Genomic DNA, 71,851 nt, shown 5'->3' with positions numbered 1-71,851 from the left:
ACGTTCCACAAGCTCCTTCTGACGAAGAGCTTGACAAAATTGCTCGCCATGTGCCCAGATTCGAGCCGACTCTCGGGACGCCACATGACACCCGAGCATATTTGGACGACATTGATTTCTTCATGCGAAGGTTTCCAAACGCATCAGTTAACAACAAATTCTACTTGATTAAGGTTACATCTAGCCGCGAAGTCAGTAGATTCATTGAACGTCAACCCGATTACATCCGGAACGACTATACACTCCTCTGCCAAGCACTCGAACGCGAGTTTTCAGATGAGCTGACCCCATCTGGCTTAACCGCTGCCATGATGGTTAAACAGGGACGGAATGAGCTGCCTCAGCAGTATTATTACCGCCTCCTCAAAGCTTATTTTGGTTTCAGCAACAAGGTAGGAATGGAAGAAGACATGAGTTTCAAAACTCTTTTCCTTCAAAACCTCCATCCAACTACCAGCTATCACTTAGGAGTTATAGCTAACCCTCACACTGCTACCATTCAGCAGCTACGTGAATGGGCCAGTCTAGGTTTCCAAAAACATAGACAAGCTAAACAGCCAGAACCCATCACCACACAGACCCAGAACCCTGGTTCTTGGTCCCCAGAGTTAGAAGTGGGACAAAGTGGCAGACCTCCAGCAGAGGTCCCCCTCTGGCCACATTCTCAACGGCCTAAGAAAGGCTCCAAACACAACTATTCCAAATCCTCATGGCCCAGCCATGACCCAACTCACCGCCACAGTGAAAACCACAGTGTTCATTCAAACCCGCAAAAAGACATGTCTTTTCAAAATCGACATGACCAGCAATCTGCTCAAAACCGCAACTGCAATTATAGACTTCGGTCTCGCTATAAACCATCACACACTGCATGGTCACAACCATCACCAGATCAGAAAACAACTGAGATGAGCAGAGTCATCGACAAGGACCACATCAAATCTCAGCAATGGTCTAGTGAAATAAGTGCCATCAGTCAAGATGATATTGATAGCCTGAAAAGTGTGCTACTAAAAGAAAAGAAAAGGTTCAGAACCCAACCGTGCTAACAGAGACTTGGAAATGCTAGCCTGTTCCTGGAGGTAGGACCATACACTCCAACAAACATTCTAGTAACCCCGAATACCAAACCTTTAACCATAGCTAACTCTTAAAGGAAGCAAAGAAGCTTACCCTCAAAATATCACTTACCCAATCACGATAAAACTACTCCGTAGTATCATGATGCCTCAAGATTGAATCCAGGACACCTCAGTGTTCAAAACTTCAATTTTCAAGTCTATCATCATCTGGTGACACATTCAACTTACCTTATTTCACCCATGTGACATCTACAAATGGGGGAAACTGGTCTACAACTGAATTAAAAGCAAATTAGCAGTGAAACACTGACAACAGGTTTCACCATGGATCCTTTTAGTTAGAATATCACTCGTTACTGCTGTACAGTGAAGCCCTGTCCAGGACCGCCGCCGCGACAAATATGTTACACATTACTGTTCGTATAAAGTCCTGCGAATATTGCTCACACTCAGGTAGTAAACGTGCTCATTTCCTAACTATTAAGAAATACCACATCCAAGATCATGACTCTAACAATGAGTAAAATTCTCCCCTAACATTGATCTTTTTCCAAAAGAAATCTGCATGCTTTACTAGGATTTTCCATTTGAAATTATATAGGCTTGGAAACCTTTACTTATGAACATTATCTTTAGCCATTAGACATTTACTACGTAGGTTAAGTAAGCTTAACAAAATTACGTTTATAGCCATTGTACGTTTATAGCCATTGTTGTGTCAGAATTGTATTAGGCTGTCTCGAGACACCCACCATAACCCTCTTGAGAGTCCTAGCAACCACCAGACTCGGACACACTGGACTTCTTCACCTGCGATTCGGATCAGCCACGAGTTCAGATCCGATTCGAATGGGGGAATGTAACAGTCACAGTGCCGTGTGGATTAAGAGTTTTTCAAACTTTGACAAAACCAACATTCCTGTGGGGGATGTTTACGTATGTGGATATAAACCAGATCTTCATTTTCTCTCCACAAAGGAAAAAGAGACAGAAACTGCCTAATTTACAACACCCTTAAGAGCTTTTGGGGAGTCGAACTCACTCTTGGAAAAGTGGGAGACTTACTATCTTATCTAGACCATAACTCGAAAGTTGACACTTTAACACCCCTTTTCACCAGGAATCCGACCAGATGGCTACTCATGAACTAAGAAGACTCACTGTTAGTCAAATCTTAAACTATATTAAATGTGTTTGATAACCGTGTACAATTTCTTTCAGGTTTCCAGTTTGATCACAAGACGCATATAGAGACAATTTGTACGATTCTGGCTTAAATATTGACAAAGAACTGATTTTGGTGGAAAATGCCCAACCTGCCTGATGGAACCACATTGCCCCCTTGTGGTCTGCAGTGTTGATTAGTTGAACATATAAAGGACTCAGTAAAATGGACAATTATGCAGCTAGTAACTTCTAACGATGTCCCTTCGGTATCTATTTGGTATTTGTTTAGTGTCCCCATTGTTAACACAGAAATTAGCATTGTGTAATTCACAATTCATATGTCACAATTTCATAGATATTCACCTGAATTTTGAAAGTCATAATTGTCTTTATCATGTGTGTTATTTTGATGTCTTTGTATTACAAGTCTATGTTATATCTTTAATCTGCATATCTTAACAAGATGTGGTGTTTTCAGAATCACCGAGACAAATGTTCTATGAGATGGGAGTAATGGAGAAACACACAGTTCTTTGTCTAAATCCAGAAATCCCCCTAGCACAGATCACCTTACAGAGACATGCACACAGTTCAAGCATGTCATTGGCTGAAAAGGTAGTGTAAGCCCCGCCTCCGAGAGTCAAAACCCGGAACCGCGGAAAACACAGTCTCTCTTGCTTTTCTTGCCCTCTGGCGCTCGTGTTCTCTGGCTCGCTTCAGGCGCCTGCGCTTGCCCTCTGGTGCCCTGGATCTTGTTCCAGAAGGGTTCCAACCCAGAGTTTCAGAAGGAAATTTGAGCAGAAAACAGCTGCTCATAGACTTTTAGAAATGGTTTAAGCAGAAGAGAAGAGCTCGCCGGAGTTTGGGAGTTTTCCATAATCTCAGGAGAGAGCGGAAGGACGTGTGGATAACGATGCAGCGGACGACCGGAGGAGACCCTCCAGAACCCAGTGAGACCCCGGAGACGAGAAAGAAAGATCCGAACAAAGAAACAGATTGAAATACTCTGAAGATGCACGTGTTACGTGTTTGTGTTCGTCCCTCGCCATCCACGTCCTAACCTCCGCTGTTTCACGCCATCATCACCTTTTCTTACCAAGAAAGCCAACTCCAAGCAACCTTTTATTAATCTTCTGTGAACTTAACTCTGAACCAACTCTGACACAACGATGGATTTGATCATCCCACAGTAAAGCCCTCGACACCATCGTCCCCGTTTCCCTGTGAAGAGAAGCAACTGAGAAGCTAAAAAGGTCAGCCACCACAGCCAGGAAGGCCCAGAGAGCGGAAGAGAAATCCCCTCGGACCCCGCGTGGCCGCTACCATTGGTCCGAACCGACTGAACAGAACTTCAGCACAGTAAGACCGACCCGTTTTCACCTTAAAGTGGGTTTGATGGATGTCTCGAGGCTTTCACAGAATGATAAATTAATCCGAAATGTCAGTACAGTATTTAGATTCAAATAGTCAGCCAACCCAAACTATTTGAATAAATCCAGTATTTTCCCATTCCCCATATTTTATTTTATATTCACTAAGTGTTTTATATAATCACCCATATTCAATGCATCTCCTGTTTGTTTAAAGGTTCATGTCTAAGATCATATCATTGTAATAAACAGCTCATATATCTATATATATGTTATAATCACAGATTGTGTCGTATGCTTTCTTTACGTAATGTCTGTCCAACCAAACGAGAACTTCACGAAAGTAGCGAGATATGAGACTGAATATTAATTGAATATTAATTTAACACCAGGATCGTAAGATTTTGAACAGTTTTCCGACCTGACTGTGACTTAAAACTAAGTCAAAACCTAGGTTGGTGGTGCCCCCTAAATTCGAGGTAAGGTTTATTTGAGACTGTAAGAACATCTCATAATTCCTTATATTTAATAGGTATATAAATACCCGGTAACGCTACATAACCATTATGCTCATTGAAAGGTCCATCATTTGATGAAGAGCAACAATGCAAAGCATTCAGTAGAACCCTGATAACAACATATTCTCATGCTAAGTCATAGCTAGCTTTGATGGACCACAGGCACTGCTGGGATTTGAACCCAGGATCTCCTGTTTACAAGACAGGCACTTTGACCAACTAAGCCACAGCGCCACATGGTTCATAAAACTGATGAAAGAATAAAGAGCAGGAACTGGATCCACCTCAGGAAATGGTTTATATGATTTATTTCCAATATTCATGTAATCTCTGCATCCTCACTGGCATAGAGGTTTGCACAAGGTGCAAGAATTTTACTAACCCGAAGGAGTGTACTTTTGAAGTAAGGTGTATATAGCACAGTCATAATTTTGGTAATCTCATGCAGGCACGTCACCAGACACTTTTTACCGGGGCACGTGCCTCTGTAAACATTCGTTGTGCCCCTGTAATAATTCCCAAATACATCCTTCAGACTACGCTACGACTGATATGTGCCAAGGAAGAATAACATAGGCACGATTTTCCCTATTTCAACCACGTAACCTACTTTAGCCAATGCTGCATAGGCCTACCAAAGAGTGAAGTGAGGAGGTTGTATTCGCAGGCATTGGGTGACAGAGTTCTCGCATGAAATCCGTCCGACCAAGTCCCGAGATCCGGAAACATTTCATATTTATGTTCACCTTTATCTCACAGAGGTTGTACCTACATTTGACGATGCATCATTGAATACTTACTCATGATGTGAGCAGGCCATCCACCGTCTTTGTCATGTTCTTTGGATGTGATAAGCGATGTGTGTGTGTGAGTGTTGTTTCAGGCGTGCATCTACTGTATCAGACCTATCTGTCCTAAGAGACGCTTTATCTGACCCAGTTATTTTATCCCCCTACGTCATCTTAAAGTGTTGGACATACATTTGCGTTGTATGAGCAGAGTGTAACGTACAAACTAGGAAGATAGATTATCTAGAGAACTACAGAATATGAATACATAAAGTCTAAGAATAAAGCCAATTTATAACAGTCGCCTGTTCAGCGAATGGACTGTGTGTGACGCATAGCGCGCAATTTGGAAGTTAAAATAATATAACTTATCAGACCATATAAGGAACTCTTAATTTAAGATTCTGACTTTTCGTTTAGCAATATTCCCTCAATATTTATTGACTGTGCCACAGTGAGATTAAAACATGTTCAGTTCCTGGACGGAAATATTGTTCATTATTTTGTATCTGTTGATCTGTTGAAAGTTGTAACACTGTGCATATTGTGTTTTTTAGTAATATTGCCTCTGGTAAAAGGCTGACTTGATTATGTTTGATGAGCTACAGAAGGAGGAATTGAAAAGCTAAATGGCTGAACTCAGGTGTTTTTATTTGCTTAGATAGCCTGTAGCTCTGTTACTATGGTCACCCCACAGAAGTGCAGGAGAGGATATTCTGCTTTGACTCGTTTTGCTTGTTGTTTTTTAGCGTTTGTCTAAATGACTTTTTAAGTACGTGTTGTTTTTCAGGCGCTTTGTCTTTCAGGCTTTTAGAAACTACAGTGATGTCATGTCCTCTGATGTCATGTTTCCACTGTGATGTCATGCAAAACTGTGAAGTCATAATCAGTGATGACATCACTTCTTGTGATGTCAGAAGCAGTGGTGCTCTGTTCTCAGTCAGCAGTCATCACGTGTGCTGTTTTGCTTTCTTTTTCAGCTTTCTGATCTGAACTGTAAATAATATGCAACACATGTTCATAGAGCCCAGGCAATGGTGGCAAACATGGGTTGTATGAATGCTGTATGAGATGTAAATGAAAACAGAAGCAGGTATCCTTTATATATATGTGATTAAAAATGGGACAGCAGTAACTGAACCTGAATGCCTCACTGTCCAGGTCAGTAATAATGTATTTATTGTATGTTGTTCAGCTGCTTTCATGCATCACTGTCCAGGTCAGTAATAATGTATTTATTGTATGTTACGGTGCTCACAGCTGCTTTCTTCACGCCTCACCTGGAAGTGTCTTTGAAGCTGTTTTGTATGTTGTCTGCACTGACTGTGAAGCAAAAGTAACACAACAGTCACATCTGCAGCTTGTTCTCAGTGTTTACAGCACAATCATTCAGCTGCTTTCATGCATCAACATAATACAGTAATAACAGTGTAGTCATGCTGGTTTCTGTTAAGAGCTGCTTACAAGCAGAATGGGATTATTTCTATGTGTCAGCATACAGTGTATAACATGGATTCCAGTAAGAATCTGACTTTGAAAGACAGAATCAACGTGTAAATGATAAAGTGTCTTCCTGTGGATGGTCTCAGATATGTACAGTATGAACACTGTGATCCTTTCCCACATGTCCCAGTATGTCTGATTGTGTTCCAAGTGAGGGTCAGACTGGAGAAAGTGTCATGAAGCTGCCACCCTTAAAAACCCTTAAACAGGCAACGTGCACCAGGAGATACACACTCTTTAACATCCTGTAAGGGGCGTGCTGGAAGGTTTTTGCTAATCAAGTTGGCATTTATCAAAAGTCTTGTCTGGTATTAGCATCTAGATCACATGATTTGGTTCAGGCTATCTTTCATCGTTTCGTCAGCCTGATCAGAAAACAAAATTGCCGCCAGTGGTGGAGAACCTGCTTCCTTGGGGTTAAGTAATCATATATTAGTCATACTTATTTTCAATCAAACAACAATTTAAATTCCTAATAATAATTAGGACATTTGTCTAAACATTCTGATGAAGAAAAAATGTTTCAACTGTGTTTGTGGTGTTACTTAGCAGCTTTTGAAATGTATGTATCCCCTGAGATACGTTGCCAGATTAGGGGTAGAAATTTGGTCAATGTGCTCCTTTTAAGGGGAAACAAAGAGAAGCACAGGAATGACAGTGATAGAGGAGATCCCTGCAAGTTCTTCTGACTCTGAGTTAAGTGATGTCAGGAGTTGACCTTGCTGACATGATGGTGGCCTCGTACCGCACCCCTGCAAAGTCCCACCGGTGGTACCTGTGCCTCTATTGCAAATGGCTGATATAGCCCTCAACAATGGATGGCTGCTGTATTGCAGAGATGCCAAAAGCATTGGTGTGCAAAAGCACCAAAAGCTGAAGGAATTCAGGCCGGAGGTTGCAGATGCCCTTATCCACAGTGGAAAGAAGAAGGGAAGGCCTTCTAAGGGAGGGGAGGAGAATGTGCACAGCCCCACCAGATGCAGGCCAACAACCCCAAGAGCCATGGTTGATGTCCGCCATGATCAAGTGGATCACTTCCCAGCTTTCACAGACAGGGGAAGGTGCAGGCTTTGCCCAGAAGGACAGACAACAATCTACTGCACAAAGTGTGGTGTTCGTGTGTGCATCGTCACTGGGAAACACCCACGCAACTGCTTCCAAGCGCTCCATAAAAAATTAAATATAGGCAGGAAATGAGGGGCATTGTTCATAGAGTTGCCACCATTATGGAAAACCTGGACCCATAAAACGTTCTCCAGTGTTCAGTTGTGTATGCATCATTTGAGAAAATGATTTTGTTTTTATGTAATCTTCAGTGCACAAAAAGTCCAATATATTAATCTTGAGATGTTCCGTTTCCGAGATTACTAAACTGGATTAGTAATCTCATAACAAATAATAAAATCAACTTTAAATGTGCTCTGTGTAATGTAAATGACCAAGAAATATAACAATGTATCATTTATCTTCATTTTGGCTCCATTTATACCTTAATAGGGAAAAGTAACCTGGGAAATACAACTCATAAAATCCCAAATATTGAATATATATATATTTTGAATGTGAAAATATTTTTCTTAGGGGCTTAAGAGATGAGTGATAACATTAAATAATCCTGCCTGTTTAGAATCAATAAAAGCTGTGAATACCAAAGCATCTCAGTGCCATTCCAGTGTCATCTCTCTAAGTAATGATGGAAGAAGCAGAAGCTTCAGCTGCTCCTCCTGAGCTCTACTTTCCATATTGTCCACACTGACTGTGAATCAGAAGCAGCACAACAGCCACATCTGCAGCTTGTTGCTGAAAAGCTGCTCTGACAACATTCACAGCCCAATAAGCAGCACAGTGACAGCAATGTAGTTGTGTTTGGGAGTCAGAGGAAATCTCAGGTTCCCACCATGTGAGTGAAGGACAGACTGCAGCACTGATAAAAATGAATTCCCAGCATCAGTGTGTCAGTGGAACTGAAGGTGAACTGTCTGAGAGCTGAACACTGACAGCACTTTGTTCTCTTCTGGCTCGATGATGACGGATAGAAATAAAGCCTTCATGAGATCTGCCACCTTCTTTTCTTGTGTCTTTGTTGCCTCCTCCTGTGCTGTTAGTTTGGAGGCCAGATTAATATCGGCGGCAGTCTTTTCTTTCAGTTGCTCTTTCCAGCTCTCTGCCTCTTTCAGAACTGACTGATATTCACTTTCTGCTGCTGCTGCTTTCAGAGTTTCACACAATCCTGCAGGGACTCGGTTGCACTGCTTGAGCTCCTGCTCACACTTTTGACGGAGATGACGCTCACACGTCAAACAGTTTTCCACCTTCTTTAGTTTTTCCTCAGTCATGGAGCAGCCGCTCTCTGCTGCCACTCTTCTGTCTTTTTCTCCTGTCAGAAAGAAATGTTTCTTCAGCAGCTTTGTCCTCAGAATATCCATCCCATGCTATAAATAGCTGATCTTGTCATTCTTCTGTCGGTAAGAGTTCTGTCATTTCTCTGATCCATAATCTCGGTCGGCAGCAGAGGCGTTAGAGGGAATCCCCTCGGTTTGTGAAACTGGAAACTTCCACTTGACTGGAGGAACTACGGAGGCCTGGAGATGATCCTGCAGGAGCTGGACATCCTCTGAGTGAGGAGTCCCAGCTGCAGCAGAGACCTGGGATTGTTCTTTTTCCAACAGTTGCTGGGTTCCTCATAACTTTCCTTACTGCCAAAAGTAATGGGACACGTGTAGAAACCCTCGGGCAAATCGTCGTCTGCCATGTCACACCACTGAAGTGGAGGAGATGATTTCTTGGTTTGACTCATTTTGCTTGTTGTTTATGAGTACTTAAAATCACATTTTTTTAAGATAGTAAGTAAGCATTGTTTCTAAGTGCTTGTTAAAATGACTATTTAAGACAGTAATTAAGTTTTTTTTAGGCGATGTGAAAACCGTTTGCTGTGACTTTCAAATATGCTTCAAAAACTGGACGTGTTTCTTCAGATAAACTCCTGACCAACTGTGAAAAAGCAGTGAAAATGTCTGGCCTGTATAAACTTTGTGATGTCATACAAGATCAGAGATGACATGGATTGTGATGTCACTACAGTGATGACATCACAACTTTGTGAAGGCTTCTGTTCTGTCTCTTCTGGTCTGTGGTTCCAACCACAGATTCTGGATGGAAGTGAAGTCCGGATTCCAGAATGTTGATTTGTGTTCTCTGTTAATCTCTGGACGACTTCAGCTGATTACTTCCTGTCACTGTCACGTTGGAAGCTCCACTTCTGCCAGTTTTTCAGCAGCCAGTATCATGTTTTCCACCAGCAGTGTTTCCCAAGACAGAATAATGTCAGTTTGTTTAAAATGTTGCCAAAATAAACTATTACAATTACAACAAATGTCATCTCAGGGCACTTCAATAATAAAGTCCAATTCAGGCCAATTGGAGTTCAGTTCATTGTAATTATAATCAGAATGAATCCAATTCATTCATACAGAGCAATTCAAAAACTATTTCCTCGCTAAGGAAACCAACAGATGGCACCGAACTTGCACTATTTTAATTAGATAGAACTTTTTAATAGTTCTAAGATCATATCTTTCTGGCTTTATTTGCATTTTACAAAGAGTCCCGAGTAATTATGAAAGTGGGGTTTTAATTTGAAGAAAAAGCCTCAAAATAAAGTGATTTTTAGGAGTATGCAGGGATTCATTTCCATCTAATGAACAGCTCAGTTATATTAAACAGTGGGCCGTGTGAGCAGCAATCAGGGGAGTAAGGAGTTCACAGATCATAGACAGTGGTAACCGTCCAACTATTCAAAGCTTTTAAAATGAGTAATAAAAGCTGACAGGTAACCAGGGAAGGAAGTCCTTTAATCCTGGAAATATTCTCCAGGTGATAGTCGGCTGACTTCCTAACTGACCTGATCTGGCTGCTGAAGTTCAGCTCTGAGTCCATAATAACACCCAGATTCCTGCTTGGTTTGTGTTTTTTAACATCACAGCCTGAAGCTGGGCTCAGATTTTTAACAGCTGACAATGACCTCTGTTTTCTCTTTGTTTAGCTGCAGGAAGTTCTGGATCATCCGGTTGGTTATTTGTTGGAGGCTCTTTGCTGGGCCAGTTATTCCTCTGTGCCAGCAGCTGAGCACCAGTTCTGCCAAAACTAACAGGAAACATCATCCTGCACCGCTGGATTATCAACAAGTAACACTGACCAAGTCAGGAGATTAAAAAGGATGCAGAGGACAGTCAACCATCTCCTAAACACGGGACTTGTGTTTGACACCAGTCTTTGAACTGCTGTGAGACCGTTGTTTCCTTCATTCGTTTTTCACCTTTTTTTCCAAAACTACTTGGTCGAAAGGTGTAAAACATTAAAAGTACTGGGTTAAAGTTAGAAAAGCATCATGTTTAGGAAATAAAATACACTTTTGGGGGAAAAACTTGGCCAATAAGACCAGGAGCTCCTGACCTGTCTCATACATTTCAGTAAGACCTCGGGAAATTGTACCAAAAAGGGCAAAACATGTCTCCTTTAAAGGACCAATAAGAGCTACATCTCAGACTCTACAGGCCTCAGTTAACTTGTTAAATGTGTCAGTGGGTCGGTGTGAAAACTCAACATCTAGGATGTTATTTCCAGCTTCTACGTTTAACTGAAATAGAAAATCTGAGAATTACGACAATTTGGGTAGAGCTATTTTACGACAGTAAAATATTTGGCAGTGACTAAGTGCCTTTAGCACAGACAGGAGGGTGGAGGCGAGAGGAGACAATGAGGCTGATACCAGAGCAACCAGATGAGCCTCCAGCGTCCACCTGTCCTGATAGTCCCTCACAAGCAGCTGTCTGTTGTTAGCACGTTAAGCTTTGATTGGTCTGGGCTGGTCTGTGGCATTATTTATAACCCTTCACCCTTGCTGTTTCCTCTCATAGCTTGTTTTCACCATGACAGCTGCTGGGTTCTTCCTGAGGTATAAGCACAAGCTGCCTTTTACAGTTTTTGTTTGATTGATTGGAAACATTAGTTAATATTGCATTCTTACTCTTTGTTGTACATAATTTCAGGGTTTCCCTCTTTGCCTTGTTGACTGCTGCTACATGGGGTTTTCCCACTAAAGGTGTGCTATCATCTGTTGTGGTAAAACATTACATGCTTGCTTGAATTAGCTTCTGCTAAACTTGTTCTCATGCACCCAGGTTCAAAATCAGCAGGCCAGAGCAGCAGCGGCACAAGAGCTGCAGGTAATTTTGGCTCTTACCAGGGAGCAGCCGCTGGCCGCCCGGTGACCGTGCCCTACACTGCTTCCAGTGACGTTTATATGGCGACACCTGTGCAAGCCTCTGGTGTAAGTCAACCTGTTCTTCAGGCAGACCCAAGATTCAGTGGCTATGGCTCACTTGTGCCAACTCAGCTGGTTGTCCAAGCTCCCGGTTTTGTCCAAGCTCCTGGCTTTGTCCAAGGTGCTCTTCAGGCAGACCCAAGATTCAGCAGCTCTGGCTCCGTTGTGCCCGTGCAAATGGCTGTGCAAGCTTCCGGTGTCCCACAGGCTGTTCAGACGGGTCCAGCATTGAGCAGCTTGAGCTCTGGCCTGCCTGCAACAGGATACTCTACTGTCACTTATGTACCTGTTGACGTAGGATCTGACGCTGGCACTCTTCAACCTGGAGCTGCCCAATCTGGACCACAAGGTAAATCTTCTGCTTGGAGTGTAGATGGCCCAAAATATGTTTGGAAGCCTAAAGGTGTCTGTGCGTTTTCATGAAGCCACTAGCAAATCTTGCTTGGTTAAGAATATGTTAAGACTCTGTGATTTCAGAACTTCTGCTGTGAAAAGGACTAATTGTGAAATGTCTCCACACAGAAACCCAGTGGGCTATTGCTCCCTCAGTCTTTGAGGATGCGTCAGCCCAAGCCCTCAGCCTCACTGACGTTCTCCCTGCAGCCCCTCTGTCACCACCTGGCCCTGTCCTCCAGTCAGGGGAGACCTCCAGTGTCACCAAGGAAGCTGAACTCGGGAATTACCAGCAGCAGACGGAAGAATTCGGCTACCCGGATGACCGCCAAGGGTCTGGACCGGGATCTGCAACCGTACTGGTGCCACGCTTTGGTGTGGGTGGATCTCCTAACTTTGACTACAGGCTTTTGTATGGCTTGTACCCCTCTGGAACCTACAGCACCTTCAGCCAGCAGCATGAGAAGGGCAAAGACTACTTTCAGGATGTCCACTACTTGAAGGAGCATATTACTGACAGCCATGGTTCTGGGCAGCAGAAAAAGTTCTTCCCAAGTGCCCGCTAGAGCTGAACATGATGTGCAGAGGGTATGTTGAGAGCGGTACCTGCAAATGTCTTTATCTCAATGCTGGAACTAATCTGGTTCGGTTTCAGATTGGAAAGCTGAATCCCAACAGCACAAGATTCTTTTTAGTCTTTGAATAAAATCTTGTCAAATGATCTTGCTTCAGAATGATTGACTAAGGGAAACAATGGCCTGTGTACACCATCTGGGTTCAAGGCAAATGGCAGGCATTGCCTGTCATATTTGACTCGGACATTCTGCTTTCGGTTTCAAACATGGCTTCTCAAAGCTCTGCATCATGAGAGGAATTGCTATGGAAGTGTTAAATAGTTGCGCAATTGACTATCGCGATCAGCTACAGCATCCTTTACAGCCATTTCTCTACACCTGTACATGGCAGCCAGACACAATCCCTTCTATAGGTTGCTGAGTGCACGGTAGCCAACCTGAAGGCTTGCCAAACAAACATTGTGCTTGAAATACTTGGCTGGATACTCCTTAAATATTCTTCTACAGTTAAGCCACAGCCAGTGCCGTCTTTGGCAGTCTTGTCAAATGATGACCTTGCCTAGGGTTTTTTTTTTTTTTTTTTGCTTAAGTTAACAGACTTAACTACTTGTACAGGTGGTTTATTCAAGTTGAAACATTTAACAATTTTTGTTTCATGTTATGCAAAGTCTATTTTCTTGAATATTTTCAAGATGTAACCATGTTGCTGGTGGTCAACTGATACGCTAACTGTAGCTCGTATACAACTGTCAAGGCTTCTAAATTTTTCCATCAACTGACCAAAATCTGAAATATTTCCAGGCGGGCCTTTATATATTATTGGGGGTTAAAATCACTTTCTTTGTGTCTGCAGTCAAGTTGGGCCCTGAACTTTCTGCCATCAAGTGAATCAACTTTCAGCAGTGAAGCTTTACCAGACGGTGTGACTCCTGTGACCTGACCCTGTCATGCAGTGTGCCGACTCAAGGCAGATGGCGGGTGCGCAGATGTTTTTCAACATTCGAATATTAATTTTCACCTTTGTCTTTTTTTAAAAAAAAAAAAAACCTATTCAAATGTAGAATATTCTATGACAACCCTACCCTGTACCACTCTACTATTGTGCTTTAATATGCAACTTGTTGCCTTTCCACTCTGTAATGGCAGGTTGTGCCAGAACATGCCTATTGATGTTGCATCCTCTGAATGCAATAAAGAATTACAGTAGTCAAATCCTGCAGTAACAAATGCATGGAGCAGTTTTACTGCATCACTAAGACAGGATGTTCCTGATTTTAACAATATTACAAAGGTGAAAGAAGGCAGTCCTAGAAACCTGTTTTATGTGCATTGAATGATAAATTCTGGTAAATAACTCCAAGGTTCCTCACTGGAACTCTTACCATCCATTTACTTTACTCAATGTATCCAGTTTAGGGTAGTGGAAGCCTTTAGCCCAGTGATACTATTTTTTTTTCCACAAGAGCCACATTGGCAGAGCAAAATCAAGGGAAGAGCCACTTTTATGACAACATACTAAGTCCCCTTTTGCATATATGCATTTCTACATATAAAACATCCCACAAAAAAAGAAACACAGCTAATATATTTTCAATTAAGACCGGATTTACCTGAATACTGGAATCCTTAATACTCAATACTGGAAGCTGGCATGCATGTCCTTGACTTTCTTCATGTTGTATTTGTAGTTTGTTGCAATCATAGTGAGACATTCAAGATGAGCATGGTTTAGTCCTTTTTTAATTAAAAACCGACCCATTGTGCCTGCATCTCGCTAATGGAGCTAGCGTGCACTGCGGTCAAGTGTGACGGTGGTTTAAGCGGGCTGCGTTGCCAGGTTTAACAGAGCCCCCTTTAGGAAACACCATTAAGCCTTAATAAAAATACTTCATACTGTGCAGTATTCGCTGTATGTTATTTGAAAAAATTTGTCATTGTTACCATATTGTTATAAGCTACTATGCGAGTGCGAGTCACCAATTAAAGCTTGAGGAGCCGCGCAATGAATATCTCTGCTTTAGCCTATCCCTGCTGCCAATTGAAAGAGTCAGGGTACACCCTGGACAGCTCTCCAGTCCACTCTGCAAAAGGTCTAATAATTTCCACACTTCCATTCACTGAGACTCTGCTAGAACTGTTTGGAGACCTTTTCTAGAGGGCCGTATCAGAGAGCCTACTGTGGGAGAGTACTTTGAAAGTTTGATTGTGCCAACTATTGCTAGTTTAATAGCAAGTGATCTGAATCGAAGGAGTTAAAAAATATTTTGCAAATTGATCATGTAGCTTTGCACTCGAGGGAATTTGAAAATGCATCTTCCACATGTGGTAGAATCAGGAAAACAAAAGCAGAGGAGATATTCAAGTCTTGTGTAGGATGAAAACCAACATGGGAAGATGTGATGCCATGTTAAGGACCGAGTCTGTGTGAAACAGTGTCATAGCCCTCCAGCTGGTGTGCCAGGTGAGATGAACAAAGGCCGCACACACAGGGGGCAAGTCGAGACAGTTGGTTAAGAGGGATGTATGGCTCTGATGAGGCACACAGAAGACACCAAGTGGTGCCAAGCAGAGGGGCAAGGCTACGTAGCATAGGCTAATGAGTCACATGCAATTAAAGCTTGGAAAAGGCCAGCGAGTGCAGATTTAACTGAAACACCTTCATGGTCCAAGTTCAAGCAGGGCCACTGTACTGAGCTTCAAGTTATTTTAGTCTGGGTTTGTGTAATGCAAGTCAACCATGAGGAGAAGGAAACATGTAGGGGTGGAATTTAAAGCAGCAGTATTCAGTTTGGCCTTCAAAAGCAGAGTCAGCCTCAGTGGGTGTGGTGAAGACTCAAAGCCTCTCTGAAGTGAAAACAAACCTTGAGATCAAGTATTCAATACACAAACCTCATTTTATTGGTCAAGTTCATTTTGCCAGAGTTCAGCCACATGTTGGAATCTCCATGGAAGTATCCATGAGAGTCACCTGCAGAAAACAGAAGGGGTCAGTATTGATACAGGAGTCTCAATACTTCAGACACTAGTCCAGCTTTACCCAGTGTTGGGTAACTTACTTTAAAAATGTAATCCGTTACAGTTACAAGTTACCTTGATTAAAATGTAATTGTAATGTAACTTTTTGGATTACTTTTACCTATTTATGGTAGCCTATTATCTGTATGATTCCATCTGTATTTATCACATTTATTTATATCATGCTATTTTTCTTTTCATTGTACTGCCATAACTACATTATACATTCTCTGCACATACATGCATTTCCCTAGGTAATTGATCTATTCTGCACATATCTATAGGGCTCGGGCACACGCGTTGCATTCTGGGATTTGGTCGCCATATTGGAGGCACAATCTCGTAAACAAACCCTGAGGCAAGACAGAGATCAAGGACCAAACAGTGAGAGAAAAGTGAGAGAAAAGCATGTTAAAATCGAAGAAAGGATGTGGGATATACCGGGATACATTACAGAAGGAAGCCAGAGATCGGTACATACAGAAGATTGGCGTTATAAACGGACTGGACCCTTATGAAATACCGAGCAAGGAATGGATTGTCGACGAAGATTTACTGCCTAAAAGTTCACCCTTTCGGACATAATTGTGTATATAGTATGTGGTGTCAGTGCTTATACTTTGCAACAGTTTCAATTCTAATGACACTTTACACTTTTGTCATGTTACTCTACTTGTAAATAAATAATGAAACACACACACTTGGCTGTATCTCAAAGCATATTTATTTCAGACGACTTCAACTTTGCACAACACTCCTGCTCATGGTGGTCAGAGTACAACATACAGACACTATCTTGTCAAAGAATGTTTTGTCTTCACCTTCGCGTGGCAAAACTATGTTGATAGGTACTTTTGCTGACAAAAAGGTGTATTGTTTCTGACAGTTCCAATCGCCCTTTCCATGTGAATTTGGAGATGGGCAATTTTCCTTGTATTTTCCACATTAAATTAAGATTAACATCAGATTTATTGTCATGTATACATGCATACACACGAAATTTGTCTTCCGCTTTTAACCCATTGAGACATCCCTTGCTTCCAACTGACAGTGTCCTCTTGCGAAGGCGGGGATCTTTACCTCAGTACACAAAAGTCTGTAACTTACCAGAATGAAAATGCAGAGAACACACTCTCATGGACACCGGGATTGAGTGGAAAGTTATGCTTGGTCGTCTTACAGCAGCGATCCATGCTAGTCGACGACGCTTTGTTATCTCGGACACTTGGGCCCAATCCCAATTCACCCCTTACCCCTTACCCCTTCCCCTCCGTTTTGCGCGTTCACGTGTAGAGGTAGTGTTGTCCCAATACTCTTCCAAAGCCCTTCCCCTTAGCCCTACCCCTCCGTTGTAGCCCTTGAAACGGAGGGGTTCGGCCAGGCAGACTCCGTTTGAAGGGGTATGATATATTTCCCAGAATACAACGCGACTACCGGGAGATCGCGAGTCTTTTAAAAATGGAAGAAACAACAAGAGCACCACACAAATGTAAGCTCCTCTATTTTTTTGCCATAATTTAACTGTTTTAACCGTTTTAGGTTGTTATAACTTGTGTGTTGTGTGAGTTTAACATGGTGGTAATGTGTAGTTATTTTCTGTTATAAACGCACATGGGAAAAGTCGATATTACTATGGAGTAATCGGTCAATGCATGTGCTGCAACAGTCGTAAAAAAGTTGTCGTTTTTGAAATTGTAACTCGAGTACAAACAATGTAGTTGGTTAACCAGATAGAAGTTAATTTTGAGCGTCATTTCGCTACCTATTATCACAAGTATTCAACGTGACTGTGATTCACAGGGACTCAAGATGAAACAAAGGCCCTCATTGACTTTCGCGCCGAAAACGAAAGCCAATTTCTGAGGTCGAAAGCGTCGGCCAAACAACAGTGGGAGTGAGTAATTTATTTTAAGTCATAGGTCGTTCACAATGGTTTGTTTTAGTGCATTTGAGGCATTAACTGACGTTCTCCCTCGTATTTACAACACAGGAAGCTGATAAAGGAGCTGGGGTTGCAAGGTAAGGTCTCCTCCCAACAGGTCTCTAAAAAAAATGGGAGAACCTGAAAAAAAATACAAGGTAAACAGGAAGTAATGTCCTTTAAGTAGATGAATACTGTGTGCTCTTGTTGAAATGTCGTCAGTGAGCAATGAAATGCATTTATAATTGCCATTGAGTTTTAATTGTTTTGCTTCCTGCAGCAGCTGAGAACTCCCTCCACTGGGGGTGGAACTGATGATGGCCAGGAGACCGCCACGACGTGGCAGTATTATGAGGCTATGCACGGGGTGCTGGGAGCAAGACCAGCAATGGACCCTCCGCTCTTGGTGGAAGCCTGTGCAGAGGAGGATGTATGTTTGTATGCTTTGGTAAACATACAACCATGTATTATTTATGTATCTATTGGTCTTTAATAATGAATGTGCATGGTATGTTTTTTAAAAATACATACATGTATTGTACACACAGCCACCACTACCTAATTCTATAACACCTTTTTTGTCAATGGATGAAAGTGTCTGCTATAATGTCATGTTGTGTCTTGTTCACCCAGAACGATGCTGAGCCCAGCACCTCAGCCATGCCTGCTGCGGTCACATCACAATTGTGTCGTCGCTCTCCAACATCCCCAAAAAGGAGCAGGAAGTCAAATCCTATACTGGACTTCCTGCTTCAGGAGAGTGTTAAGGAGCAGCAGCGCCATGACCAAACTGAACAGAAGACCGAGCGCTTTTTAGCTCTGTTTGAGAAACTTTAAGGTGAGTGTCCCCTGCATCTATTGTATACACAGCCACCACTACCGCATTCTGAAACACCTTTTTTTTTTTTTTTTAAACAATGGATGAAAGTGCATGCTATAATGTCATGTTGTGTCTTGTCCCCCCAGAACATCACTGAGCCCATGCAGCACCTCCGATGTCCCATGCACCTTCTCCGTTCCTGCTTCGGTCACCCCACCATCATCTCGTTCTCCCCACCATCTTCGCACTGTTGCCCGTTTATATTTTTATTTTATTCAATATTTGCACAGCCACTTTAAGCTTTTATTTGCACTATAATTAATAAAATAATTTAAAGACAAAAAGTTTTTTGAGCATGACTATCACATCATATGAACGACTGAAACGGATATTGGTATGAAGAGATTTATTACAAAAGGGATAAAAAAAAAATAAATTGGGTACACTCTCAAACAAAAAATTAACCTCTTGACAGTTCAGCCTTTAAGTCACAAAAAAATTATACATCGCACAGCTTTACAGTGAGACCTGGGCTGCTAATCTGTCCCGTGTTCCAGGCCCAGCATAAAAAATATATATATAAAAAAAGGCAGTAATAAAAAAGCCACCAAAAATGAAATGCATTGCAGATCAATACTGTGACACCAGGGCTGCCAATCTGTCCCGCATTGCATTTCCACTCGCCTCATTAACTGCTAAGGCCTCTCGGGGAGGTTGGGGATCCATGTTGTCCTCTGCCACATCCTCATCTGGCTCAAGCAGGTCCCCATTGTCCAGACACACATTGTGGAGAAAGGCACAGGATGCAATAACCTGCGGAGCAAATACTGGCCTCACTTCCAGTGCCTTGAAAAGGGTACACCGCCACCTGGTCTTCATTATCCCAAAGGCTCGCTCAATTATACTACGACCCTTGGCATGGTAGTAGTTGTAGCGACCCTGTATTGGTCCATTGACTGGTTCCTTGTACGGAGGCATGAGGCTGATGGGTGTGGCTAAACATGGGTAGCCACCATCCCCAAGGAGAACGTAGCCTGGTGGAGGGTACCGCCTCGCCGTGTAGCAGGTGCTGTTTTTCATGACCCTCGTGTCATGAACGGAACCCGGGTAACCAACAAAGATGTCCAGGAATCTTCCAGTGGAATCGCAAATTGCCTGCATGTTGATCGAATAAAAGCCTTTGTAGTTAAGGTAGTCAATTCGGTGCAGTGTTGGTGGCTTTATTCTAATGTGGCTACCGTCTATTGCACCCACAACATTTCTGAATGCAGGGCTCCCAGATAGCTGAACAAATCCTTGGCCAACTGCATCCAGCTCTCCAGCCTGCGGGAATGCAATGGCACGTCGTAGATTTTGGCATATGTAATTAGCCACTTTGTGGACGACGCGGTGCCCCGTGGATTTGGGAACGTTAAACACACGAGCCACCATGATGTAAGAGAGTCCATGTGCCAACTAGTATATATAGATCAGGACCTCTAGTTGCCCGCCCCAACCATGGTCCTGCTCTCTGTAGTAGCCTTTGGACAGCTTGTACGGCTCTTCTGCTGAGGCGAAAGTCCTGCTTTAAGTCCGCCTCAACATTGAACCACAACCTTAGAACAGGCATGTTTTGGTCCAATCTGCAATAATTGGAAGGATGACACGTCTGCTGGAAAGATCAGGCTTTCATCCTCCCAAACCAACACATTGATAGCACACACAATGCAGTGCATTTATTTATGTCATCAAATCTGAACCTGGTACAAAGAAAACCGCTTCAAAAACGCATAAGCTGCATGTTTATCCCAAACGGAACGAGGCGAGTAACAAAAGGCTAAACGTTAGCTTATGCTATTAGCTAGGTTAGAATACTACTCCAATCAGCAAATCCAACGAGACAAGAAAATTGTTTCTATATTACACGATATCACAAATGTACAGTTAGAAGCACTTTCATATACACACACCCATTATCATATTCACACGCCAGCTCTGGAAGCTACCAGCTGCTCACACGCGTTATTTGCATTAATGTATCATTCTACATACCGTAACAAGATCCAGCAATGCTCCCAGATGTCGAAGACGCCTTCGCCTGATGGCACTCCGTCGATTAGACGCAGATATTTCTAAAAATATCCGAATAGCCCAGGACAGCGCGAACACCACTACAGCAGGCATGTTTGTTTTCGTCTGGCTAAAGCTGTCGCTTTTGGTTACGTAACAACTGACGGCGCGGACTTATGACGTACGTGAGTGTGAAGGGGTGTCCCAATACGTAGGGGTATGTTTTAAAGCCCTACGCCTTCGTTCGAAGGGGCGAGGGGTAGGGAAATAGAATTGGGATTGGGCCTTGGTCTCCGTGGGTGCGCCTCCAAGCAGGAAACCGGTAAAAAGATAAACCATTTACGATTTCCCCCCCATTCCTGTCACGGCTTACGCTATTGCACCCCACGACACAGCAACGTGCGACCATAGTGGCAAAGACAATAAGTAAAATAAAATAGATAAACCAACAAAGAAAGTTCCAGACCAGGCGGGAGTACGTCTGAGCGCAGTGGAAAACAATGTAAACAAAACAGTTCTGAGCCTCCAGTATGGCCGCCGCTCACGTAGTGACGTCACGTGCCCGAGCCCTATTAACCATCTTTCCTTACACTAGCTGTAAATAACTGCATTTTATCTCTAAATACTGCATGCTATACAATCTGCACGCGTTACACTTGATAAGATGCCAAACTGCATTTTATTAATACATGTGCAATGACAATGAAGTGCTCTACTTTAGTAATAAATAAGCAAAGTAAGACTTTTACGTCACATTTTATTTTTCTTTGCACACCCTTGCTTGTGTGTGTGCGCCAGTACTTCCGGTGAAAACTTCCAGGTGATTTGACAGCTAGCTCGTCAGGTTAGGGCCAGTGGCCGTAAACAAAGGTTAACTTATAGCCGAGAAGAAAGATAATAATATAACGTAGCTAAAAAGACTAGCTTTCTTCAGTAGCCTTGATGCTTAATGCTTACCGATTTAGCAAGCCTAGCAGCCTCGTTGCTAATGCTAGCCGCCGTAACGTTACCAACCATACCCGACGTCAAGGAGTTGGCTGAGCAGGGGGAAGAGTATGGGGCTGGCAGAGTTAACTTCATAATGGGTGAGTGCAGGTTTCATTCTTTCACAGGATTGATTCACTTCATTGGTTTATCCGATTGCTGGCCGCCGAGCCATTATGTGTCTGGGTTTGTGTAGGTTACTGATCATGGTTGTTAGCAGTCGATAGTCAGGTTGTGTGTGTGTGAGTGTGTATTTTTTTCTATGGGTGCGTGCCATTGACTGTATGAGCGGTCTGTGCTCGTTTTTTTTTATTTTTATTTAATTAGATTGGAGATACTAATTAATACTGAGGGGGGGCTGGTCCCGGGGAAAATTGCCACGGCCGATTTTTTTTTTCCCCAGTCCGACCCTGCCGCTCTGTACTTCTGTCACTGCAACCTCGCACAAATTGTAATCCTGTTAAGTAACCCCCATTCTCACTGAATGTAACTGTAATCTGAGTACATCTTTTTTGCTTGTACTGTAACGGATTACAGTTACTTTTATTTTGTATCCTTTTACCGTAACACCGTTACATGTAATCCGTTACTCCCCAACCCTGGCTTTACCTTAGTACATCTTCTGCCCTTTAGACCCAGTCTTGGCATCAGCGTGGTCAAAAGCATCCTGGGAGTATTTGGCGTATGAACTGGAGTCGCGGGCTCGTTGGTAGCCATTGCTGGACTGGACGACGTGGGATGAAGGGTATACAGTGCGCATCTCAGATGTGTCCTTAGGGACCTGGTCAGAGGTCCAGGCAGACTGTGGGAAAGAACTGTCGATCTTCAAGTTCATTAGGGCAGCAAGGAAACGAGCAAAGTCTGCGTCCTGCGCAGTAAAGCCAGCATTAGACCCAGAGGAGCCGCTGCCGTAGCCAGAGGAGACGCTGCCGTAGCCAGAGGAGACGCTGCCGTAGCCAGAGACAGAGGAGACGCTGCCGTAGCCAGAGACAGAGGAGCCGCCGCCGTAGCCAGACACAGACCCAGAGGACCCGTCGCCGTAGCCAGACCCAGAGGAGACGCTGCCGTAGCCAGAGGCGCCGCTCCCGTAGCCAGACCCAGAGGAGCCGCTGCCGTACCCAGACGTGCTACTACCAGAGCCAGAGGATCCACTGTTTTGACCTGAGCCCAGAAATTAGTTGAAGCAAAGTATGACAGCATGGTTAGTCATGCTGTCAGTAGCCTCTGTATCACTGCCAATATGTTTAGTTACAAAAAACAAAGCTAAAGAAGTATTTGCAGTTCAAGTAAACCTGAAGTCTAATATATTGTAAGATTTGGTGCTGCATGATTAATATAGTTGCAGACCCTCTTCCCTCTCATTCCTACCAACATCATGGGTTGAGCATGTCCAGACTAAACAACTTCCCATGTTGGCTGCCTTTATATAAACTGCACCTAAATGTTGATATACTTGCTTTTCTGGGGGGGATAACATGTTCCAATGCTGAAGAGCAGGACACAAAGCCAGGAAATCCTGTTTGGATTTCAAAAGAAAAGAAAGAAACTTTAGTATATAGGAGAACAAAAACCTAAACCATTAAACATGAAGACTCACCTGAAGAAAACCTTAAACAACATGTTGAACAACACAAAACAGAAGCAACACAGGTCAGATAAAACTGGTCAAAAACAGCAATCTAGTGACTGCTGTTGAGAGAAGCTTTGTGCTGTAACTCATCTGAGGCTGCAGCTGACTTTATATTGGTGCTCTACCTGCTCTAATTACACTCATAAACCTCACCTGGGACCCAGTCAGATCGTGCTGCATTCAATTCAGCTCTGAAAACGAACACTTCTGACATTTAAAAAGGTTTGTTGCAACATGTGAGGAATGAACATGGGATGTTTTAAAGAAGGTGAAGTACGCTTGGTCAGATACGGTGTTAAACATCTGGACCAAAGTCCTGCAGATCACTGTGGGCCCCTAATCTCTGGCTGGGGAGTGTGAGGGGAGTGACAGAGATTTGGTCTGAAGGACTCCAGGTTATAACCTCGGTTCTAATAGGTCACAAAGTCGTCACAGCCATGAAATTGGGGTCCAACACATCACTTGTCCACTTCACTAGTGGGAGCTGCTAGTTGGGTTTCAAGGGGAAAAAAGTGAGCTCAGCGTGACATAAGACTGGAGTCTTAGTAAGTTAACCTGCTGAGTTCTGGAAATAACTCTAACATAATGTTGACTCCTTGGCAGGAATAAGGAGCTCTGCAGCTCTCTCATCCAGAGGATCTAGAAGCATGGATGTGTTTGGAACATAGCAGAGGGTGTATTCTTCCTAAAGTCACGCTAACTGCCTTCTGCGCACTCTGAGATGTTTAAAGCTCAGATTAATATCTGAGCTGAGATGTAGAAACGTGAGACAACATGATGCAGAGCTGCTCTTTTATTAAGTGATATGGAGGAGATCTTAGATTTATTTCAGATGAACTTGATTAAACAGGACATAACGGAGGTTAAATGTTTAAAGCACCTTGTGCCATCATTTTGTTCATATCTGGAAGTGTTTCTCAAATTTGTCTTGATGATTTCTGTGGATTTCCATCATTCCTCCTGAAAACTTGTTGCCTTGTGAGAACAACCAAAGACTCCCACAGACTCCCTGTGACACAGCAAACTTCCAACATGGGAAATGTGACATTTGAGCACTTTATAGTCTGTAGGCGACTGTTTTCTGTTCTTTGTACTGTGGAGGCTTTACCAACCATCAGTGAGGTGGAACTGTACTGAAAATACACTGAAGTTAAAGCTACATTTTTAGCTAATTTAAAAGGGAAAATGTGTCTATTTGAATAATGCTCTTTTTTAATATGGGTCTAAGTTTCTGAGAGTCTTTTTTTACTGTAAAATGTCGACTGTCACACCTGAACTTCATATTTATTTATGAAAATGAGAATATTTATATCCCCAGGTTGTTTTAATTCTGAAAACTAACATTCGTTACAGTAGTTCACATCATCTGTCCTCATAATTACTTTCATAAAATCCAACAAAGACCAGACTTTATCATGTTCATATTTAAACTGCAACCTGCAGGTTAACAATGTGAGTGACTTAAAGTGTGGAAACAAGTCCACAGAAGCTTTTCTTTTAATTATGTGTCAGTATATGTCGACTATGTGCAAGTAGTCCCCACAGGCAGTGTCCTTGCTGTAGGGACGACCAGGTAAGACATCTGATTCTCACATATAGATGGAACATTTGATGTTGCATTATGCCCAGTATTAATCAGACATGTTTGTTCATGTTCCCGACAGGATAGTGAATGCTTTTGTGCACAGTCCACTGTGTGGTTGTACAGCTCACGACTTAACTGAATATATTCCAACACCTGGCTCGCCTTCTTGCATCCAAATGTAGAACAAAATAGATGTTTGATCTGTAAAATCTGATGTAATGAACAGAATCTATGAGAGATGTTTGATTTATTAATTTAATATATTCATTCTAACCCTCCCCGGGCTCTGGGGAGGATTCATCCCTCCATCAGACCTGTTGCCACTGATTTTCAGTCCACTTGTGTCCTTTGGCACAGCTCAGCCTTTTCTCCCCGTTTCCCCTCCTTAAGAACGGCTTCGACAGCCACCCTTCCATGGAGACCATTTCTGATGAGGCTTCATTGAACAGCTGAAGGTCCAGATGCATCTCAGGGAATCACCCGTTTTCTGCAAAAATGCCATTTCATGCATGTCAAACTGTTATTTTATAGATGCAACCAAAGAAATGGGAACAGATGACAAATTCTTCCCATCCCTGAATTTTAGCTTGAGCAGCTACTGATGATGCAGCCCTTTTGGCCACCTGGTACCTGCTTCAGGTCAACCTCCTGAACAACCCAACACAAAAGGCCTTTTTCTTCAGCTTTCATTTTTCCCTACATGCTAATATTCACAAGCAGGTCCTATGCTGCTGTCCTGATAGGCAATGCTGACCTTCTGGCCACACCTCTGCTATTGAGGCCGAGAGGCTCCTTTCAGTTTCCATGACCCAGCCTCAATGGGAATGTATAGATTTAATAAAAATACTCAGCTTTGGGTTTCAGATGTCACAAACAGGGTCCTCCACTAGATGTTTGCTCCCACCACCTGATCCAACTTACTTCCAGGTAGTGAGTAAGTGACAACATTGAGCCAATAAATTTTGTTCCCAAGCCACTTCACTTAAAGAAGCTGCCACATCTTTTGATTTGTGCAGCACAAGCTTCATTACAAGTATTCAAAGTACAAGACCTTTGCAACCACAGAAGATAGTTATGAAGCCATCCTCAGCCATGGACTTGCAGAAACTACTGTCCAGGTTTCACATGGCCCCAGCATCTGATGGGTCTGCTCTTACCCAGAGCTGTAGGGTGAGGATTGCTACAGAGTGTAAAGGTTTCCCCCTCAGCACAATATGCAGCAGTGGAATCTTCTGATAGAGCTCAAGGCCACACCTTTACCCACTGCTGTCAGAGAGCTGCAGTTGGCTTTTCAGCCATTTTTAGTTGGGAATGCATTCCAAGCTGAAGCCATTGAGACCTTCACAAGCTCACCTGATCAGATACTGTCCTTAAGTTAATGCCAACAGCTTATTTATAGGATTAAGTCATGTCAACCTGTCAGGCCCTCAACTATCCCCTCCAACCCACAACTGGATGACCCAGAGACAGCTAGGAGCCATTTGATGGAGCAACAAGGTATTCAAGTTAAAGCCATTTATTCAAGCGGCAGCAGCAGCGATGCCTCTAGAATATGCAGATCTGCAAGACAAAGAAAGTCAGTCACCTACCAGCAGCTACAGAGAGCACACATGCAGAGTAAAAGGAGCCTCACCAGAAAGATCCTCAGAAGCCGCTCTGAACTTGAACCTTGTGCTGAGATGTTTTGCCGTGGTCTGGCTCAGATTCTGTTGGGCTGTAGCGGAACTGGCTGAACAGCACACGCTTCTTGTTGTAGCGGGACCGAGATTTGTAAGCGTAGACTTGATCCTCGTCGGTCACAGGAGTGAAGACTGGCTCGTCCTCGCCGCTGGTGTCAGATGAAAGGCTCCAGCTCCCATCTTCAAACTGGTAATTGCTGCCAGGAGCTCCAGACTGACCTCCCTGAGCACCATGCTGCTGTGCTGCAGAACCACTGGTTCCAGCTGCTTTCTGATACGTTGGCTTAGATAGAGCTTGCCCATAAACTGAATACATGGGTGAAGAAACAGAATTAAGATCAGCCTTCCATTTATACAGTCAATTTAAACTGCTTTTAGTTGCTGAGCTTTAATTGGGATCAGCTTACCGCTTTGTGCAGGAATGCAGGTGATGCTTCCAATCAGCACACAAGAAATCCACAAAACCCTGCAGAAACAGGGACATCTCATATGAAGTTCTGAGTACATTTAGAGACCAGTGGGGTCCAACCACCACCTCCCCTTAACATGCCCAGTCCTGTTGAGCTTAACTGCATATTCATAGTGTAATGCTGCCACCAAATGAGGTTCTGCTTGCCTCAGACATTTAAGGCAGCAGAGGTTCAGTGCCACCACTTAGAAGCACTGGGACAGACTAGAAGTTACTCACCTCATTCTGCTGCAATATAATTAAAGCTTGCCTGGGACCTGCTGCTGCCAAACTGCACTAACACAAAGTTCAGAGCCCTGTGACACTAACCTGAAGCTGCAGGAGCTGCTTTCATATGATCCTCAGTGCAGAGGGAACTGATTGCTCAGCGGTAACAGCTGCTGCTGAAAGGTGCAAGGCTGCAGTTAACTGGCAACAATGGACTAACATATGGAGCATCTCAGTGTTATGTCCATAAATAGATAATAATCAGGAACTCTTGTGAGTATTATGTATTTTATTTACATATATAAATATTAAATTATAAATATAAATGATCAAATATTCTGAACTGCTGATATATGTGATAATAATAACAATAACAATGGAAGCTGCTCTCAATATGTGAAATGCTTCTCATAGTTCATTATTAGTAGGCTAATTGATGAATAAACATCCTGCTGCTGAATAAGTGTTTAAAAAATAAATAAATCAGAAGGAAACCTGCAGGAGAAAGTCTTCTAACAGCTGTCTCTCTGTGTTTATTGGCATACAGCACGGTTAGTGAGATCCAGATCCATGTGGGCACTCAGGACGGATTTAAATAGCGACTCTGAATGGAGGGTAAACCCGCACTGAAGGCCCAGTGAGCCAAAGCACGGCCGCCACTGAAACATATATTTGAAACCCGTCAATATGCTAACTTTGCGTGTTTACCTCTATAACTGATGTTATATGTAAAACAGAGCACATGGTCAATTAGCTTTTTAAAAATCTTTATTTTAAAGAAAACGATCAAAACAAGAGTTTTTCTGGAAGAGATTTAAATAAGTTCTGAATATGCATAGAAGAGAGGTTACATTTGAGTTTATTTTCTTTGTACAAAACTTAAAACAAAAATCTGAAGTCTGCACACTGAGGAAAACTGGTTTTGAGGATATTTATGAAATTTCCTGCTAATAACCAACTTGGGTCGGTGTCCCCAGTGGAACATTTTATGTGTAGTCTGCAGGTTTCATGTTTTCAGCTGGAGATGGATGCTTTTTGTTCTGTATGTTACATATTTTTATCTTGATCAGGTAATTCAGAACGAAATCAGGATTTTATTAGAGCAGAGCGACAGTCTGGACATGCTTTAAGTGACCACGAGTTGACCCGTAGTCTCAAGGGCGTAATTTTGGGTAGGGACGCTAGGGTCACGTCCCTACCAATATTCAGCCCCCTACTCAGGGTCTCCGCGGATCCTTAAAAAGTATTAAAAAGTCTTAAAAAAAAAAATACTTTTTTTAAGGTCTTAAAATGTCTTAAATTTCGCCGATTTTCGAAGAGTGGCATTAAATTTAATCTGGGCGAAATGAAAGAAAGATATGTCTGGAGAGACGATTTTCTATTGCTCTGTGCACAATAATGGCGACTGCTGACGTTTTGTGTGTGCGCCAGTACTTCCGGTGAAAACTTCCGGTGATTTGATAGCTAGCGCGTCAGGTTAGGGCCAGTGGCCGTAAACAAAGGTTAACTTATAGCCGAGAAGAAAGATGATAATATAACGTAGCTAAAAAGACTAGCTTTCTTCTGTAGCCTACTGCTTACCGATTTAGCAAGCCTAGCAGCCTAGTTGCTAATGCTAGCCGCAGTAACGTTACCAAACATACCTGACGTCAAGGTGTTGTCCGAGCAGGGGCAAGATTATGGGGCTGGCAGAGTTAACTTCATAATGGGTGAGTGCAGGTTTCATTCACTTGTTTTCATTCTTTCACAGGATTGATTCACTTCATTGGCTTATCCGATTGCTGGCCGCCGAGCCATTATGTGTCTGGGTTTGTGTGGGTTACTGATCATGGTTGTTAGCAGTCGATAGTCAGGTTGTGTGATGTGTGTGTGAGTGTGTATTTTTTATATGGGTAGGCTACGTGCCATTGACTGTATGAGCGGTCTGTGCTCGTTTTTATTTATTTGATTAGATTGGAGATACTTTATTAATCCCGAAGGAAATTTGATTTTGTCGTGTGGTTTATGCTGCAAAGTCACTGCCCATATATGGACAGCTGACTATTGCATAAACCAGTCTGTGCTTCACGTGAGTTGTCCAAAGTTCTGGTTTAAGTTCACTTGGGTAGTAAAATCGTTTTGCTAGTTGTAAAAGCACAGTAGACACAACTCGAAAATTAGGTTCAATTATGGATTTATTTTGCTCAGAGCCTCAGACATACAGACAGACAAATGGCAGCGAAAACACGCTCCTTCGCAGAGGTGTGACAATTGGGCACTATTGTCCTGTAGTGTGTGGTGTTCCCTTGTGCGTTCAAATCGTATGCGATTGTTTTGACACACTGATTCAGTATCACTGAAGCACACATTTCACACTGGACTTTTTTTCAACACCGAACAGCCTAGAGTGTAGTTTTTATATATATTTTTGCCGTGGTAATGGTCTTAATTTTTATTCTTAGAGGTCTTAAAAAGGTCTTAAAAAGGTCTTAAAAGTCATTAAATTTGTTGATTAAAAAATGTGCAGATACCCTGCATTGTATGAGTTACATTGCATAACACTTAGCTGACTTTTTTTTTATCCAAAGCGACTTATAAGAACACATTATTGGTTACATATAACCAATAATGAGACTGCAGTCTCTGGAGAATTGTTGGGTTAGTTGTTTTGCTCAAGGTCACTCCAGGTGTAAACAGAGGTAGCCTAATCGTGGGATTTGAGCTTGCAACCCTGTGATTTAAAGACCAACTCCCTAAACATTAGGATGGCTCGTTAACATATAGCATCTGCATGCCATTAACTTATGATTGGTAATGCAAAAAAAAAACAAAAAACTGCACTTTTATGTCCCCACCAATGTCAAAATCAAAGTTACTCCCTTGCGTAGTCTTAATGGGCTGATTTTCAGTTTAGCCGTCTGACAGAAGAAACAGAAAAATATGTGGATGAGAGCAGCTTTATTGGGAATTTGGCTGGAAATATACACTCATTCTTTCCTGTTTTTACTAAAAGATGCAAAAATATTAAACTCTGTAACATGTGTTTAGTGCACCAACCCATGCCAACTCAGTTAGCATATATACAGTTATAGGAATAGTTTACTGAATGCCCCATCTTGTAGACGGCCTCAGTGTTGCATTTCCAGTCCAGTCTGCTGTCCAGGTGAACCCTCAGGTATCTGTAATCCTCAACCACCTCTTCACCGAGGATGGAGACGCTGTTCAGCTGACTGCTGCTCCTCCTAAAATCCACAATCATCTCTTTTGTTTGTATCCAGATGAGCGATAGTTTATTTTCCTATAGATGTGATAGTTTCATGTAGATGTGCTGAGGTGTGACAGGGAAGCTGTTGGTACATGGAGGATGTGAGGTCTGTAGCAGGAGGCAGCAGCATGCTGAGTTTGTCTGAACTCTTCCATCTGTCTGATCCCACATTATCCCAAAGCCTGTGAGCTTTTCCATTCCTGACCACACATCCCTCACACTGTTCTGCTGCAGATAGATTCTCTTCCTTTTTTCTTCACACTCCTCCTTAAGTCCCTGTTTCCCTCCATGAAGGCCTTCTTCTTTATGCTCAGTGGCTGCAACACAAGTTCACATCAACCAGGCGTTTGTTCAGAAAACAGCGTCACAGCTTTGGACTCAGGAAGTGTTTCAGATGTCAGCTGTCACTCAGACACACTCTCATAGGGCCTGGATAGCTCAGTTGGTAGAGCATCAGACTTTTAATCTGAGGGTCCAGGGTTCAAGTCCCTGTTCAGGTGTAGAAATGTAATCTACCACTTAACCTGTACTTCCCTCTATGCTGCACTCTGTTTCTACACTGTCACCTCTGACAGAGCCTGACCATTCAGAAATTATTATTTTTTCTCGTTTTCTTTAAAATAAAGATTTTTAAAAAGCTAATATGTTTTACCTATAACATCAGTTATAGAGTCGCTATTTAAATCCGTCCTGAGTGCCCACATGGATCTGGATCTCACTAACTGTGCTGTATGCCAATAAACACAGAGAGACAGCTACACGCAAGGCCATTGTATCTAATGAGGCTCCAATGTTGAGCTCAAAATTATACCAGCTGTAGTTTAAGACGGAAATTTTTATGGTCAAACTTATAGGAGAGAGGACGAGGTGGCCGAGTGGTTAAGGCGATGGACTGCTAATCCATTGTGCTTTGCACACATGGGTTCGAATCCCATCCTCGTTGGCTTTGCATGTCAAGTTCTGTTCTGGTTTGTTAAAATTTCTCATTCCACGTCTTACCAGCAGGCTTTTCAAACAATGCTTTTATTTGCCTACACGAAGTTCATTTGGGCAATTGAATCTATCATGAAGAATTTTGAGTGTGACTTCAGGCTAATGTGAAAGAGCTGTCTTTCTTTCAGTTTGCATCCACCTTTGCCACATCCAGCTGTTAATCATTTCCTCCACAGAGGACAAAGGAAAGACAACTGGAGAATGCGGGCGTCGATCCCGCTACCTCTCACATGCGAAGCGAGCGCTCTACCATTTGAGCTAATTCCCCTTCAATTGATGTATTATTAGCGCTTCCAAATTAACGAACCATTTCTGACCAAACGATCCATTCCTTGATACATCAAAAGGAATAGATCTCACAACTGAATTGTTGGTTTTTATCAGTGTTTTTCAGAGTGGTTGAATGTATCAAGTAGAGTCTTGCGATCGATGAGTGAGACATGGAAAATCCGTAGTGTTTCATGGTTATGCAGATTCTTTTTTCTTTCTGATTTTAAACAAATTTGAATTTGCACATTAGTTGGTTTGTCTTTATAAGATGATCATTAAGGCCTCTCACCAGAAGAGCACCGAAAAGATTTCTGAGGAGTGCGGACATCAATCCCGCCACATTTTGCCTGGAAAGCAAGCCCTTTATAATTTGACATAGTTTATCTTTCATATTTGGGTATATACTGAAGAGATTGTAATAACCCCAACCTTAAATTTGACTTATCCTAAGTGCAATTGCTTTTGTTTCGCCCAATTTTAAATCAAACAACCTCAAACATCCCTACATGGTACCACATTTAGATAATAATGATTCTATTTTTGTGAAAGGAGGATAAATTCATATCCTCTGCACGAAAGGCCATTGTGTCTAATGAGGCTCCAATGTTGAGATCAAAATTATACCAGCTGTAGTTTAAGACGGAAATTTTTATGGTCAAACTTACAAGAGAGAGGACGAGGTGGCCGAGTGGTTAAGGCGATGGATTGCTAATCCATTGTGCTTTGCACACATGGGTTCGAATCCCATCCTCGTCGGCTTTGAATGTCAAGTTCTGTTCTGGTTTGTTAATATTTCTGATTCCACCTCTTACAAGCAGGCTTTTCAAACAATGCTTTTGTCGCAATATTTTTATTTGCTTACACTTGGTTCATTTGGGCGATTGAATCTATCATGAAGAATTTTGAGTGTGACTTCAGGCTAATGTGAAAGAGCTGTCTTTCTTTCACTTTGCACCCACCTTTGCTACATGCAGCTGTTAATCATTTCCTCCACAGAGGACAAAGGACAAATGAAAGACAACTGGAGAATGCGGGCGTCGATCCCGCTACCTCTCACATGCTACGCGAGCGCTCTACCATTTGAGCTAATTCCCCTTCGATTGATGTATTCTTAGCGCTTCCAAATTAACGAACCATTTCTGACCAAACGATCCATTCCTTGATACATCAAAAGGAATAGATCTCACAACTGAAGCTTGTTGGTTTTTATCAGTGTTTTTCAGAGTGGTTGAATGTATCAAGTAGAGTCTTGCGATCGATGAGTGAGACATGGAAAATCCGTAGTGTTTCATGGTTATGCCGATTCTTTTTTCTTTCCGATTTTAAACAAATTTGAATTTGCACATTAGTTGGTTTGTCTTTATAAGATGATCATTAAGGCCTCTCACCAGAAGAGCACCTAAAAGATTTCTGAGGAGTGCGGACATCAATCCCGCCACATTTTGCCTGGAAAGCAAGCCCTTTATAATTTGACATAGTTTATCTTTCATATTTGGGTATATACTGAAGAGATTGTAATAACCCCAACCTTAAATTGGACTTATCCTAAGTGCAATTGCTTTTGTTTCGCCCAATTTTAAATCAAACAACCTCAAACATCCCTACATGGTACCACATTTAGATAATAATGATTCTATTTTTGTGAAAGGAGGATGAATTCATATCCTCTGCACGCAAGGCCATTGTATCTAATGAGGCTTCAATGTTGAGATCAAAATTATACCAGCTGTAGTTTAAGACGGAAATTTTTATGGTCAAACTTACAAGAGAGCGGACGAGGTGGCCGAGCGGTTAAGGCGATGGATTGCTAATCCATTGTGCTTTGCACACATGGGTTCGAATCCCATCCTCGTCGGCTTTGAATGTTAAGTTCTTTTCTGGTTTGTTAATATTTCTCATTCCACTTCTTACAAGCAGGCTTTTCAAACAATGCTTTTGTCGCAATATTTTTATTTGCTTGCACTAGGTTCATTTGGGCGATTGAATCTATCATGAAGAATTTTGAGTGTGACTTCAAGCTAATGTGAAAGAGCTGTCTCTCTTTCACTTTGCTACATGCAGCTGTTAATCATTTCCTTGACAGAGGACAAAGGACAAATGAAAGACACCTGGAGAATGCGGGCGTCGATCCCGCTACCTCTCACATGCTAAGCGAGCGCTCTACCATTTGAGCTAATTCCCCTTCGATTGATGTATTCTTAGCGCTTCCAAATTAACGAACCCTTTCTGACCAAATGATCCATTCCTTGATACATCAAAAGGAATAGATCTCAAAACTGAAGCTTGTTGGTTTTTATCAGTGTTTTTCAGAGTGGTTGAATGTATCAAGTAGAGTCTTGCGATCGATGAGTGAGACATGGAAAATCCGTAGTGTTTCATGGTTATGCCGATTCTTTTTTCTTTCCGATTTTAAACAAATTTGAATTTGCACATTAGTTGGTTTGTCTTTATAAGATGATCATTAAGGCCTCTCACCAGAAGAGCACCTAAAAGATTTCTGAGGAGTGCGGACATCAATCCCGCCACATTTTGCCTGGAAAGCAAGCCCTTTATAATTTGACATAGTTTATCTTTCATATTTGGGTATATACTGAAGAGATTGTAATAACCCCAACCTTAAATTGGACTTATCCTAAGTGCAATTGCTTTTGTTTCGCCCAATTTTAAATCAAACAACCTCAAACATCCCTACATGGTACCACATTTAGATAATAATGATTCTATTTTTGTGAAAGGAGGATAAATTCATATCCTCTGCACGAAAGGCCATTGTATCTAATGAGGCTCCAATGTTGAGATCAAAATTATACCAGCTGTAGTTTAAGACGGAAATTTTTATGGTCAAACTTACAAGAGAGCGGACGAGGTGGCCGAGCGGTTAAGGCGATGGACTGCTAATCCATTGTGCTTTGCACGCATGGGTTCGAATCCCATCCTTGTCGGCTTTGAATGTCAAGTTCTGTTCTGGTTTGTTAATATTTCTGATTCCACTTCTTACAAGCAGGCTTTTCAAACAATGCTTTTGTCGCAATATTTTTATTTGCTTACACTTGGTTCATTTGGGCGATTGAATCTATCATGAAGAATTTTGAGTGTGACTTCAGGCTAATGTGAAAGAGCTGTCTTTCTTTCACTTTGCACCCACCTTTGCTACATGCAGCTGTTAATCATTTCCTCCACAGAGGACAAAGGACAAATGAAAGACAACTGGAGAATGCGGGCGTCGATCCCGCTACCTCTCACATGCTACGCGAGCGCTCTACCATTTGAGCTAATTCCCCTTCGATTGATGTATTCTTAGCGTTTCCAAATTAACGAACCCTTTCTGACCAAACGATCCATTCCTTGATACATCAAAAGGAATAGATCTCACAACTGAATTGTTGGTTTTTATCAGTGTTTTTCAGAGTGGTTGAATGTATCAAGTAGAGTCTTGCGATCGATGAGTGAGACATGGAAAATCCGTAGTGTTTCATGGTTATGCCGATTCTTTTTTCTTTCCGATTTTAAACAAATTTGAATTTGCACATTAGTTGGTTTGTCTTTATAAGATGATCATTAAGGCCTCTCACCAGAAGAGCACCTAAAAGATTTCTGAGGAGTGCGGACATCAATCCCGCCACATTTTGCCTGGAAAGCAAGCCCTTTATAATTTGACATAGTTTATCTTTCATATTTGGGTATATACTGAAGAGATTGTAATAACCCCAACCTTAAATTGGACTTATCCTAAGTGCAATTGCTTTTGTTTCGCCCAATTTTAAATCAAACAACCTCAAACATCCCTACATGGTACCACATTTAGATAATAATGATTCTATTTTTGTGAAAGGAGGATGAATTCATATCCTCTGCACGCAAGGCCATTGTATCTAATGAGTCTCCAATTTTGAGATCAAAATTATACCAGCTGTAGTTTAAGACGGAAATTTTTATGGTCAAACGTACAAGAGAGAGGACGAGGTGTCCGAGAAGTTAAGGCGATGGACTGCTAATCCATTGTGCTTTGCACACATGGGTTCGAATCCCATCCTCGTCGGCTTTGAATGTCAAGTTCCTTTCTGTTAAAATGGCTCATTCCACTTCTTACAAGCAGGCTTTTCCAACAATCGTTTTGTCGCAAAGTTTTTATTTGCCTACACGAAGTTCATTTCGGCGATGGAATCTATCATGAAGAATTTTGAGTGTGACTTCAGGCTAATGTGAAAGAGCTGTCTTTCTTTCAGTTTGCATCCACCTTTGCCAAATCCAGCTGTTAATAATTTCCTCCACAGAGGACAAAGTAAAGACAACTGGAGAATGTGGGCGTCGATCCCGCTACCTCTCACATGCGAAGCGAGCACTCTACCATTTGAGCTAATTCCCCTTTATTTGTTGTATTCTTAGTGCTTCCAAATTAACGAACCTTTCTGACCAAACGATCCATTCCTTGATACATCAAAAGGAATAGATCTCACAACTGAAGCTTGTTGGTTTTTATCAGTGTTTTTCAGAGTGGTTGAATGTATCAAGTAGAGTCTTGCGTTCGATCAGTGAGACATGGAAAATTCGTAGTGTTTCATGGATTTGCAGATTCTTTTTTCTTTCCGATTTTAAACAAATTTGAATTTGCAAATAAGTTGGTTTGTCTTTATAAGATGATCATTAACGCCTCTCAACAGAAGAGCACCTAAAAGATTTCTGAGGAGTGCGGACATCAATCCCGCCACATTTAGCCTGGAAAGCAAGCCTTTTATAATTTGACATAGTTTATCTTTCATATTTGGGTATATACTGAAGAGATTGTAATAACCCCAACCTTAAATTTGACTTATCCTAAGTGCAATTGCTTTTGTTTCGCCCAATTTTAAATCAAACAACCTCAAACATCCCTACATGGTACCACATTTAGATAATGATTCTATTTTTGTGAAAGGAGGATGAATTCATATCCTCTGCACGCAAGGCCATTGTATCTAATGAGGCTCCAATGTTGAGCTCAAAATTATACCAGCTGTAGTTTAAGATGGAATTTTTTATGGTCTAACTTACAAGACAGAGGACGAGGTGGCCGAGCGGTTAAGGCGATGGACTGCTAATCCGTTGTGCTTTGCACGCATGGGTTCGAATCCCATTCTCGTCGGCTTTGCATGTCAAGTTCTGTTCTGGTTTGTTAAAATTTCTCATTCCACTTCTTACAAGCAGGCTTATCAAACAATGGTTTTGTCGCAAAATTTTTATTTGCCTACACGAAGTTCATTTGGGCGATTGAATCTATCATGAAGAATTTCGAGTGTGACTTCAGGCTAATGTGTTAGAGCTGTCTTTCTTTCAGTTTGCATCCACCTTTGCCACATCAAGCTGTTAATCATTTCCTCCACAGAGGACAAAGGAAAGACAACTGGAGAATGCGGGCCTCGATCCCGCTACCTCTCACATGCTACGCGAGCGCTCTACCATTTGAGCTAATTCCCCTTCGATTGATGTATTATTAGCGCTTCCAAATTAACGAACCCTTTCTGACCAAACGATCCATTCCTTGATACATCAAAAGGAATAGATCTCACAACTGAAGCTTGTTGGTTTTTATCAGTGTTTTTCAGAGTGGTTGAATGTATCAAGTAGAGTCTTGCGTTCCATCAGTGAGACATGGAAAATCCGTAGTGTTTCATGGTTATGCCGATTCTTTTTTCTTTCTGATTCTAAACAAATTTGAATTTGCACATTAGTTGGTTTGTCTTTATAAGATGATCAGTAAGGCCTCTCACCAGAAGAGCACCTAAAAGATTTCTGAGGAGTGCGGACATCAATCCCGCCACATTTTGCCTGGAAAGCAAGCCCTTTATAATTTGACATAGTTTGTCTTCCATATTTGGGTATATTCTAAAGAGATTGTGATAACCCCAACCTTAAATTTGACTTATCCTAAGTGCAATTGCTTTTGTTTCGCCCAATTTTAAATCAAACAACCTCAAACATCCCTACATGAAACCACATTTAGATAATAATGATTCTATTTTTGTGAAAGGAGGATAAATTCATATCCTCTGCACGCAAGACCATTGTATCTAATGAGTCTCCAATTTTGAGATCAAAATTATACCAGCTGTCGTTTAAGACGGAATTTTTTATGGTCAAACTTGCAACAGAGAGGACGAGGTGGCCGAGTGGTTAAGGCGATGGACTGCTAATCCATTGTGCTTGGCACGCATGGGTTCGAATCCCATTCTCCTTGGATTTCCATGTCAAGTTCCTTTCTGTTAAAATGGCTCATTCCACTTCTTACAAGCAGGCTTTTCAAACAATGCTTTTGTCGCAAAGTTTTTATTTGCCTACACGAAGTTCATTTCGGCGATGGAATCTATCATGAAGAATTTTGAGTGTGACTTCAGGCTAATGTGAAAGAGCTGTCTTTCTTTCAGTTTGCATCCACCTTTGCCAAATCCAGCTGTTAATCATTTCCTCCACAGAGGACAAAGGAAAGACAACTGGAGAATGCGGGCGTCGATCCCGCTACCTCTCACATGCGAAGCGAGCGCTCTACCATTTGAGCTAATTCCCCTTTATTTGTTGTATTCTTAGCGCTTCCAAATTAACGAACCTTTCTGACCAAACGATCCATTCCTTGATACATCAAAAGGAATAGATCTCACAACTGAAGCTTGTTGGTTTTTATCAGTGTTTTTCAGAGTGGTTGAATGTATCAAGTAGAGTCTTGCGTTCGATCAGTGAGACATGGAAAATTCGTAGCGTTTCATGGATTTGCAGATTCTTTTTTCTTTCCGATTTTAAACAAATTTGAATTTGCAAATAAGTTGGTTTGTCTTTATAAGATGATCATTAAGGCCTCTCACCAGAAGAGCACCTAAAAGATTTCTGAGGAGTGCGGACATCAATCCCGCCACATTTAGCCTGGAAAGCAAGCCTTTTATAATTTGACATAGTTTGTCTTCCATATTTGGGTATATACTGAAGAGATTGTAATAACACCAACCTTAAATTTGACTTATCCTAAGTGCAATTGCTTTTGTTTCGCCCAATTTTAAATCAAACAACCTCGACCATCCCTACATGGTACCACATTTAGATAATAATGATTCTATTTTTGTGAAAGGAGGATAAATTCATATCCTCTGCAGGCAAGGCCATTGTATCTGATGAGGCTCCAATTTTAAGACCAAAATCATACCAGCTGTAGTTTAAGACGGAATTTTTTATGGTCAAACTTGCTAGAGAGAGGACGAGGTGGCCGTACCCTCTGCCAACTGGCCGTCAAACAAGTTCTTAACAAAGTCCTAACACATTCCTAACAGTCCTAACAAATTCCTAACAATCCTACTAAATTCCTAACAAATCCTAACAAGTCCTAACATTTGACGTGTTTCGTCATCACGTAAGTCATGCGCAGTGGTGGTCGATGGGAAAAACAAAAACAAGTTTGCCGCCACCGTCTCCCAACTTTTGACTCCCGTTTAATATAGTTTAACCTGACTCTGTCCGTATCTGTGCGTCGTTCTGTTGGTTTAAAATATCCTTTCAAGCATTATTGTCTTATTTTAACGCTCCTTCCTGGCGTTTTTTTTTTACTATCATTCGGCTAAAATTTTTGTTTTTTGGGATGATGAAGACAGGGAAGCCCGTTGCGTATTGGGCTGGTGTTATGCAGCTGTATGCTTAGGGAAAGTTCAAGTTTTCCACTGGGAAGAGACCTGGAACCAGAAGATGGAGGGCTGTCATTCAGCGGATAGGCGCTTGTCTACTGACTCCTGTCTTCAACCAGAAAGTCCGGACAACCGACATATTTGGAAAAGAAATCCCCTGCAATTGTATGGGGGAAATTTTGGGTAAAAAAAATTTATATAAATATGAACAAATTTATAAATGTATATATAATTAATATAAATATAAAAATGTGATTGAGATATATGTGAGTAAAAATGAATATAAATATGAACGAATTTATAAATGTATATATAATTAATATAAATATAAAAATGTGACACACAAATAAATGTATATATATATATAAATATACATACATTTGTAAATATATTTTCGACATTTTAAAATAAATATGCTTGACTTTGTGTGTGCAGTCTGGCAGTCTGCATTTGTGGATCCATTTTTTGCATTTGTGGATCCATTTTTTGCTCTCGTGTCCATGGCGTAATTTTGACACACTCCTACTGTGCTGCACGATGCACAAACAAATGCATGCCGATTTGAATGTGAAAAGCGGCACAGCCCTCTATTCACGGAGCGTCCACAAGATGGCAGTGTGCAAGGCACAGGGCAATGGCAGTGCCTAGCAGTCCAAGACAGAGGCTTTGGACGATCAATATGGAGTCGACAAGTGGAACAACTGGATGGGTATGACTAGTAGTTTAATCATTTAAAACTTTTCCTAAATCCCTTTGGCTAGGCAGAATGAAAGGTGGTTATCATAAGGTGAGTTCAACTTTTTTATTTATTTACAATAGATGGAAAAAAAAGCTATGTTTCACACTGCAATATGTGACTGTTAAAGTTGTGAGTGTTTCACAGATTTTTACCTTTCTGAATATATAAGACACAAAATCTAATTAGAAATTGTTCTAAAATTGATTGTTCTAAAACACTGGAAAGAATTTAATGTTTTATTACAAAAGTTTTTCAAGCTTTAGCAACAAATTCAATGTTGTTTTTCCACAGTCAGGTGAGCAGGCAGGTTCAACAAGGGTTCAATCCGAAATGTCAGGTGCAGGGACAGCGTCAGCCTTCCAGGCCAACCAGAGCAGCCAAGGTGTACCTAGGGCCCCAGCAGATCCAGCTGCACAGAGCAGTTCAAATGTAAACCCGGCCATGCACAGGAGCTCAAGTGTAGCCGCAGCTGCAGCAGATCCAGCCGCACAGAGCAGTTCAAATGTAAACCCGGCCATGCACAGGAGCTCAAGTGTAGCCGCAGCTGCAGCAGATCCAGCCGCACAGAGCAATTCAAGTGTAGGCAAAGTTCCAGCTGATCCCACAGCACAGAGGAGCTCAAGTTCAGGAAGCTGTCAACCTCAAAGCATCTCAGTCAGTCAAACCCCAGAGCAGATACAGTGTGCATTATGTAGTGAAAACATCAACGTGGAACAATTTAATGAACACTTGTCTGACTTTCATGCAGAACAATGTTGTGAGCAATGTGGGAAAAAGGTCAAGGGTGCAGTTGGGCTGCTTCATCATATTGAAGAAGGTCATGACCCACCACACCAAACATCAGCATCTCAACCACACCAACTACTAGCATTCAAACCACCACAACATGGGAAACCAGCAACACCACCCCAACAACCACCACTTCAGCCACAGCAGTGCCTTCCACCAGTGCAACGCCCGCAGCCAATTCCTCCAGCTGCTTCTTCTCCTGTTGTCCACCTTAGGCCTCCAGAGGTGAATTGGGTGAGTTTTCTTCCCAAGCAGTTTTTGCGGGTCATCAAGCCGGCAGACCAGGAGTGGATTGCACAGTGCCTTTACCACCCCACAGGCCAGTTTAGACAACGGTTCTCCCAAAACTGGTTTCATCCACCCAGTCCACCAAAGGTAGTGACTGCACCTCCGGGTCCCCTGGTCTACTTCAGGCAGCAGATGTTTCTGTGGGCACCTATGCGGATGTGGGGTATTTCACTGAAGTGTCAACAGTGCAACACCAAGATGCACCACTCTGGGATCTACACAAAGGTTAGAGAAGTCGTTGACCTGAATTCAAGGTACTATTTGATTGGAGGAGATTATCCACGATGCAGTAAATGCATGATTCCTGTCTGTCCGTGGAGCACCGAGGTTTTAAGTCAATTAGATCCAGCCAACAGAAACAAGTTTCCAGCTACTCTCACCACACAGCTGGCTCTGGACAAAAGGTGCGTGACTTTGCTGAAACCGCGGACTGTTGGAAATAGCTCCAGTTATGTGCAGCAAGCGTTGGAAGAGCTGCACAGTGAGGAGTGGGCAAAGCGCACCATTGAGTATATGTCTGACTGTGAGCGTCACAAAAAGAAGAGTGTCTTAGCCAGGAGCCATAAAGTTGCCTACCAGAATCCGCCACGGTTTTGCCCTCTTCCTCTTGCACAGTGGTTTCAGACTGTGCATGCCAATGAAATACTGAGTCACTTGTCTGAGATGAAGGGTGTCATCACCTCAACATACGGCAGGATTTTAAAGCTTGACTCTACCAAAAAGGTATAGTAAAACACCTCTAAAATTTTGTCAATTGTAATTATTATTTGCATTCTGATGTTCTTGCTTTTGATTTTCTTTACACCAAACAGATCACCAAAAAGCTTGCTGGTGGCATTTCTGAGACGCCTACGTGGATGACGAACATCACCAACGAACATGGCCAAGCTCTGAACTGTGTGCTGACCACAGGTGAGGGAGCAGGTTTGGAGGAACTGTGCCAAGGGATTGTCCTGCGCTACCAGAATGCTGGAGAACCAGAGCCAAAGATCCTTTATGTTGACAGAGACTGCTGTAGTGCATCAGGTTTGTGATCTTCAGACTTTGTTGCACTTCATTGTAACATTAGTTTACAGTTCAAAGTTTAAAACATTTTAAACTTTAAATTTAAAACCCAATTTAAAAGAAATGCGTTTTTAACAAGGTATTATAATCTGGCAACAGTTATGTTTTATGTCACAACTTTAATACCACCAGCCCTGAGTCATCATGAAAAAGGAATAAAGAAATACTGTAGAATGTATTTGTGTTTTATTTTGCTTATTTTTTGTCTAAGCAGGTGCACCTCCAGCGCTTGAGTGGTTTCGGCCGTGGAAGACTACAGTGAGACTGGACATCTTTCATTACATGAGACGATTCCCAACCGGTCTCACCACAGAGCATCATCCTCTTTATGGCACATTCTGCTCCAAGTTGTCCTCCTGCATTTTCGAATGGGATCAAGATGATGTCAGCCGCCTTAAAGAAGCCAAGAGCTCAGAGCTGAGGAAAAAGTATCCTGGTCATCCTCCCACAGAAGCACAAGTTTTGGCCAACATTAGCTCCAGTGAGCTTGCTAAACATTGCAGAAGAAGAACCAGAAGAGTAGAAGACACCCGGAAACTCATTCAGGGATTATTAAAGTCCATGTGGGAACTGACTGACACCACAGGTTTACGCTTGATCAACCCTGAGAGCATGACTCGTGTGTGGCAAGTGCAGCAGAAGCACCTACCATGCATCCAAGACCCACCTGGTGTTGAACTATATACTAAGCTTGGCTCAACACAAAAGGGAGACAAAGAAGTTTAAACCTTCAGATGTGGCAGGGGGTCGTCTTCAGTTGAAAGCTTTCATCGACATCAGTGCTCCTGAATGATGATGATTTGTAACCGTTGCATGTCAAAGGTGAACAAGCATGTATGTCGTTGTCGTGGCCGAGAGGTTAAGGCGATGGATTTGAAATCCATTGGGGTCTCCCCGCGCAGGTTAGAATCCTGCCGACAACGATAACATTATTGACCCAGGGTTTGCAAAAAGTTGATCTGGAAAGAAGCACAAGTTCCTTTGACCATTTGATGAAATAAAACAAAGGCCAGACGTGTCGTTGATCTCATGAATTATTGCACAGACTGATCTCTGAAGACACAACTCCTTCCTCTGACCCATTTCGAAGACTGACCATTTCTAACAAACAAAAAAAAGCTTTTTCTTGATAGCCATAACTTAGGTCTGTCTTAGGAGTTGAAGTACTTCATGAAAATGATGATTTGTAACCGTTGCATGTCAAAGGTGAACAAGCATGTATGTCGTTGTCGTGGCCGAGAGGTTAAGGCGATGGATTAGAAATCCATTGGGGTCTCCCCGCGCAGGTTAGAGTCTTGCCGACAACGATAACATTATTGACCCAGGGTTGCGAAAAGTTAACCTGGAAAGAAGCACAAGTTCCTTTGACCATTTGATGAAATAAAACAAAGGCCAGACATGTCGTTGATCACATGAATTATTGCATAGATTGATCTCTGAAGACAAAACTCCTTCCTCTGACCCATTTCGAAGACTGACCATTTCTAACAAACAAAAAATAAGCTTTTTCTTGATCGCCATAACTTAGGTCTGTCTTAGGAGTTGAAGTCCTTCAAGAAGATGATGAGTTGTAAGCATTGAATGTTAAGGGTGAACGCACATGTACAGTCATGTGAAAAAATTAGGACACCCCATTAAAGAGTCAGCTCTTTATTAAGAAATGTTCACATATCAATGTCCAAAATTGTTTTTATTTATTTCTCGAAAAGAAAGTTATTTAATTGCAACTAAACAACCAAAATTAACATTGTTTTACTCATGAAACAAAAGTTATGAACAAAAATGCATATTATAATGGAGGAAAAAGTTAGGACACTCTACCCTCTAATAACTAGTGTTGCCCCCTTTGGCTGAAATAATTTCAGTGAGACGCTTCTTGTAGCCACCTACCAATCTCTGACATCGATCTGAAGAAAGAATGCAGAATTCTTTCAGCTGTGAGATGTTTGAGGGGCGTCTTGCATGTACAGCTCGTTTTAAATCACTCCACAGCATCTCAATTGGATTAAGATCTGGACTTTGACTTGGCCATTCCAGGACTCTCCACTTCTTAGTTTTTAGCCAGTCCTTGGTGGATTTACTGGTATGTTTTGGGTCATTGTCATGTTGCAGGGTCCAGTTCCGCTTCAGCTTTCATTTTTTTACAGATGGTTTCACATGTTCCTCAAGCACCCTCTGATACACAGCAGAATTCATGGTGGATTCTATGATGGTGAGCTGGCCAGGTCCCACTGCAGCAAAGCATCCCCAAACCATGACACTTCCACCTCCATGCTTCACAGTTGGTATGAGGTTCTTTTCTTGGAATGCTGTATTTGGTTACGCCAGACATGTCTTGTTTTCTGGTGTCCAAATAATTCAACTTTAGACTCATCTGTCCAAAGAACATTATTCCAGAAGTCCTGGTCTTTGTCTGCATTCTCTCTGGCAAACTTCAGTCTGGCCTTAATGTTTTTCTTAGAGAGCAAAGGTTTCCTCCTTGCACACCTCCCATGAAAATTAAACTTGTGTAGTCTCTTTCTGATAGTTGAGTCATGCACTTTCACATCAACAGTAGCTAAAGCCTGCTGTAGGTTCCGTGATGACATTTTAGGATTTTTCACGACTTCTTTTAACATCTTAAGGTCTGCTCTGGGGTGAACTTGCTTGGACGGCCAGACCTGGGCATGGTCACAGTTGTTTTGAATGTCCTCCACTTGTAAACAATTTTCCGGATGGTGGAATGACTGATGTTAAAATCTTTGGAGATCTTTTTAAATCCCTTTCCAGACTCATAAGCAGCCACAATCTTTTTTCTGAGGGTGTCAGGCAGCTCTTTGGATCTCACCATGGTGCTCACTCTTACTTCAACAGTCAGGGACACACCAAACTAAATTTCTGAGGTTTAAATAGGGTAAGCCTCATTCAACATGCTGGGTAACGATGTTCTGATCATGTGCACCTCATATGATACACCTGTGTGTGATCTTAACTATTTTAAGTGGCCCAATATATAGGGGTGTCCTAATTTATTCCTCACCAGAAATTGCATTCTTTTTGAATTACATTTTACATAAAGTTGTAAAAAGGCGTTTCTTAATTTTTAATTGTTTAGTCTTATTACTTGGATATCTCAGTACTGTTAAATTTAATATTAAATATCCACATGTCCAAATATGTTAAAGAATATACAGGTTTTCATAGGGTGTCCTAATTTTTTCACATGACTGTATATGTGGTTGTTGTGGCCGAGAGGTTAAGGCGATGGATTAGAAATCCATCGCATTGGGGTCTCCCCGCGTAGGTTCGAATCCTGCCGACAACGATAACATTATTGGCTCAGGGTTGCTAAAAGTTAACCTGGAAAGAAGCACAAGTTCCTTGGACCGTTTGATTAAAAAAACAAAGGCCAGACGTGTCGTTGATGACATGAACTTCTGCACAGATTGATCTCTGAAGAGACAGCTCCTTCCTCTGACCCATTTCGAAGATTGACCATTTCTAACAAACAAAAAAAAACTTTTTCTTGATCGCCATAACTTAGGTCTGTCTCAGGAGTTGAAGTACTTCATGAAAATGATGATTTGTAACCGTTGCATGTCAAAGGTGAACAAGCGTGTATGTTGTTGTCGTGGCCGAGAGGTTAAGGCGATGGATTAGAAATCCATTGGGGTCTCCCCGCGCAGGTTCATGTCCTGCCGACAACGATAACATTATTGACCCAGGGTTTGCGAAAAGTTAACCTGGAAAGAAGCACAAGTTCCTTTGACCATTTGATGAAATAAAACAAAGGCCAGACATGTCGATGATCACATGAATTATTGCATAGATTGATCTCTGAAGACAAAACTCCTTCCTCTGACCCATTTCGAAGACTGACCATTTCTAACAAACAAAAAATAAGCTTTTTCTTGATCGCCATAACTTAGGTCTGTCTTAAGAGTTGAAGTCCTTCAAGAAGATGATGAGTTGTAAGCATTGAATGTTAAGGGTGAACGCACATGTATATGTGGTTGTCGTGGCCGAGAGGTTAAGGCAATGGATTCAAAATCCATTGGGGTCTGCCCGAGTAGGTTCAAATCCTGCTGACAACGATAACATTATTGACTCAGGGTTGCTAAAAGTTAACCTGGAAAGAAGCACAAGTTCCTTGGACTGTTTGATTAAAAAAACAAAGGCCAGACGTGTCATTGATCGTATGAATTATTGCACAGATTGATCTCTGAAGACACAACTCCTTCCTCTCACCCATTTTGAAAGATTGACCATTTCTAACAAACAAAGAAAAAGCTTTTTCTTGATCGCCATAACTTAGGTCTTTCTCAGGAGTTGAAGTCCTTCATGAAAATGATGATTTGTAACACTTGCATGTCAAAGGTGAACACACGTGTATGTGGTTGTCGTGGCCGAGAGGTTAAGGCGATGGATTAGAAATCCATTTGGGTCTCCTCTTCAGGCCCCTTCCACTCGCCCAGTGGTTTGAGACTGTCCACTCCAACGACATCTTCAGCCATGTGGATGAGATGAAGGGGGTCATCACATCCACCTATGGGAGAATTCTCAAAATGGATTTGACCAAGAAGGTATGGGTTTCAACAGTAAAAAAGTATATAAAATAGAACATGTATAATTACAGGAAACTGGTTTACTTCTTAGTGCTTGTATTGTGTTTTACAGATCACCAAGAAGCTGGCTGGCGAGATCGGGGACAGTGCTGCTTGGATGACCAACATTGGAAATGAGTTTGGCCAGGTGTTAAACTCTCTGTTGACAACGGTTGAAGGTGCAGGGTTGGAGGATCTGTGCCAGGGCATCGTCACTCGGTACCAGAACGCTGGCCAAGCTGAGCCTGAAGTTATTTACGTCGACCGGGACTGTTGCAACCAGTCAGGTGGGTGAAAATTGCTTGTTCTCTCTCTCTCTCTCTCTCTCTCTCTCTCTCTCTCTCACACACACACTCACTGTTAAAACCATTTGTAGTAAATGTATTTAAATAATACAAATGTCACTTTGGGGAGAAGTGGTACAGGCAATTGGGAGTTTACTTGGTGTAACCACACACAGATGTTGTGGTCTATGTTATTATGAATGGTTGTTTTTCACAGGTGTGTCTTCTGTGACAAAGCTGTTTCACCCGTGGAAGTCTGCAGTGCGGCTGGACAGCTTCCACTTCATGAGGCGCTTTAGCTACGGCCTCACTACAGAGCGCCGGCCTCACTACAGAGCACCACCCTCTCTATGGCCGGCCTCACTACAGAGCACCACCCTCTCTATGGCACCTTTTGTGCCAAGATTTCCTCCTGTGTCTTTGAATGGGACCAAGAGGATGTGCAACGCCTGAAGCAGGCCAAGAGAGGGGAGTGGAGGAACAGCCACAGCGGACACCCCCCAACTGAAGAACAGCTCCTTGCATCCATCAGCCCAGGGGAACTGAAGAGGCACTGCAGGAGGAGGACACGTGGAGTGGAGGAGATGCGGCGCATGATTTCCGGGCTCCTGGAATCAGTGTGGGACCTGACCGACACCACAGGGCTGCGTCTGGTGAACCATGGCAGCATGCCCCACGTCTGGGAGAAGCAGCACCCTGCAGGTGTATTACTGTACACAAAGGTGGGGACACTCAAGAAGGGCGGCAAGGAGTTGGACGTCCTGAGGTGTGGTAGGAGGTCCTCCTCCCTGGAGAGTTTCCACGGGCACCAGTGTGCATTCGTCCCAGGTACAATCACATCTAGGCATACTTACTGTTTTGTATGTCTTTTTTAAATACGACAGAGAATAGGTTGTTCAATTATTCAAAATAACACAATTAACACTGTCGGGTATTCATATGTATTCACTTAGTATTTTGTTTCTTAGGCTGGCGGTGCAATGCTGTGCATATGCAGATGCATATGCTGGAGGGGGTATCGAGGTGGAACATGGGCCGGGCCAAGGAAGCAGTAGACGTGGAGGGGGCTTCAACCCTTAGAAGCTTCGACGTTCGCTTGATGTCCCACCTGAACAACCTCAGCCAGCGCGTCCATGGTTGTGCTCTGGTGCCAGAGTTCACTCCACCCGGGAAACCTAAGAGTAAGAGATCACAACAAACTAAGCAACACTGATTGACCAGAGTATTCCATCCCCTCCTCCTCTCTTCCTTAGGCTACCCCCTACTCAGAGGACATTCATTTCTGCTGTGTGATGATTGTGCTACTCATGTTGGAGATGGATGTGTATGCATGTCCTTTCTTCATCTTTGTGTTTATACTGGTTACAGGCGAGCGCATAGGAGTGGAATATTTATTGGCCCAGACCAACAGAGGTGACCTCCTGGCTCCATCGCAGGTCCCTGAAGTCCCCTCGCAGGTGCCTGAGGAGGAGGAGGAGCCGGATGACACCCAGCACGCCTGACATTGTCGGCCAGTCAGCTGCAATAGGGGCTGGTGATCCTCCGAGTGCTGTGATGGGTGACGCTGAACCCGGACCCCTCATCACAGAGGTCAATAACACTTTCTGTAACACCTTACTCTAAAGCACAATATTTAACTGAAGTAAATGTGGTTACATTTTAATAAGATAAATGAATGTAAAATCAGCATGGCTCACATATTAGAAACAAGAGTGTACATTTATTTGCTTGGTTATTCTTTTTCTCACTTATCACTTTTCAGACCAGTCAATGTGACTCGAGGTGTTGCAGGATGGGAGGCAGTTGATGCCCTAGCATCCTACCTACTAGGCTTGAATCGCACCATCACAGCCTTGTCAGCCAAGGAGGAGGAGGAAATAGTCCACCACCACACAGCTCTCCATGCCATGGACAAGGTACAAAATAGTAATGATTTTGTACACCAGAATTAAACATACATTCCATGGGCTGGATGAAGAATATGGATGTCTCTTTCACCATTTAGCTACACCCAGAAGGGAAGAAAGCACGGGCATCAGGAGGACCGTGGAGAGCACCGAGGAAGCCGAGTGGCTCTGCTCCTGGACAGCAGGCGGCAGAGAGGGGCTTTCTATCATTTTGGTTCAATGCAAATCATTGATTAAGAGACAGCACATGTTATTAAGTGTAAATTACTTTATTGCAATCTCTACTGACATTGTCACTTGGTTCTTTGCTGCTTTACAACCTTGTTCACAGTCCAGATCATATCATACTTCTCTCCAACAAAATATACATGACTCACGGCCAAGCAGCCCACAGGGTCAGTGAGTGTGTCTGCCTCAGACTGGCCAAGGAGTTCGAGCAGTCACGCAACAGGCCCAAGGACATGCACGGAAAACCCTGCCCATGCCTCAGTCGACTGTGAGTGTATACAGCCACATTAGACAGCTGCTGGAGGACAGCAGGGTTGTCCTGGTCCAGACGACGCTGGCTCTGGTGCCGGTGAACAACACCACGGTCTCTGCATGGTATGTGTTATTTCATTTACCTTCCCCATACAGCTAAGACAGTATATAATGTATATAAATGTACATCAATATTTAACCTCAAGAAAAACCAAGAAAACCCTCCACCTGCATGCTTGTTGGAAAATATGTAATACGCTGTATGTAATAACCTTAGGGAGGGATGATAGGCTTACACATATAAAATAATGAATGTTTGTCTTGTAGGCTGCTTAGGAGGGACAAGAGGAAGGACGGGAACATGCTGCTGAAAGGTACTGTTCTCCCTCAACAACTGCACCTGGCCAAGGAGCCTCTCCCTCCAATCAGCACTCTCCCGGCTGCCCCTGTGCAACATGCACACGAACAGATGACCTTTGAGGAGCCAGAAAACCGCGAGGGCGAAGCTTTCCCCCGCCAGCGCATTCAAACAAGCCTGCAGTCATCTCTCCGCCACCTCCACCTCCTCAGTCCCCTCCACAATTTGGGCCAGCTCCGTTCCAGTGAGCTCCCTTTTCATATGCTCCCCTATTTCCCCACTTTCCATCTTCACATGCTCCTCCTTTTTCTCAGGCTCCTCAACCACAAGCTCCTCCAGAGCGCCTTCCAGGTGCCCAGCCAAGGCAACCTGCCTGGAGGCTGAACAAAGCTGCCCAGGAGGATGAGGAGCGAATGGCAAGGGGGGAACAGCCACGGAAGAGGCTGAAAAAGGAGACATACCACTACACCTGCAAAGTGTGTGGCCAGGACAAAAACAAACAGACTGGACACACCCAGCTAAAGGGGCGGTGGTACAGTCCAGAGTCAGGACAGACCCTGGATGACTGGAGGAAGAGTGGAGGCCTATAAGCCGCTTTCGGACAGAGTAGTTATAGGAACGCAGTTATCAGAACTGTCCTACTCGAATTTCGTTCTGATAACTGTCCCTCTGTTTCAGTCTGCATTCGCACATGAGTCGGGACCTGATAGGGACTGATGCGCCGCGCGCAGCCCTCTGCTTCAGTGACGTGTTAGCCGTTAGCCGTTTAGCGCTACATTCAAACACAAAACAAAACGGTAAAAGTAAGGAGAGTAGAAAAACCACCACCAAGAAGCTAATATGGAGAGCGGGGAGGCCACTGTGTTTATGGTCTGCATGATGGTGATATTAATCATGGACAATCACATCAGGCGTCTAATATCGAGGCTGGAAGAGCTCACAGAGAGAGGCAGGAGACGATACTTTTTCATTTCATGAAGGAAGAAAGGAGAGCAGAGCGCTGCAGACAAATGAGACCAGTGTAAGTTTAACTTATTAAACACCCGCCGGTTGTGTGTGTGTCTATGAGGAAACATTTCAGCCGTGATAGCATGACATGGGGCGTAGCTACCGACCACCACACACCTCCGTTAGATTAGTTCTATAGAACTATGAAAAGACCCGACCTCGGAGAAGGAGCTAAATAGTTATAGGAACTAAGGGAGAAAGCCCCGAGTTCCTGTATGTCCGTCTCTCTGTCTGTTGGCGTGGATATATGACAGGGCCAGAGCTGAGGTGCGCAGTGTGGGAGCTGCTGTGTGAGTGTGTGTGAGTGAGTGAGTGAGTGAGTGAGTATGTGTGTGAGGGTGCCAAAAGTTCTGTTCTGTTCGGTTCTGTTTCAGTGAGACAGGAGGGACGGGCATGTACATACTTTAATGCACTCCTGACCTCCTGATCTATATGTATATAGTGTATGTTAAATTAAAGTTAATAATTTTTGCCAAAAACAGCCTTCATGTTTTTATTTAATTTCCTCTTGAATAACAGGACAGTGAGTGTCATCCACTGAATGTGATTGTGAAAACCAAAGCCAGAATCATTTACATTTATTCACAAAACACAACACTCTTTGCTGCTCAATTTGGAATTTGTTTTATTCATTTGTGCTGCACAGATGTAGTCTCTCAAATAATTGAGATTACAATAAAGAAGGAGGGGAAACATGATGTGGGAGTTATTTACATTTACAGTTATAGATTGTTAATACTGTTTTAACTTTAAATGTAGCATATGGCAATTTGAGTTAATTATTTGAATATTGTATCATATTCATTTCATCATATTAAATGCATTCATGTGCGTAACTGCATAATCACAGGGTTATTACTTTGGTGATTTGTATGGAAAAAGAGTTCCTGTGTTAAAAATGACTACGTTACCCAAAATACATTGCGAGACGAGAGAGCAAGCTGAAGCCCCTTTCACACTGCGACCCGCTACCTTAGCGGGTCCAAATTGCACCTTCGACCCGCGTCGAGCAATGTGAACGCTTGGCGTGTCAGGGTGACCCGTGTCGCCTGAACCCGAGTTCAGGGGGCGTTGCCTAGTGGCAGAGCGTCACACGAAACACATAAAATGCTGGGCGTGTACAAGACGTAGGCACAAGCCATGCGTCGGAGGTAGGGTTAAATACACCTTGAGGATTCGTTTTTGCAATTGTATATGCAGTTCATGGAGATGTTATTTTACGGGGTGTGGATGGTTACAACGTGGGATGCCGCCGAAGAACATATGCGGAGAATACAAGAGCACTATAGTCCCCGAAATGTGGCGGTAAATAACGTCCTCTGCTCGGAGGCTGAGGAGCTCGCGGACCTCCTTGTCTCCCCAGTTGGCCATATCAAAAAATGTCTCGAACTTGATGTAGGCTAAAACAGAGTAAAACTTGTCCTCACCTGTCGCTGTTGTTCTGAATCAGGTGTCCATTCTGCCTTTTAAACTCCTCACGCCACGCCCACGTCTGACCCGCGTCAATTGCGTTCACACCAAACTCGGCTCGGCAAAAAGACTAGGGTCCGACGCGGGTCGAAAGGCGAGTCGAGTTGACGCGGCAGCCCAGGTCGGCAGTGTGAACTCAACAGCGGACACGCTAAATTCGCGGATTAAACGCGGGTTATTCCTCAGTGTGAAAGGGGCTTGCAAGTGAAATTGCCACAGCACCGGTTTGTATCCCACAAGAGACATGACAATTAAAGTGATGATAAACCTTGCAACAAGTGCAGAACTGTGTGTAAACAATGTTGAGAAGATAGAAGAGTAGATAAAAAATATATAGTTTTTTTTCCTCCTCTTCTTTCTCTCTCTTTCCCCCCTTTTTTCTTTCCCCTCGCCATGTAGTCCCATTTGCCCCATTTTTGGACAAGAGGTTAAGGCGATGGACTGCTAATCCATTGTGCTTTGCACGCATGGGTTCCAATCCCATTCTCGTCGGCTTTGCATGTCAAGTTGTGTGCTGTGTTAGATTCGGTTCTTTTGATTGGAAGCTCAAGAACGGACCGGAGTAATTCAAGTGAAAATGAAGTCTTTATTGATGGCAACAAGTGAAGTATTTCAGCGCTGGTCTCGGTATGACAGAACTCTCGCAGGAATCCGTCAGACAGAGCCTCGATTTCCGGTTTATCATTTGCATTTATAGCCTCATAGGTTGGACTCAGGTGCGTCACTAGGTTTTAAGGACAGGGGGGGCTAAGCCCCCAGGAGATGCACAGGATGTGAGCGAACGTTTAATTTCACAAACAGCTAACAACATCTTTAGTACAGTACAACAACAAACACAGGAAGTACTGTATGTTTACAGCATTAACAACAACAAAAAGAAAAAACCCACATAGTTACAGTGCCGTATTTAACCAATGCTTCTTATTCATGTATTATACAAAACTATGCAAAAAAAGCACTGTGTTCTCACTAAGTACACCATTTTAAAATAAAATGGCTACAATTGGCAGTTACTTGGTGGGTGGAAGCATCAAAGAATGTCGTCTGTTTTTAAGGGTGGCAAAGGCGTCTATCACTCTATTGTTATTTAGGTGCTGAAGTGCCTCTTTTTCAATCGACATGACTGCAAGACTGTGAAGTATTTTCTGACCCATTGTTTGGCGTAGCCAGGAGTGCAGCCGGCGCAGTACACTAAAGGACCTTTCACACGAGCAGCTGCTTACAGGCACTGTTAAAGCAACTTGGATGGTTGCCTTCAGAGAGGGAAACATGTCTGAATAAAGGAGGTTGTGCACAGTCAACATATCTTTGGATGAACATCCAGCCTCTGTTTTCCGGGCAAGAAAGTTTCTGGCCACCAGAACCTCCTCTGTTTTCAGGTCAATGCTGTAGTGTTTTGCAAGTTCATTCAAGTGTGATTCACTCAAGAAGTTCTCAGATTTCGGACTGCATGCCTGGATGCCTTTTAGTAGACCTGCATCTACACTGCAAAATCTTTGCTCAAGCTCGCCAACCATCCTATCCACACACGGGAAAAGTAACTCTCTTTTCAATGTGTCTGAGCTGTTCAATTCATTGCGTGCACCTGCAGTTGTCTCCAGCACAAAATCACCCATTTTCCTCTGTTTATGCCTTGTCCTGGCACCTTCTTCAGGGATACTGAGTGTGTGGCATAGGGCTTTGGTTCTGTCATAAAGCTCTGTGGCAAATGCATCTGTGCGTTTTCCCTTAAGTGTGTCACACACTGCTTGTTTGCAGATCAAAGCTTCTGCCAGGTCTAAAGTCTCTTTCTGAAGGAGCTTGTGGAGTCCTTCGGTTACAGACAGAAGGGCCTGAAACATCAGTATTCCATAGACTGCTGAGAACTTATAGAGCTTTGCTCTGAGACCAACAGCCATGGGGGATCTAATAGCAGAAAGGCACTCCAAAATGGCAGACATTGTGTCAAGAACTGCACTGATTGACGGCAACTGACAAGCCCAGCGAGTGTTTGAAAGTTGGACAAGCTCAACTGTTCTCAATCCAAGCCTTGTCTGAGCCTCCATGAACTTATGATGAATCACTAGGGAGGTGCTGAAAAAGAGTAAACACACTCCAACAAGCTGAAAAGCTCCACAGCCTCTGGGATGGCCTTGCAAGTATGGCACAACACCAGGTTGAGTTCGTGAGCGTAACAATGCACATAGATAGCTTCAGGGGGGAGCCTTCTAAAATGTGCTTGTACACCTCCAGTGGTCCCACTCATGACAGCTGCACCATCATAAGTTTGTGCTACACACTTAAGCTCTGCAAGACCACTTTTTTGAATCTGCTGCTGCAGCTCCTTTGCAATGGACTGGGCATCAAATTACTTCATCTCCGCGAGCGCTACGAAACGTTCCTTCACTGCCCCATCTGACACATACCTGACGCAAACAGCTAACTGCTCTGATTTGACATCTCTTGCTTCATCTGCCATGATGGCATAGATTTTGGACCTTGTCATTTCAGATACAATGACACTCGTGACTTCCTGGGCACAACAGTCAATCATCTCATTCTGGGAGGTTGCTGAGGTATACTGAGCATTTGATGGGGGGTTATGTTTTTGCAGAAAAGGATCAAATTCCTTCAAAAGCTCCATGCACGCAAGAAAATTCCCTCTGTTTGTGCTGTCTTTTCCTTCATCATGGCCACGAAAAGGGAGTCCCTGTCTCCCTAACATAGAAGTGACTGCAACAATTCGCCTGAGATATTCTCTTCTCTCTTCTATCTCACTCACATTTGCTGATGCTATCATCTGTGCAACATTTCCCTATTTTCTAGTTGCCTGATAGCTCTTCCATGCAACAACACTGTCTTTATGTGTTTGTGCAACCTCATGTTTGCCAAAGATGACTAAAGCTTTCTTCCAGTTCTTGCAACCACTACTGACCAAACTATCATGTTTGATGTTTTTGCCAAACACTTTACATGGGAAGCAGAAAGCTGTATTGTGATTGACTGAATATTCTAACCAGTTGTGCTTTTCAAACCATGCTGCTAGGTGTATTATCCTGGTTTGCATTTCCGGTGCGAGAGAACTACAAACATCTTCTCTTTCCGGGTTCGGTGGCGGAGTAATATCAACGAACATCCAGTCTTCAATACAACATTTACATTTACAAAATGTCAAATAAAACACGACAGAAGCAACATTTCGCAACAAAATTTGATATGGATTACCAGTGCACACCAGTAACCACTCCGGTGAGTTGATGATTTTGAAAACGGACGTTTATGGTGCTTTTACGGACCTTTTAGGACATGCACCATGCTTGCCATTCTGAAGCAGGTTGAGATTAATCAAAATTAGGCAAATACCGGAGACAGCAGTAAAATAAAAAAAAAAGGGGAGGGGGGTTCTAAAACATTGCAGACGACTCATAAATGAGGCTTAATGTTGAAAATACCGCAGTTCTCCTTTAATTACATGGGACTTTCTGTTGTTAGCTGGGGGGCTGGATACGGTGGCCGACACGTGCAAACGCGCTGCAAACGGCGAAACAAATCCAACAGTAAAACGCTGCAAGAGAAAAATGTGGCAATCACAAAAACGACCGGAGCACACGCACTGCAAACATCAAAACACATGCAAGAGAGAAACGCGCTGCAAACATCAAAACACATGCAAGAGAGAAACGCTGCAAACATCAAAACACATATAAGAGAGAAACGCGGTGCAAACATCAAAACACATGCAAGAGAGAAACGCGGTGCAAACATCAAAACACATGCAAGAGAGAGACGCTGCAAACTTCAAAACACATGCAAGAGAGAAACGCGCTGCAAACATCAAAACACATGCAAGAGAGAGACGCTGCAAACATCAAAACACATGCAAGAGAGAAACGCTGCAAACTTCAAAACACAACGGAAGTTCGCCAGGCCACTAGGCGGTCTCGACCTGTGGGATAGGGGATCGACTATGGGAGCTCTACCATATTAATGAAAGAGAAGAAAGTCAAAAGGTACGTTGTCATTTATGTCTTTTTTAAACACTTGGCCGTAATCTTTTACATTATTATAGCGACATAACTCTGCTGCTCTTCTATGGCATAGAAGGGGCGCTGAAGCCCCCCTAAAATAGGCCTAATGACGCCACTGCTGCCACTCTTCTGTCTTTTTCTCCTGTCAGAAAGAAATGTTTCTTCAGCAGCTTTGTCCTCAGAATATCCATCCCATGGTATAAATAGCTGATCTTGTCATTCTTCTGTCGGTAAGAGTTCTGTCATTTCTCTGATCCATAATCTCGGTCGGCAGCAGAGGCGTTAGAGGGAATCCCCTCGGTTTGTGAAACTGGAAACTTCCACTTGACTGGAGGAACTACGGAGGCCTGGAGATGATCCTGCAGGAGCTGGACATCCTCTGAGTGAGGAGTCCCAGCTGCAGCAGAGACCTGGGGTTGTTCTTTTTCCAACAGTTGGTGGGTTCCTCATAACTTTCCTTACTGCCAAAAGTAATGGGACACGTGTAGAAACCCTCGGGCAAATCGTCATCTGCCATGTCACACCACTGAAGTGGAGGAGATGATTTCTTGGTTTGACTCATTTTGCTTGTTGTTTATGAGTACTTCAAATCACATTTTTTTAAGATAGTAAGTAAGCATTGTTTCTAAGCGCTTGTTAAAATGACTATTTAAGATAGTAATTAAGTGTTTTTTAGGCGATGTGAAAACCGTTTGCTGTGACTTTCAAATCTGCTTCAAAAACTGGACGTGTTTCTTCAGATAAACTCCTGACCAACTGTGAAAAAGCAGTGAAAATGTCTGGCCTGTATAAACTTTGTGATGTCAAACAAGATCAGAGATGACATCGATTGTGATGTCACTACAGTGATGACATCACAGCTTGGTGAAGGCTTCTGTTCTGTCTCTTCTGGTCTGTGGTTCCAACCACAGATTCTGGATGGAAGTGAAGTCCGGATTCCAGAATGTTGATTTGTGTTCTCTGTTAATCTCTGGACGACTTCAGCTGATTACTTCCTGTCACTGTCACGTTGGAAGGTCCACTTCTGCCAGTTTTTCAGCAGCCAGTATCATGTTTTCCACCAGCAGTGTTTCCCAAGACAGAATAATGTCAGTTTGTTTAAAATGTTGCCAAAATAAACTATTACAATTACAACAAATGTCATCTCAGGGCACTTCAGTAATAAAGTCCAATTCAGGCCAATTGGAGTTCAATTCATTGTAATTATAATCCAATTAATTCCATTCAGAATGAATCCAATTCATTCATACAGAGCAATTCAAAAACTATTTCCTCGCTAAGGAAACCAACAGATGGCACCGAACTTGCACTATTTCTAATTAGATAGAACTTTTTAATAGTTCTAAGATCATATCTTTCTGGTTTTATTGCATTTTACAAAGAGTCCCGAGTAATTATGAAAGTGGGGTTTTAATTTGAAGAAAAAGCCTCAAAATAAAGTGATTTTTAGGAGTATGCAGGGATTCATTTCCATCTAATGAACAGGTCAGTTATATTAAACAGTGGGCCGTGTGAGCAGCAATCAGGGGAGTAAGGAGTTCACAGATCATAGACAGAGGCAACCGTCCAACTATTCAAAGCTTTTAAAATGAGTAATAAAATCTGACAGGTAACCAGGGAAGGAAGTCCTTTAATCCTGGAAATATTCTCCAGGTGATAGTCGGCTGACTTCCTAACTGACCTGATCTGGCTGCTGAAGTTCAGCTCTGAGTCCATAATAACACCCAGATTCCTGCTTGGTTTGTGCTTTTTAACATCACAGCCTGAAGCTGAGCTCAGATTTTTAACAGCTGACAATGACCTCTGTTTTCTCTTTGTTTAGCTGCAGGAAGTTCTGGATCATCCGGTTGGTTATTTGTTGGAGGCTCTTTGCTGGGCCAGTTATTCCTCTGTGCCAGCAGCTGAGCACCAGTTCTGCCAAACTAACAGGAAACATCATCCTGCACCGCTGGATTATCAACAAGTAACACTGACCAAGTCAGGATATTAAAAAGGATGCAGAGGACAGTCAACCATCTCCTAAACACGGGACTTGTGTTTGACACCAGTCTTTGAACTGCTGTGAGACCGTTGTTTCCTTCATTCGTTTTTCACCTTTTTTTCCAAAACTACTTGGTCGAAAGGTGTAAAACATTAAAAGTACTGGGTTAAAGTTAGAAAAGCATCATGTTTAGGAAATAAAATACACTTTTGGGGGAAAAACTTGGCCAATAAGACCAGGAGCTCCTGACCTGTCTCACACATTTCAGTAAGACCTCGGGAAATTGTACGAAAAAGGGCAAAACATGTCTCCTTTAAAGGACCAATAAGAGCTACATCTCAGACTCTGCAGGCCTCAGTTAACTTGTTAAATGTGTCAGTGGGTCGGTGTGAAAACTCAACATCTAGGATGTTATTTCCAGCTTCTACGTTTAACTGAAATAGAAAATCTGAGAATTACGACAATTTGGGTAGAGCTATTTTACGACAGTAAAATATTTGGCAGTGACTAAGTGCCTTTAGCACAGACAGGAGGGTGGAGGCGAGAGGAGACAATGAGGCTGATACCAGAGCAACCAGATGAGCCTCCAGCGTCCACCTGTCCTGATAGTCCCTCACAAGCAGCTGTCTGTTGTTAGCACGTTAAGCTTTGATTGGTCTGGGCTGGTCTGTGGCATTATTTATAAACCTTCACCCTTGCTGTTTCCTCTCATAGCTTGTTTTCACCATGACAGCTGCTGGGTTCCTCCTGAGGTATAAGCACAAGCTGCCTTTTACAGTTTTTGTTTGATTGATTGGAAACATTAGTTAATATTGCATTCTTACTCTTTGTTGTACATAATTTCAGGGTTTCCCTCTTTGCCTTGTTGACTGCTGCTACATGGGGTTTTCCCACTAAAGGTGTGCTATCATCTGTTGTGGTAAAACATTACATGCTTGCTTGAATCAGCTTCTGCTAAACTTGTTCTCATGCACCCAGGTTCAAAATCAGCAGGCCAGAGCAGCAGCAGCACAAGAGCTGCAGGTAATTTTGGCTCTTACCAGGGAGCAGCCGCTGGCCGCCCGGTGACCGTGCCCTACACTGCTTCCAGTGACGTTTATATAGCGACACCTGTGCAAGCCTCTGGTCTAAGTCAACCTGTACTTCAGGCAGACCCAAGACTCGGCGGCTATGGCTCATTTGTGCCAACGCAACTTGTTGTCCAAGCTCCCGGTTTCGTCCAAGTTCCTGGCCTTGTCCAAGGTGCTCTTCAGGGAGACCCAAGATTCAGCAGCTCTGGCTCCGTTGTGCCCGTGCAAATGACTGTGCAAGCTTCTGGTGTCCCACAGGCTGTTCAGACGGGTCCAGCATTGAGCAGCTTGAGCTCTGGCCTGCCTGCAACAGGATACTCTACTGTCACTTATGTACCTGTTGATGTAGGATCTGACGCTGGCGCTCTGCAACCTGGAGCTGCCCAATCTGGACCACAAGGTAAATCTTCTGCTTGGAGTGTAGATGGCCCAAAATATGTTTGGAAGCCTAAAGGTGTCTGTGTGTTTTCATGTAGTCACTAGCAAATCTTGCTTAGTTAAAGGGGAACTCCGGGGCATTTGAAGCGCATTTCCATTGCTAGAGGTTGTCAAATACTGATAGTAGGACACAGACAGGTGCAAATCTGCGCTCCCTGTGTGGAGATCGCGCTGTTCGCGCAGCCTGTCATGCGAGGCTAATACGTGGTGGCTAGGGGCAAGCGCTAACCCTTCCACGTAAAACAACAACTTGCACACTGCTGAAACGTCACACCACTTTATAAACCATCCGACAATAAAGTCACAAGCCTTACCATCAAAACCTTATGCATGGTTCTCACATCACTGGCATGGGGACGTTACAAAACAACTTTATAAACAGCATGTTACTTACCTCTTGTCGGTATGCGCCCGCATGTGAAAGCCCAAAAGAGTCAATGGACGATACGCCCATATACAAAGCAATTATCTTCTCTAGAAAAACTGCGTTCAAGTATTTAAAACATTACAACAATATTACTGGGCATGTATTGTTGTAATGTTTTAAATACTTGAACAGCGCGATCTCCACACAGAGAGCGCAGATTTGCACCTGTCTGTGTCCTACTATCAGTATTTGACAACCTTTAGCAATGGAAATGCGCTTCAAATGCCCCGGAGTTCCCCTTTAAGAATATGTTAAGACTCTGTGGTTTCAGAACTTCTGCTGTGAAAAGGACTAATTGTGAAATGTCTCCACACAGAAACCCAGTGGGCTATTGCTCCCTCAGTCTTTGAGGATGCGTCAGCCCAAGCCCTCAGCCTCACTGACGTTCTCCCTGCAGCCCCTCTGTCACCACCTGGCCCTGTCCTCCAGTCAGGGGAGACCTCCAGTGTCACCAAGGAAGCTGAACTCGGGAATTTCCAGCAGCAGACGGAGGAATTCGGCTACCCGGATGACCGCCAAGGGTCTGGACCGGGATCCGCAACCGTACTGGTGCCACGCTTTGGTGTGGGTGGATCTCCTAACTTTGACTACAGGCTTTTGTATGGCTTGTACCCCTCTGGAACCTACAGCACCTTCAGCCAGCAGCATGAGAAGGGCAAAGACTACTTTCAGGACGTCCACTACTTGAAGGAGCATATTACTGACAGCCATGGTTCTGGGCAGCAGAAAAAGTTCTTCCCAAGTGCCCGCTAGAGCTGAACATGATGTGCAGAGGGTATGTTGAGTGGTACCTGCAAATGTCTTTATCTCAATGCTCTAACTAATCTGGTTCTGTTTCAGATTGGAAAGCTGAATCCAACGGCACAAGATTCTTTTTAGTCTTTGAATAAAATCTTGTCAAATGATCTTGCTTCAGAATGATTGACTAAGGGAAACAATGGCCTGTGTACACCATCTGGGTTCAAGGCAAATGGCAGGCATCACCTGTCATATTTGACTCGGACATTCTGCTTTTGGTTTCAAACATGGCTTCTCAAAGCCCTGCATCTTGAGAGGAATTGCTATGAAGGTGTTAAATAGTTGAACCCTTTGCTCAATTGACTATAGCGATCAGCGACGGCATCCTTTACAGCCATTCCTCTACACCTGTACATGGCAGCAAGACACAACCCCTTCTAGAGATTGCTGAGTGCACGGTAGCCAACCTGAAGGCTTGCCAAACAAACGTTGTGCTTGAAATGGGCTGGATACTCTTTAAATATTCTTCTGCAATTAAGCCACAGCCAGTGCTGTCTTGTCATGATGACCGTGTCTAGGTTTTTCTTTTTCCCGAACCCTGCAGATGGAATGCTAAAATAATGGGAATCCAATGGATAATGAACATGATTTCTTCTCTGGGTATCCCTATACTAGGGCTGTAAAAAATGATTGCACATTCCCTCTAAAACAATGTATTCAGACATCTGTTTTAACACATCAATGACACATGCGCATCTGGGGGCTTTCAATCAGCCAAACTGCCAGGCAACGGCAGCTTTACATCAATAACGGGACAAACCGACTTAACTACTTGTATAGGTGGTTTATTAAAGTTGAAACATTTAACAATTTGTTTCATGTTATGCCAAGTCAATTTTGGTGAATATTTTCAAGAATTAACCTCATGTTGCTGGTGGAATGATAAGCTAATTGTAGCTCGTATACAAATTTGTCTCAAGGCTCCAAAATTTTTCCATCAACTGACCAAAATATGAAGTTTCCAGGTGGTGCTTTATATATTTTTGGGGGTTAAAAACACTTTCTTTGTGCCTGCGGTCGAGTTGGGTTATGAACTTTCTGCTATCTTCACATAAGTCAACTTTCAGCAGTGATGCTTTACCAGACAGTGCGACTCCTGTGACCTGTCCCTGACCCCGTCATCCAGTGTGCCGACTCAAGGCAGATGGCGGCTGCGCAGATGTTTTTCCATATTCGATATTAATTTTCACCTTTGTCTGTTTTTAAAACCTATTCGAATTTAGAATATTCTTTGACAACCCTATCCTGTACCTACTATTGTGCTTTAATAGGCAACTTGTTGCCTTTTCACTCTAATGGCAGGTTGTGCCAGAACATGCCTATTGATGTTGCATCCTCTGAATGCAATAATAAAGAATTACAGTAGTCAAATCCTGAAGTAACAAATGCATGGAGCAGTTTTACTGCATCACTAAGACAGGATGTTCCTGATTTTAACAATATTACAAAGGTGAAAGAAGGCAGTCCTAGAAACCTGTTTTATATGTACATTGAATGATAAATTCTGGTAAATAACTCCAAGGTTCCTCACTGGAACTATCTTACCATCCATTTACTTTACTCAATGTATCCAGTTTAGGGTAGTGGAAGCCTTTTGCCCAGTGATACTATTTTTTTCCACAAGAGCCACATTGGCAGAGCAAAATCAAGGGAAGAGCCACTTTTATGACAACATACTAAGTCCCCTTTTGCAAATATGCATTTCTACATATAAAACATCCCACAAAAAAAAGAAACAACAGCTAATACATTTTCAATTAAGACCAAATTTACCTTGGAAATAATTTGCCTGGAATACTTAATACTCAATACTGGAAGCTGGCATGCATGTCCTTGACTTTCTTCATGTTGTATTTGTAGTTTGTTGCAATCATAGTGAGACATTCAAGATGAGCATGGTTTAGTCCTTTTTTAATTAAAAACCGACCCATTGTGCCTGCATCTCGCTAATGGAGCTAGCGTGCACTGCGGTCAAGTGTGACGGTGGTTTAAGCGGGCTGCGTTGCCAGGTTTAATAGAGCCCCCTTTAGGAAACACCATTAAGCCTTAATAAAAATACTTCATACTGGGCAGTATTCGCTGTATGTTATTTGAAAAAATTTGTTATTGTTACCATATTGTTATAAGCTACTATGCGAGTGCGAGCCACCAATTAAAGCTTGAGGAGCCGCATAATGAGTATCTCTGCTTTAGCCTATCCCTGCTGCCAATTGAAAGAGTCAGGGTACACCCTGGACAGCTCTCCAGTCCACTCTGCAAAAGGTCTAATAATTTCCACACTTCCATTCACTGAGACTCTGCTAGAACTGTTTGGAGGCCTTTTCTAGAGGTCCGTATCGGAGAGCCTACTGTGGGAGAGTACTTTGAAAGTTTGATTGTGCCAACTATTGCTAGTTTAATAGCAAGTGATCTGAATCAAAGGAGTTAAAAAATATTTTGCAAATTGATCATGTTGCTTTGCACTCGAGGGAATTTGAAAAGGCATCTTCCACATGTGGTAGAATCAGGAAAACAAAAGCAGAGGAGATATAAGTCTTGTGTAGGATGAAAACCAACATGGGAAGATGTGATGCCATGTTAAGGACCGAGTCTGTATGAAGCACAGTGTCATAGCCCTCCAGCTGGTGTCCCAGGTGAGATGAACAAGGCCGCACATACAGGGGGCAAGTCGAGACAGTTGGTTAAGAGGGATGTATGGCTCTGATGAGAAACACAGAAGACACCAAGTGGTGCCAAGCAGAGGGGCAAGGCTACATAGTATAGGCTAAAGAGTCACATGCAATTAAAGCTTGGAAAAGGCCAGCGAGTGCAGATTTAACTGAAACACCTTCATGGTGCAAGGTCAAGCAGGGCCACTGTACTGAGCTTCAAGTTATTTTGGTCTGGGTTTGTGTAATGCAATTCAACCATGAGAAGGAAACATGTAGTGGTGGAATTTAAAGCAGCAGTATTCAGTTTGGCCTTCAAAAGCAGAGTCAGCCTCAGTGGGTGTGGTGAAGACTCAATCCTCTATGAAGTGAAAACAAACCTTGAGATCAAGTATTCAATACACAGAACACGTATTATTGGTCAAGTTTATTTTGCCAGAGTTCAGCCACATGTTGGAATCTCCATGGAAGTGTCCATGAGAGTCACCTGCAGAAAACAGAAGGGGTCAGTATTGATACAGGAGTCTCAATACTTCAGACACGAGTCCAGCTTTACCTTAGTACAACTTCTGCCCTTTAGACCCAGTCTTGGCATCAACGTAGTCAAAAGCATCCTGGGAGTATTTGGCGTACGAACTGGAGTCGCGGGCTCGTTGGTAGCCATTGCTGGACTGGACGACGTGGGATGAAGGGTATACAGTGCGCATCTCAGATGTGTCCTTAGGGACCTGGTCGGAGGTCCAGGCAGACTGTGGGAAAGAACTGTCGATCTTCAAGTTCATTAGGGCAGCAAGGAAACGAGCAAAGTCTACGTCCTGCGCAGTAAAGCCAGCATTAGACCCAGAGGAGACGCTGCCGTAGCCAGACCCAGAGGAGACGCTGCCGTAGCCAGACCCAGAGGAGCCGCTGCCGTAGCCAGACCCAGAGGAGACGCTGCCGTAACCAGACCCAGAGGAGACGCTGCCGTAGCCAGACCCAGAGGAGACGCTGCCGTAGCCAGACCCAGAGGAGACGCTGCTGTAGCCAGACCCAGAGGAGACGCTGCCGTAGCCAGACCCAGAGGAGACGCTGCTGTAGCCAGACCCAGAGGAGACGCTGCCGTAGCCAGACCCAGAGGAGACGCTGCTGTAGCCAGACCCAGAGGAGACGCTGCTGTAGCGTTGGCACGTTATTAATTAATATTTACCTCGAAAATAGCAGGGGCACCACCTACCTACAATTTTAATTTACGTTACAGTCAGGTAAGAAACTGTTACAATCTTGCGATCCTGGTCTATTAAATTATTAATTAATTAATACTCAATCCCATTAATTAATTAATTAATTAATAATCAGTCTCATTCTGATTCGTAGTTCTGTTTGAAGTGATAGTCGGCTTTAGTAACTGTCCGTGACGCTCTTAAATGGAGTAATACAAACATTTATTCAACATTGCACAGGTAGATAGGTGTATAAACAATTGATAAAGAGACAGAAATTAGAATTATTGGTGACACTCAAAAGGGCATATAAGGGAAGAAAGAAGCAGGCCACTAACAGGGTTACCTATCAAAAATGTGACTAAATCTGGTTCGTAACACGGATATTGTGCCAACTGTCTTCTGCCCGCGGAGGTCTGCTCATTCGTCGCTTTCAGAGAAAGTTTTCATTTTATCCACGGCTTCGAAAGATCTCAAACCAGCACCTTACTTTGTCGTAGTAGCGTAAGGGATCCCGTGGTTCTTTCCTTCTGATGAGTTGGTGTCGAAGCGGTGTTCCCGTGGTAACCAGCGGGATGACGTAGAATCGACTTCTTCTTTATTCTTCGTCCTTGGATGAAGAGCGGCGGCTTGGCTGGGCTGTATGAGTTGGCACACACTCGCGTGTATTGGACCAGACTTTTATACAAAAGAAAGGGGGAGTCTAAAAAAAATGGTAATTAATAGTTACAGAGAGAGAGGACAAAAGAGTTGCGTGAGGGATAACAGAGAAAAATGATGAGAGAGTTTGATGAGAGGCTGAGAGGGGCTGAGAGAGGGCGATTTCATGCGCGCCTCTCTTTTTAAGCTGGAGATCACATGTCGGCTTTCGTCCAATCAGAGTTCAGCTTGCTTTTGACCCAAAGGAAAAAAAAGGGGGGTTGACCAAGCTGAACTCATGAGACAAAAAGGGGAGAATTCCTGCTTCTTTCTTATACCGTATTTAACTCATATGACATTGATTTTAGACAATATAATGTTTCTAACAGACAATAATGTTGCATACGAGCAGGCATAAACACACATATGAGCATGGAACAGTTATCAGCATACAATACTTCATATTATCATGATAGAAATAGTATGACAACTTTTGGTTACTGTTAATTAGAATGATCTGCAGCTGTTTGGACTCAATGCCTGTGGAATTAAACACTATTAGGTTATGCATTGCACATAATGAGAACATTAAACATCCATAGGTGAAATTGTCCATGTCCATCAGGTTGACATAGTGAAAAGTGTCCGTTATCCATGTCCTTTGGGGGGCGCTGTGGCTCCACGAAAGGGATTCTATTAAATCCAATATCCCATAACTTGGTAAATACTTCATGTAAAAGAATGGCGAATGTTTCAAAATGATCTGTAGATTTATGCAGTTCCGATTTCAACAGTTTATGTCAAGAAAAGTGATGATTAGGGTTGATTCTATTCTTCTAAAGAAAAGAGGAGAGTTGAACATTCCTTGTAGCAGACCAGGAAAGAAAAGCAAGCCTGGTTTGTTTCTCTGTCAGAGGGTGTCAGTTTGCATGATTTATTATGCGTGGCTGGCGTTGGAGGAGAGAATCTCACAAAGGAATTCCAGTAGGTTAGAATTCACATCTGGGTCCTTATCTCCTTTGGGTCCTTATCTCCGTTGAAAGGGTCATAAACAGCGGAATGTTTTCGATGTCAAGACATTTGAAAAAGGGGGGAAGGTTTAATGTAAACATCTCCGTTCTCTGTCTTTCCTGAGAGCACGCTACACTGCCGTAGCCAGACCCAGAGGAGACGCTGCCGGAGCCAGACCCAGAGGAGCCGCTGCCGGAGCCAGACCCAGAGGAGCCACTGCCGGAGCCAGACCCAGAGGAGCCACTGCCGGAGCCAGAGCCAGACGTGCTACTACCAGAGCCAGAGGAGCCACTATTTTGACCTGAGCCCAGAAATTAGTTGAAGCAAAGTATGACAGCATGGTTAGTCGTGCTGTCAGTAGCCTCTGTATCACTGCCAATATGTTTAGTAACAATAAACAAAGCTAAAGGACTATTTGAATTTCAAGTGGGTCATTAAACCTGAAGTCTAATATATTGTAAGATTTGGTGCTGCATGATTAATATAGTTGCAGACCCTCTTCCCTCTCATTCCTACCAACATCATGGGTTGAGCATGTCCAGACTAAACAACTTCCCATGTTGGCTGCCTTTATATAAACTGCACCTAAATGTTGATATACTTGCTTTTCTGGGGGGGATAACATGTTCCAATGCTGAAGAGCAGGACACAAAGCCAGAGGCGCAGCTTGTCAACAGGCACGGCAGGCAACTGCTTGGAGCCCCGAGCCACTAGGGGGCCCCCGAGAGCTGAGGTGCCAGGGTCTCCGCGGATCCTTAAAAAGTATTAAAAAGTCTTAAATAAAAAATACGTTTAAGGTCTTAAAATGTCCGATTTTTGAAGAGTGGCATTAAATTTCATCTGGGCGGAATGAAAGAAAGATATGTCTGGAGAGACGTTCGAACTTTTGTGTGTGCGCCAGTACTTCCGGTGATTTGAGCGCGTCTGGTTAGTAACCTGACTCAGGTCATCTGGCTGCATTCACCAACTACACGCGGGGGCGTTCCCTTTCCTCAACAAAGGTTAACTCATAGCCGAGAAGAAAGATGATAATATAACGTAGCTAAAAAGACTAGCTTTCTTCAGTAGCCTAATGCTTACCGATTTAGCAAGCCTAGCAGCCTCGTTGGTAATGCTAGCCGCAGTAACGTTACCAACCATACCCGAAGTCAAGGAGTTGGCTGAGCAGGAGCAAGATTATGGAGGATCTGGCAGAGTTAACTTCATAATGGGTGAGTGCAGGTTTCAGTCACTTGTTTTCATTCTTTCACAGGATTGATTCACTTCGTTGGTTTATCCGATTGCTGGCTGCCGAGCCATTATGTGTCTGGGTTTGTGTAGGTTACTGATCATGGTTGTTAGCAACCGATAGTCAGGTTGTGTGACGTGTGGGTGAGTGTGTATTTTTTCTATGGGTACGTGCCATTGACTGTATGAGCGGTCTGTGCGTGTTTTTTAATTTAATTAATTTTTATTCTTAGGTCTTAAAAGTCATTAAATATGTTGATAAAAAATGTGCAGATACCCTGGGTGCATTCAATCAGAAATTTTCTAGTTACTTTATAAACTGTCTCAAACAGTGGTGAACGTTCGTGGTGAACATGTTTTCTTTGAACAGTTCAATTTAAATTATTTAGTCAAAGGTTGTCTAGTTAACATGCCATTCTATATTTCCATAATTGCATTGTTGACTTCGTCAAACTCACATAGAGTTCCACTGTAGGCTATGTTCGCGGAGAACTAGCCCCTCAGAGTGTTTGCGATTGTTGGCAACGTTCAACGGAAATTCAAGGCTAGTGGAAAATAAAAACCATACTTATGAAATCGATATCATGAATAGCTTTACTTGTCACAAAGAATCTTTAAATTAACACAATTATTTTTGGATGGCCAGCTACACCCGGTAGATAAATAGCAACAGGCGAATATCAAGTGCCAACGTAGTCTTTTTTAGTTATTTATTCTTTACATGTATATTTTAAAAATAACAATGTTTCTCATGTTTGGAACATGTTTGGAATAAAAAGAGGTTTTATTTCATACACTTTTCGTTGATGTCAGATGTTTTGGTGACGAACACTGGTCGTTAGGGCCCCCTAGGATTTTTTTGCTTGGGGCCCCCACAGACTCTAGAATCGCCACTGCACAAAGCCAGGAAATCCTGTTTGGATTTCAAAAGAAAAGAAAGAAACTTTAGTATATAGGAGAACAAAAACCTAAACCATTAAACATGAAGACTCACCTGAAGAAAACCTTAAACAACATGTTGAACAAGACAAAACAGAAGCAACACAATTCAGATAAAACTGGTCAAAAACAGCAATCTAGTGACTGCTGTTGAGAGAAGCTTTGTGCTGTAACTCATCTGAGGCTGCAGCTGACTTTATATTGGTGCTCTACCTGCTCTAATTACACTCATAAACCTCACCTGGGACCCAGTCAGATCGTGCTGCATTCAATTCAGCTCTGAAAATGAACACTTCTGACATTTAAAAAGGTTTGTTGCAACATGTGAGGAATGAACATGGGATGTTTTAAAGAAGGTGAATTACGCTTGGTCAGATACGGTGTTAAACATCTGGACCAAAGTCCTGCAGATCACTGTGGGCCCCTAATCTGTGGCTGGGGAGTGTGAGGGGAGTGACAGAGATTTGGTCTGAAGGACTCCAGGTTATAACCTCGGTTCTAATACATCAAAGTCGTCACAGTCATGAAATTGGGGTCCAACACATCACTTGTCCACTTCACTAGTGGGAGCTGCTAGTTGGGTTTCAAGGGGAAAAAAGTGAGCTCAGCGTGACATAAGACTGGAGTCTTAGTAAGTTAACCTGCTGAGTTCTGGAAATAACTCTAACATAATGTTGACTCCTTGGCAGGAATAAGGAGCTCTGCAGCTCTCTCATCCAGAGGATCTAGAAGCATGGATGTGTTTGGAACATAGCAGAGGGTGTATTCTTACTAAAGTCACGCTAACTGCCTTCTGCGCACTCTGAGATGTTTAAAGCTCAGATTAATATCTGAGCTGAGATGTAGAAACGTGAGACAACATGATGCAGAGCTGCTCTTTTATTAAGTGATATGGAGATCTTAGATTTATTTCAGATGAACCTGATTAAACAGGACATAACGGTTAAATGTTTAAAGCACCTTGTGCCATCATTTTGTTCATATCTGGAAGTGTTTCTCAAATGTTTCTTAGTGAGGTGGAACTGTACTGAAAATACACTGAAGTTAAAGTTACATTTTGAACTCATTTAAAAGGGAAAATATTTCTATTTGAATAATGACCTTTTTTAATATGGGTCTAAGTTTCTGAGAGTCTTTTTTTACTGTAAAATGTTGACTGTCACACCTGAACTTTATATTTATATATGAAAATGAGAATATTTATATCCCCAGGTTTTTTTAATTCTGAAAACTAACATTTGTTACAGTAGTTCACATCATCTGTCCTCATAATTACTTTCATAAAATCCAACAAAGACCAGACTTTATCATGTTCATATTTAAACTGCAACCTGCAGGTTAACAATGTGAGTGACTTAAAGTGTGGAAACAAGTCCACAGAAGTTTTTCTTTATATGTCGACTATGTGCAAGTATGTCCAGGTAAGACATCTTATTCTCACATATAGATGGAACATTTGATGTTGCATTGTGCCCAGTATTAATCAGTACAGCTCACGACTTAACTGAATATATTCCAACACCTGTCTCGTCTTCTTGCATGCAAATGTAGAACAAAATTGATCTTTGCCCCCACCACCTGATCCAACTTCCAGGTAGTGAGTAGTTGACAACATTGAGCCTATAAATTTTGTTCCCAAGTCACTAAATGCAAGTAGCTGCCACATCTTTTGATTTGTGCAGCACAAGCTTCATTACAAGTATTCAAAGTACAAGACCTTTGCAACCACATAAGATAGTTATGAAGCCATCCTCGGTCATGGACTTGCAGAAAATACTGTCCAGGTTTCACATGGCCCCAGCATCTGATGGGTCTGCCCTTACCCAGAGCAGTAGGGCGAGGATTGCTACAGAGTGGAAAGGTTTCCCCCTCAGCACAATATGCAGCAGTGGAATCTTCTGATAGAGCTCAAGGCCACACCTTTACCCACTGCTGTCAGAGAGCTGCAGTTGGCTTTTCAGCCATTTTTAGTTGGGAATACATTCTAAGCTGAAGCCGTCGAGACCGTCACAAGCTCACCTTTGAGCAGATACTGTCCTTAAGTTAATGCCAACACCTTATTTATAGGATTAAGTCATGTCAACCCATCTGGCCCTCAACTATCCCCTCCAACCCACAACTGGATGACCCAGAGACAGCTAGGAGCCATTTGATGGTGCAACAAGGTTTTCAAGTTAAAAGCCATTTATTCAAGCGGTAGCAGCAGCGATGCCTCTAGAATATGCAGATCTGCAAGACAAAGAAAGTCAGTCACCTACCAGCAGCTACAGAGAGCACACATGCAGAGGAAAATGAGCCTCACCAGAAAGATCCTCAGAAGCCGCTCTGAACTTGAACCTTGTGCTGAGATGTTTTGCCGTGGTCTGGCTCAGATTCTGTTGGGCTGTAGCGGAACTGGCTGAACAGCACACGCTTTTTGTTGTAGCGGGACCGAGATTTGTAAGCGTAGACTTGATCCTCGTCGGTCACAGGAGTGAAGACTGGCTCGTCCTCGCCGCTGGTGTCAGATGAAAGGCTCCAGCTCCCATCTTCAAACTGGTAATTGCTGCCAGGAGCTCCAGACTGACCTCCCTGAGCGCCATGCTGCTGTGCTGCAGAACCACTGGTTCCAGCTGCTTTCTGATACGTTGGCTTAGATAGAGCTTGTCCATAAACTGAATACATGGGTGAGGAAACGGAGAATTAAGATCAGCCTTCCATTTACACCCTGAGTCAATTGAAACTGCTTTTAGTTGCTGAGCTTTGATTGGGATCAGCTTACCGCTTTGTGCAGGAATGCAGGTGATGCTTCCAATCAGCACACAAGAAATCCACAAAACCCTGCAGAAACAGGGACATCTCAGATGAAGTTCTGAGTACATTTAGAGACCAGTGGGGTCCAACCACCACCTCCCCTTAACATGCCCAGTCCTGTTGAGCTTAACTGCATATTCATAGTGTAATGCTGCCACCAAATGAGGTTCTGCTTGCCTCAGACATTTAAGGCAGCAGAGGTTCAGTGCCACCACTTAGAAGCACTGGGATAGACTAGAAGTTACTCACCTCATTCTGCTGCAATATAATTAAAGCTTGCCTGGGACCTGCTCCTGCCAAACTGCACTAACACAAAGTTCAGAGCCCTGTGACACTAACATGAAGCTGCAGGAGCTGCTTTCATATGATCCTCAGTGCAGAGGGAACTGATTGCTCAGCGGTAACAGCTGCTGCTGAAAGGTGCAAGGCTGCAGTTAACTGGCAACAATGGACTAACATATGGAGCATCTCAGTGTTA

At 42.9% G+C, this 71,851-nt stretch overlaps 13 non-coding genes across 13 annotated transcripts; 12 read left to right on the top strand and 1 right to left on the bottom strand.

Moving 5' to 3' along the window:
- Positions 1-4,297: 4,297 nt before the first annotated feature.
- trnat-ugu (transfer RNA threonine (anticodon UGU)) lies at positions 4,298-4,371 on the bottom strand. Its single transcript has one exon. It is a non-coding gene; the product is annotated as a tRNA-Thr (tRNA).
- Positions 4,372-30,749: 26,378 nt separating this feature from the next.
- Positions 30,750-30,822, top strand: trnak-uuu (transfer RNA lysine (anticodon UUU)). Its single transcript has one exon. It is a non-coding gene; the product is annotated as a tRNA-Lys (tRNA).
- A 361-nt stretch (positions 30,823-31,183) lies between these two features.
- trnas-gcu (transfer RNA serine (anticodon GCU)) lies at positions 31,184-31,265 on the top strand. The gene has a single exon. It is a non-coding gene; the product is annotated as a tRNA-Ser (tRNA).
- A 994-nt stretch (positions 31,266-32,259) lies between these two features.
- Positions 32,260-32,341, top strand: trnas-gcu (transfer RNA serine (anticodon GCU)). Its single transcript has one exon. It is a non-coding gene; the product is annotated as a tRNA-Ser (tRNA).
- A 1,017-nt stretch (positions 32,342-33,358) lies between these two features.
- trnas-gcu (transfer RNA serine (anticodon GCU)) lies at positions 33,359-33,440 on the top strand. The gene has a single exon. It is a non-coding gene; the product is annotated as a tRNA-Ser (tRNA).
- A 1,005-nt stretch (positions 33,441-34,445) lies between these two features.
- On the top strand, positions 34,446-34,527 carry trnas-gcu (transfer RNA serine (anticodon GCU)). The gene has a single exon. It is a non-coding gene; the product is annotated as a tRNA-Ser (tRNA).
- A 1,015-nt stretch (positions 34,528-35,542) lies between these two features.
- On the top strand, positions 35,543-35,624 carry trnas-gcu (transfer RNA serine (anticodon GCU)). Its single transcript has one exon. It is a non-coding gene; the product is annotated as a tRNA-Ser (tRNA).
- Positions 35,625-36,625: 1,001 nt separating this feature from the next.
- Positions 36,626-36,707, top strand: trnas-gcu (transfer RNA serine (anticodon GCU)). Its single transcript has one exon. It is a non-coding gene; the product is annotated as a tRNA-Ser (tRNA).
- A 1,010-nt stretch (positions 36,708-37,717) lies between these two features.
- On the top strand, positions 37,718-37,799 carry trnas-gcu (transfer RNA serine (anticodon GCU)). The gene has a single exon. It is a non-coding gene; the product is annotated as a tRNA-Ser (tRNA).
- Positions 37,800-42,947: 5,148 nt separating this feature from the next.
- Positions 42,948-43,029, top strand: trnas-uga (transfer RNA serine (anticodon UGA)). Its single transcript has one exon. It is a non-coding gene; the product is annotated as a tRNA-Ser (tRNA).
- Positions 43,030-43,331: 302 nt separating this feature from the next.
- Positions 43,332-43,413, top strand: trnas-aga (transfer RNA serine (anticodon AGA)). Its single transcript has one exon. It is a non-coding gene; the product is annotated as a tRNA-Ser (tRNA).
- Positions 43,414-45,710: 2,297 nt separating this feature from the next.
- On the top strand, positions 45,711-45,792 carry trnas-aga (transfer RNA serine (anticodon AGA)). Its single transcript has one exon. It is a non-coding gene; the product is annotated as a tRNA-Ser (tRNA).
- Positions 45,793-46,097: 305 nt separating this feature from the next.
- Positions 46,098-46,179, top strand: trnal-caa (transfer RNA leucine (anticodon CAA)). Its single transcript has one exon. It is a non-coding gene; the product is annotated as a tRNA-Leu (tRNA).
- The last annotated feature ends 25,672 nt before the right edge of the window (positions 46,180-71,851 follow it).

This window comes from Odontesthes bonariensis, chromosome 11 (assembly GCF_027942865.1).
Source record: "Odontesthes bonariensis isolate fOdoBon6 chromosome 11, fOdoBon6.hap1, whole genome shotgun sequence".
Classification (NCBI taxonomy): Eukaryota; Metazoa; Chordata; class Actinopteri; order Atheriniformes; family Atherinopsidae; genus Odontesthes; species Odontesthes bonariensis.
The sequence above is the reverse complement of the archived record's forward strand: the minus strand, read 5'-3'. Positions and strand labels throughout refer to the sequence as shown.